This window comes from Acipenser ruthenus, chromosome 8, assembly GCF_902713425.1.
Source record: "Acipenser ruthenus chromosome 8, fAciRut3.2 maternal haplotype, whole genome shotgun sequence".
In the NCBI taxonomy this organism is placed as follows: Eukaryota; Metazoa; Chordata; class Actinopteri; order Acipenseriformes; family Acipenseridae; genus Acipenser; species Acipenser ruthenus.
In genome coordinates, this window is record NC_081196.1 from 31166348 (window position 1) to 31238436 (window position 72089).

At 37.9% G+C, this 72089-nt stretch overlaps 2 protein-coding genes across 4 annotated transcripts; one reads left to right on the forward strand and one right to left on the reverse strand.

The window, feature by feature from the left end:
* The first annotated feature begins 5616 nt into the window (after positions 1–5616).
* mfsd9 (major facilitator superfamily domain containing 9) lies at positions 5617–28639 on the forward strand. 2 transcript variants are annotated; one of them, XM_034010776.3, is made up of 7 exons: positions 5674–5775; positions 6683–6727; positions 8091–8178; positions 8838–8881; positions 17841–17970; positions 20670–20879; positions 23357–28639. In XM_034010776.3, the coding sequence occupies exons 3-7, from the start codon at positions 8109–8111 to the stop codon at positions 24139–24141; spliced, it is 1239 nt and encodes a 412-aa protein (XP_033866667.1). In that variant the 5' UTR covers positions 5674–5775; positions 6683–6727; positions 8091–8108; the 3' UTR covers positions 24142–28639. The 2 variants fall into 2 exon arrangements, with proteins under 2 accessions (XP_033866666.1, XP_033866667.1); XM_034010775.3 differs by lacking the exon at positions 6683–6727 and having other exon boundaries at positions 5617–5775.
* Positions 28640–30488: 1849 nt separating this feature from the next.
* On the reverse strand, positions 30489–55455 carry slc9a2 (solute carrier family 9 member 2). Of its 2 annotated transcripts, none has more exons than XM_034011270.3 (12): positions 55297–55455; positions 53060–53523; positions 46190–46440; positions 44948–45165; positions 44488–44687; positions 43829–43918; positions 42935–43005; positions 42055–42219; positions 41676–41772; positions 33274–33390; positions 32568–32649; positions 30489–31209 (listed from the first exon to the last, which is right to left on the reverse strand). In XM_034011270.3, exons 2-12 carry the CDS (start codon positions 53438–53440, stop codon positions 30776–30778), a joined length of 2106 nt encoding a protein of 701 aa, XP_033867161.2. In that variant the 5' UTR covers positions 53441–53523; positions 55297–55455; the 3' UTR covers positions 30489–30775. The 2 variants fall into 2 exon arrangements, with proteins under 2 accessions (XP_033867161.2, XP_033867160.2); XM_034011269.3 differs by having other exon boundaries at positions 54917–55455.
* Positions 55456–72089: the final 16634 nt, after the last annotated feature.

A 72089-nucleotide genomic window follows, 5' to 3' on the forward strand; every position in this document is an offset into this window, starting at 1 on the left:
GCAGTAAAAAATTAAAACAAAATAAAGAAAGAAAGAAAGAAATTGATCTAATGGACAGTTTAAAACACCTTACTTAATAAAGAGTCACTAACCATCGAAGACAGAATTACCTTAAATAACATCCAACTAGAAATAGATCAATTATATTTGGATTTAGCTAAGGGTGCATGTGGCAGGATGACAGAGGTTTGAGGCTCAGAGACAGTGAAAGGGGCAAAATAATGATCTTTATTAAACAAAAAATAATCAAATAAATAGGCACAAGAGCCAACAAAAAGGTTCAAATACAAATAATACACGTGACAACTTACAAAATAAATGGTCAGGTTCCAAGGCTTTTCAAACAAAACACTCCCTCCTTCCAAACACAAAACTCCCCAAAACGCAGCACTCCCAAACAGGAAAAAACACCTCCACACAAAGGGTTTCACCTGCCCTTTATACTCTGTGGCTGGAGCCCAATTAACTAATAATTAACACTTAAGCACTTAAGGCTCCAGCCACATTCTCACATGTATTTTCACAGGGATGAACTTAATCCCCTCCCTGCTGATCCAAACCAAAACAAGAATCACAAAAAACATAATGAAAACAGTAAAACTAACAACAATAACAAACACATATTTATAGGGGCGAGCTAGCACCCCATCACAGTGCATTTGTACATTCTAAAGCCAAATGGTTAGAGGATGGGGGGGGGGGGGGAACACAAGCTATTTCTTTGCTTTAGAACAAAGAAATAGTAAAAGAAATACAATGTCTTCTCTCAGAATTAATAATGTAACCTGAAGAAACCAGAGGAAATCACCAAGTATGTTAGCTCTTTTTTATGAAAACCTACATAAATCTAAGTATGATAAATCAGAATCCAATCTTTTTGTACAATATGTGAAGGAATTTACCCCATCAATTACTAACAGTTTTTAATTAACCTGTGAAGCAGAGCTCTCAAAAAAAGAGATTACAAAATATCGACACAAAATGAAAAAAAGGTAAATATACAGGCCCAGATGGCTTACATGTAGAATTGTGTATTTAAAATTTTGAGACTCTATTGTTTGAAATGTTTATAGAATGTTCTAGAAAGGGAGAGATGGGAACCACAATGAAACAAAGCCTTATCACTCTCATTCCAAAACCAGACAAAGACATTGATTGAAAACTGGAGGCCTATCACATTATTAAATGTGGATTATAAATTATTTGCTCTTACATATGCAAGTCGGTTAAAGAAAGGTTTAGACCAAATAATAAATCAAACTCAAACAGGATTCATGAAAAATAAACACATCAGTAATAATATTAGACTAGTTTTAGAGATTCTGGACTATTCATATCTTTTGGAACCTGATGCTCTTATTCTTTTTTTGGACTTTTATAAAGCATTTGATACAATTGAGCATTTTTTAAAATTTTATTTAATGCACTGCATTTATTTGGTTTTGTCTGGGCAGTCTGGGCATGTGGCTACGTATTTCGACACATCAGTATGAAGTCCTAACCAATAGAATCAAGCCAATATCTGTTCCCTTGTTTTGTCAGCTCCGAGGTGCCCCGCAAAAGGGATGACATACGCCAGCCTCATGACCTCGGGCCGACCAAACGGGGGAACCAATAATTGTGTTACAGGCCCTTGATACTGAAGATCCTTGATACTGAAGTGCGGAAATACTAGCGCCCCAGCACAATCAACATCCATACCTTCAGTAGACCGTACCTGTCCCCAAGCGTGTACAAGTGACGGGTCATTATGTTGGCACCACACTATGTCCGCACTTGAGTGCCACATGTCCAGTATATTGAGAGGAGCAGGAGTAGCATCTGCCCTAGATGGCCCAGTAACCTCACCCTCTTGGTCACTGTGACCGAGATGTTGTTGAGTGGCGTGTGTGGTGACGTCACGGACCAGGAAGTACCAGAAACAATGGAAGTACGGCTGAGAGCTGAAACACTACGGCGTTCAGCTGCTTTTATTAAATAATAAAACAAAACAAAAGATTTAAACAAACAACAAAACAAAAGGGCACGTTAGCCAAACAAATAAACAAACAAATAAGCGTGCTGGTTTTAGCACCAGCACGATACTTAGCAGTTGTTTTTAGATGTCATTTCTCTCTCCTCGCTCTCTCCGCTCCCCGTACTCTCCTCTGTACACTCTCCTCCAGCACGGACAGCTGCTGGTTCTTATATTCTAGCCGAGGTGTTAACTAGCTGTTAATTATCTTATTACCCCTCGGCCACAGTCTGCACGAATTTAGTAAGGATGCGTGACTGTCAGCTAGTTAAATAATCAGTAGCTGATCAGCCACGCATCCTCACGAGGTTTTAAAATATAAATAACAAATAACAAAATCGGCTTTCGCCGTAATAAACAAATCATAATAAATAAATAAACAAAGGGGCGGGACACTCCGCCACAGTCACAATGTGTTCCGACCCCCTTTGACTGGTGTTTGTTATCATCCGAGCATTCTCCCATCAAACCCCAGCCTTGTCTCATTAATGCTCCCTCCCATTTTCTTATCCGTCTTTATTGATTTTTCTAGGATGAAAAAGGGCAGGAAAACATTTCAGTTTGAAAGGGAAAAACATCACCAATTATTTCCCTTTCTTTCTTTTCTGCCACGATTACGTGTGTGGTTGAGACGGCCATTTATTTGAGTAATTCTTTATAGTTTGGCCAGTCTCGGCCCAGAATAACTGGGTGTGGTAGCCTTTCCGCCACCCCCACTACAAGGTGACGTTTTATCGGTCCTACTGATAAATATGATTTTATGGTGGGGTATGTCATCGTGTCTCTATGGATACAGGAGATAGCCACCTGACCTAGTGGCTTCCATGACACACTGCCTAGGACAGCTGTCCAAATTAAGGTCTGCTCACACCCTGTGTCCACTAATGTGTGGGTATTCACATTCCCTAAAACCACATTAACAATACAAGGCCCCTCCCGACCATTTTCCCCTCGCTTACCTATTTCAGGTGCCCAGTTACACGCTGCCACATCACACTCCATGGCAGCGGGGCATGACCTGGCCAGATGTCCCAGTTGGTTGCACCTAAAACAAGTTGGGGGGACAGAGGGCACACTGGTTAGATATCTGTCCCGCTGCTGGTATAGCAACGGGGCAGGGGCAGCACCTCTACCCCAGCTGGGGGCCAACCTTGGTGTCCATGATGGTCTGGATCCCAGTGCCGGTGCTGGTGGTGGTGGTGGGAGAGACAGAGGAGGAGGTGGGAAACTGCTCTGGTGGACGGGAGCCGTGAGTATCCCTGTCCGTGCGGAGACCAGGGAGTCTTCAAAGTCCTCAGCCAGTTTCACAGCTTTTTCCAGGGTGTCGGGGTTGTGGCGCCGTATCCAGGCTTGGGTTTCGGTGCTGACTACATGGCAAAATTGCTCCACTACCACTGCCTCCCCCATTTGCAGATTGGTCTTCTTGGCAGGGGTCAACCAGTGCACCATGTGGTCACACAACCTTTCCGCAACCACCCTGGGGCGTGTATCCAGGGATCTTCGGTACTCCCTGAACCGTACCCAGTGAGTCTCCGTGGTGATGTTTAGACGACGGAGAACGGCCAGTTTCACCAGGTTGTAATTGGCGGCGTCCGCGTTGCTCAGTGCATGGTATGCTGCCTGAACCTCCCCGATCAGGTAGGGTCCCAGCTGGCTCGTCCAGAACTCCTGCGGCCATGATGCGGTGGTGGCTAGCCACTCAAATGCGACCAGGTACGCCTCTGGGTTATCCTCTGCCATTATCTTCAGCACCCGAGCTTTCGGGGCCGTCATTGTGAGTGCTCCTGTAGGGTGTGGCGTTAGTGTCATCCATACTTTCTCAAGGAGCGCAATGTATCGCTCTGTCTCCCATCTGCTATCCATCGCCTCCAGCAGCTCTGCCAGTGTGTTGCGGTCCATGATCCTGTGTTCTGACACCACGTGTGGCAAAGTGGTTAACAGTGTGCAGGTGCAGGTGATCAATGAACAAACAGACAATTATAATCCAGGTGCAAAGTTGTAACAAACAGTAAACAATAAATGATGCTAAGTAATACAGTGTATTATTTAGATTGTAATCCCCGGGTTTGTCCCGAAATAATAGTCCCGTTCTTTATACACCCACACGAAACACAAAACACATACACAAGTCCGTTAGTGAGTGAATTAGAGCCTGTGGTGCAAATACAGTTTATTCGTGATACAAGTGCAGTGCTGTTCCGGGTTTGTGCTCGCCCTTGGCGACAGCTCCAGAACGTATTAGCCGTCTACTAATAACAAGACACAATTAGAGACAAACAAACAAAACACTCATGATACGTTTACACAAATCTTCAGGTCATTCTGGGTTCTTTTCATTAATCAAAATGAAGGAACAGATTACGTCACTTCGTCCCCTACTTATAAGAGATGTAATAACAGACTTATTAGATATAATTTTAAAAAGAAAAATACAATTATTCCTAGAGGGCAATATTTTTGGAATGATCAGATTAACAAATAAACTGGGAAAAAAAGCCTTGGTTTTGTATCCCAAATAATGTTGAGAAACACACTTTAAAATTTTACATAAAATATACCCATTTAACTCTTACATTGCCACTGATATAAACCAGAACTGCAAATTTTGCAATAATTACATCTTTTTTTTACTCTTGTGCCTTTTCGACTTCTTTTTGGAATGATCTTTGTAAGCATATCTGTGATGGAACAAGTCTTCACGTTACCTTAACAGCTAAAGAGATCATTTGCTTTTATGAAAATAATTCTAACAAGAGTCTTGAATTCATTGTAAATCTCTTTTTAATGCTTGCCAAGTTTCATACAAATCTAAGTTTTCAAATTCTATTCCCAAATGCAGAGTTTTCTTAGAAAAATGAAAATATTATTTAGAATTTTTAAAACAAACAAAAAACTGTAAAAGTCTGATTACAATAAAATATTATAATAAGATTTTTAATTTCTTAGCAGACGCCCTTATCCAGGGCGACTTACAATTGTTACCAGATATCACATTATTTTTACATACAATTACCCATTTATACAGTTGGGTTTTTATTGGAGCAATTTAGATAAAGTAGAGTACCTTGATATCTTGTAACAATTGTAAGTCATCCTGGATAAGGGCGTCTGCTAAGAAATAAATTTATATATATATATATATATATATATATATATATATATATATATATATATATATATATATATATATATATATATGCGCTGTTTTCCATGTCAACCAACTATCAAACCACCACATTTTAAATCAGACAACATTTTATAGCTTCCTTATACAAATATATATTTTTTATAAGGAACCTATAAAATATAATTATATTTTATCCGAGCTAATATTTCTACCCCTTTTCCTTTTACTGTCAGAAACAGCTGGCGGACTGTACCACCTTTTAATGCTGAGACACATCTTTAGTGGGTAAACAACTGCGATCAACCAGGTAATATACATTTATTTATTTAGTTAGTTAGTTAGTTATTTAGAATGAATGAAGCATTTAAATAAATATTGACAACATATTCCTCAAATGCTGGTTTGTAATATTTAAGAAAAATATAAACAGTGACCCCTAAGAAATCGCCAGGTTGATGAGATCCTTTCGGTTTCTACAGAGGATGTTATTTCACGTGCTGCGGTTGTATTTCCGCATATTAATTAGTATCTCCAGTTGTAGAATAGTAGAATGAACAGCCTAAAATGTGAACCAGCTCTGAGGACATTCAGACAGAAACGTTTTATACAATGCATGTACGCTGTAGGGTTCCTGGTAAGTAAAACATTCATTCAGAACAGAGACCCAAATCAGAACAGCCTCTGAAAACGAAAGCTCAGATATATTGCGAAACGTAAACACGCATAGTAATTTTGTTCTCGTTGAGACTTGTATCATTTTCTTCTGTGGTTCAAAGTAGTTGTTACTGTAGTTACTAATTCCCAGAGTAGTCTAGGGTTATCGATCATATGGTAAAGGTGGCGCAGACTGTAAAGGAAATGCATCTGTACCCGGTGTAGTGTAATAAAGAGGTACATCATCACAATGTGGTACGCGTACCAAAACTTGACCTGTGTAATGTTAGAAAGTGGTACGCTGTGAGATTTCGGTACAGGTGCAGTCAATTGCGATGTGATGTGTTTTCCTATTGTTAAACAGAAGAGGAACATTTACCATTAATTATACATACGTTATTTTCTTAATGGTGGAAAAATATGATAAATTAAATTTAAAAAAAGATGAAAAAGGCCTAAAACAACATAACCTACCAGATTTGAATGGGCACTTTTGTGCTTTCTAAGCGGAAGTTGTTTAGGCATGCGCAGTGCGCTGTGTACCACTTTTTACCCGCGTACCTGAAAATAACACTACACCGGTTGTAGGGGATTGGACGATGCTTTTGTGCAAACAATCAATCAATCACTCAATCTGTATGTGATATAGCACCCTTCACAATAAATTGTCTCAAGGCGCTTCAGAGGTACAACATAACAGTAATCATTGATACTATACAAGCAATAACAAACATTAAAACATTTAATACAAAAATCAATTTAAATGCAATAATACAAGGTAAAAACATTACTTAATATTAAGATGTGAACAGCAGGCAGTGGATTCCATCATTCGGGGGCCCTAATGCCAAATGCTCCACCACCTGTGTTCTTTTTTGAAACCTTAGGGACAGTAAGCAATCCTGCATCCTGGGATCGCAGTGGTCGTCTAGGTATGTATGGGATTAAAATACCATTTAAATATGAAGGAGCCAAACTGTTTAATGCTTTGTAAGTAATAAGCTTGACCTTAAAATCGACCCTAAACCTTACAGGAAGCCAATACCGGCGTAATGTGGTCATGTCTTCTATTTCTTGTTAAAACCCTGGCAGCAGTGTTTTGCACAAGCCGCAGTCGGGATAACACATATCGAGGAATACCAGAAAACAGCATTGCAATAATCCAGCCTAGATGTTATGAAAGCATTCATCAGTCTCTGCATCTTCCATGGAAAGAGAGTCTTAGTTTAGCGACATTTCTTAAATGAAAAAAAAGGCACTTATTTTTCTATTATGAGGTTCGAATGAGAGATCTGGGTCAAAAATCATGGAGATTCCCAGATTTCTCATTTCAGATCTCAACTTAAATGGGAAGCTGTCATCTGCAAGAACATCTGCATTTGTATTGTTTTAATTGACTTTTTGATCCCAATAGCATTGTTTTATCAGAGTTTAACAATATATATATATATATATATATATTTTGACATCCATTGCTTAATGTTGGCCAGACAGATAGTAAGGATATTTGCGATTGAGGCGTCACCTGGTTTAAGGGATAAATATAATTGGGTGTCATCTGTATAGCAATGAAAATTGACCTCATGTCTATGGATAACATCACCCAAAGGCAGCATGCAGAGGGGGAACAAAACTGGCCGAGAACAGTGCAAGGGCTGCCTCGTCTCAGGTGCATGTGTTATGCTAATGGTATTTGTGTAATAATATATGGGCTCCATCTCCTTGCTGCCAGTCAGTTTTAACTTCAATAGCAGATCTCACAGACTGTGTTGGAGGGATAATAGTAGTAGGCACTCAGGAGACCGCCGTTCAATGATTCTTTTCTCTATTTTGTAGAATCCAGTAACACAATAAATTTAGCAATGCACATCCCAGCAATAAAAATATAACTTGGAAGTACCAGTACAGTACATGCTGTATGTTGGTGTGTTATACTTTGACATTTTACATGAACTGCAAAATTAAATTGTGATGAAACATGTTTATGACATTCTTTAAATTAGTGAGATTATCATAATCTGGGGATTAAGAGGTATCTGGCTAACTAACATTTGTACTTAAATGCTAATTCAGTTGGTAGAGCAAGTTGAGTTTTAGAATCTGTGTCTATGTGGAGGAAATTGTCTGTCTGTTTGTCCGTCCAATCAGTGTCATGAAAAAGTTTAACTGTAACACATGGACGGCCTCTGTATGTTACACTGACACTTTTTCATGATACTGTTAGCTCTAGTTTTGTATATAGATTTGAATGTCACTATCATGCTCATTTAAATAAATGCTTTTCTGTTTTTTTAGGATCTTTTTGGCGTCAGTATGATCATCCCCTTACTAAGCCATCATGTCAAGTCCCTTGGAGCAAGTCCATCAATAGCAGGAATAGTAGGTCTGTATTACTTGTGTATAGTTTCCATTACAAACCATATTTCTGAAGTTAAAGTATTATATTTGTGTTCTCCTTTTTTATAATACTACTACTATTATTATTATCATGCCCTGTATACTATATGATGGCCCTATGCATGTGTTTAAAAATACTCCCACTATTAACTTTCCATCCCCAGAGAATATTTACAAGTTATAAATACAATTATGTTTCCTAAATAAAGAGTCAGTTAAAACATGTTCTGCATTAACATGCCCCAGAGCTAGTTTTTTGTTTTTTTTGTGTAGGAGTACATTTTCTGAGGCAGTGCACCTCCTGATATCCCTGTCCCTGCTCATGACATGTAGTCTGTTATCTTCAATTTGTCTCACATATATATATATATATATATATATATATATATATATATATATATATATATATATATATTCCTTAAAATACATCTCCCTACACCTCATATTCTAGTATTCCCACAGAACTAAACAAGTAATTTTATGATCACCCTTTTTTCATTTGACCGTGCCAAACAGAGAAAAATACTGGCACTTTCAAAGTAAAAAAATAACACTACTTTATGCAGTTACAATAAACTATCAGGTCTGCATTATTGTATCTCTTAAGTAAATATATATATTTATTTTTTTACTATTACATTTCAGGTTCCATATATGGCATCCTTCAACTTTTTTCCAGCACATTAGTAGTAAGTATTAAGTATTAAGTATTCATTTGGTTTATGATACATACACCAACAATTTAAATCTTATACAGTATTTGCAGACTATTACACTTACATTAATTGTTAATATACAAGTAAAAAAAAAAACAGATCTATTTGTTTTCGATTCATGAGCAACCTTTATTTAGTCTGTTGTCTTTTCATTGGGAAAAGGTTTATCAAGAGGAAGCATTAAGTGGCTAAGGTAGTTGACCGATTGTAATGTCACCGTTTTGAACTGACTGCGGCTGACTTGAATTCTGAGAGTTTATTTAAAGCAGGTGACTTCAGTCATACCGATATTGAGAAAAAAGCATGGTAAAAATCCTATATGGCATGGTGGATGCCATGCAAAAAGGGGTTGTGATGTGTCATATAACACAGCAGGTGAAACGTGTACTGTAATTGGCAGAAAGATTCACAGCAGTCTATAAATAATGGGATTTGATATTTTGATATTTATTCCTAAAAAATTGATCAAATGTTGTTTGCATCTCTTGGAATGAAGTGATACTAGTTTAAGAGATTTAACCTGGCTGACATAAGAGGTTATTCCACTACTGTATACTGCACTAGAGAAGGTCATTTTCTTAAACCCTGGACAGGATGGAAACTCACCACAGTCACTGACCCAGGGCTATCCAAAACTTCTTCCCATTGAGGGTCCAGGACTGACAGTCCCAGAGGAAATGTTGGGGGTCCCAGTGAAAATGTTGGGGGTCCCAATAAAGTACAGTGTCTTAATGTTATGGTACACAAATATTATTTCTTAAGTCATTAAAGTTTTGACAGTTTTTTAAGAATAACAATAAGAAACAAACACTAAAAGCCACAAAAAGAATGAAAAACAAAACGTCATAGCATTGTTCTCTATATTATATCTAGTTACGGAAATTTAGAAAATAAACTACTGCTACCCAACATCATAACTGCAATTAATTCTGCCAAGAATTAACAGTCAACCAGTAGACCCTTAACCCTTTGCAGTCCATTTATACAGCGCTTCTCAGGCGCGTCAGGTCCAATTTATTTTCACACGCACAGTTTATTTTAGTCGCACTGTTTAAAAGTATTTTTTTCACAGTAAAACAGGTTTAAAAGGCACTGCAGGTCCGACATAGGACCGCAAATGGTTAAACAGCAGTATTACTACAGCACATGCAAAATAGACAGCGGAAAATGAACCTACCCTGGCTATTACATGGCTGGACTTTGTTGTCTTTTGAACACCGTACTTAAAAAGACGCAACAAATTGGCAGAAAAAAATAAGTTATTCGGTTCTCTCTGGTCTTGTGCCGGTTCAGTTCTCTAGGGGGCAAAAAAATCAATTAAACTTCTATGCCATTTATTTGTCAGCAGCCGCTGACATCTTTCAAATGCAACCGTACACATGCGGGCATGTGAAAGGGCAGTAGCTCAGTACAGTGTTCAGTTCTTCGGTCCGCTCCGATCTAAGACGTATCCGGGGCCATGTTTTTCACAGCGGGAATTACAATGCAAAGTAAGAGCCCGCCAACATTACAAAGATTGCACCTCACACAACAGAGCTGTATTGCCTGCAGGATTTTTTTTTTTTTTTTTAATCTGTGGTGGGGCTGCCATAAATTCCAACCAATATACATAGATGGCTTACAGTATTTTTTTTTTTCTTTTTAACCAAAATCAGATAGCAAAATGTACATTAAAAGAGTTGTATATTGTAAGCTGTGGCAAAATATCCAAATCTAATTGTATTGGATGCAGTCAGATATGAAAGAGTTCATATTGTAATTTTGTTAACTTGTGGTATTGTGAAGTCGTTTTAGAGAATGTAAGTAATACTGTGCCACATGCAGCACTAGTGGAGAATTTCTTAACATACGGAATCAGATATTTCACTAATGGAGCGAACCGCAACACTAAATGTTCTTGTTTTGTGTATGGTAAGCTATGAAGGCAGTTTCCATTGTAACTGCATGCAATTTACAGTTTTAAGCTAAGCGATTATGAGAGAATCTCTTACAGTTTTTTCGATAGAAGTTGCTTTGACCAATTACATGAATGTTATTGTTATTTCTTTGATAAATTGTTGTCTAATGCCTGGTTTTGTCGTAATGTTGTTTATGTTGATATTCTGCATTATTGCTTGTTTTGTTGATTTTCTAAACATATTAGATTAAACACATGTTTAATACATTCCATAGTTTTAAAATAGATGCCTAGTAAATCATGTGTGTTGTCTTTCTTAGTTGTAATGTGTAAGTCTACTGTCGTTTTCAGAGCGCGATATTGAGAACTGGTTTATTATTATTATTTATTTCTTAGCAGATGCCCTTATCCAGGGCGACTTACAATTGTTACAAGATATCATATTATTTTTACATACAATTACATTATTTTTTACACATTATTTTTACATACAATTACCCATTTATACAGTTGGGTTTTTACTGGAGTAATCTAGGTAAAGTACCTTGCTCAAGGGTACAGCAGCAGTGTCCCCACCTGGGATTGAACCCACGACCCTCTGGTCAAGAGTCCAGAGCCCTAACCACTACTCCACACTGCTGCCCTATATGAAAATAAATGTGGTTATTGTTTTAAAATAATGCTGCCACTGTATCACCCACAGTAGACTAGACCTTATCATTTATATTTTATTTTACCTATATTTATCCTTTATTCTCAATGGCTCTTTTAAAACACACCTCTTAATAAATAATTTGCAAATGTTTATAACAAACATGATTTTAAGAACTTATACCATTACTACTCATCATTGTAGAAAAAAGCGAACCCACATGTCATTCTCCTTCAGTGATAAAGTGTCAGTATTTGAATGACAGGTCTATTGTGATGAGCAATTCTTGGTTCCTCCAGTCTTTTGAAATCAAGCTGTGCCACCATTAAGTAGCACTTTGAGGCCTGTAACTTAATTTCCGGGATTTCATTAATAAAAGCATGAGGAATTCTTCAGGTAACCTCATTGAAAGACTTATCAGGATCTGAAAGTATAAAGCTAATTTTGTAGTGCTCAATAAATTACATTATCCTAAGCATATCCTGCTGTGCCCATTTTAAAGAACTAGCGTCATAAACCTAGGATTTGCTTTTTGATGATTCATGAGTGGATTATCTTCCATGTTTTGATACGTTTGGACTGTACACACCAGCGGCATCCACATGTGTGTATCGAATGTTTTAAGGTTTGGAGATTTTATTGAAATGACTTTGTGTGTCCTAAAAGTCTTATTTCTTCATATTTTAAAGTTTTACTTAAATATTTTCTTAACCAATAAACAGGATATGTTGCTTTTTTTAATTAGCATATTAAATGAGTGTTAACCCATGATTTACATTCCAAAAACAATTTGCAGAAGACAGGTGTATTGTAATTAACTAAATGTACAACCAGTTTACCCAAACCATCAAACAATCTTACCATCTCAGAGTAGGTTCTCAATATTATCTTTTTATATCAAAAATATAATTTTTGATATCAAAAATAGAATTGATATAGAAAATTAGAATTTCTGATCGCAACAATTCAAATGTTTGATATAAAAATGCATTGCAATTAGATGATGACATCCCATCTGTACTTCTTCACTTGTATAAGTTTCATTGTGGGTAATATAAAAGTGCTAGACAGACCTTTAGTACGTCATGGCTAATAGGGAGCTACCTCCTGACAATAGAGCGTCTGGAGTATTAAGGTGTGCGTTTTGTCCTCTATAGAAAGAGCCAGAACAGAAATGTCTAACAACAACAAAGCTTCAGAATTACTGTCATTAACATGAAAGTGTTTTCAGAGACATATTATTTTGAATTCTTGTAAATTTAAAATAGCCAAGTAAACTTTCTGCAGTTCCTGTAGTCCTGCAGATTCCTATACATTGTCAATGTCTCTGGCATTTTCAGATTGTCTGATATTTCCTATACATTGTCAATGTCTCCAGTGTTTTCTGATTGTCTGATAGAAGTGTGTTTCCTATGCATTGTCGATGTCTCTAGCGTTTTCAGACATTTTGCAAAAGATGTACTGTATGTGGTACATTGTACAAGAGAAGAAGTACAGACCTGATGTTGTCATCTGATTAGTATGTATTATTTATATCAAGAATTGTATTTTTTATATCATCAGTTCTATTTTTTTATATCAGAAACTATTTTGGATATGCACAGTTCTATTCTTGATAACAAAAATTGAATTATTGATATTCAATATAGAATATTTTGATATCAGAAAGTGATGGTTAAATGCTTGCCATAATGAGCAGAACTTCATACCATCACTCTTTAACTCTGTATTAATTGTGATTGTGCTTGCCCTCAGGCGCGATTTATTGATCCACTTGTTAACATTCCTAAATACAATAAAAATACAGTGAAATTTGTTTTTCAAAAAATAGGGCAGTCATATTAAGATCTGCCACTGTTATAGAAACAGTGCAGAAAAAATATGAAACAATGTTTCTGAGAAACATATAGTAATTAAATTTTATGTATTGAATAATTTGTATTAATAATTTCTCCCCAAATTCCAGTGCACACATAGCTAGGGTTTACACGAGTAAGTCTCATCTGAGTCTGTAAGAGTCCAATTCAATACTTAATTGATGCAGGAAAATCAATAACTCAGGGTAGTTCTAAAGTCCAGGACAGGGTACAGGACAAGTAGAAATCCTTCACCTACATTGGCTGGGTCATGTATCACATGTTTTCAGCTTGCTGGGCGTGAGCCAGCGACTTTTATGATTCCAAAGTTAGCAATTTAACTACGTACAAAAGGATAAATCCCTTGGACAAGTGTTTTTGTTCAAGTTCATATCCCATTACCTTGTCTCACCCAATGAGGTCATTATCAGCATCACACAAGCTGACAATTATCAGAAACTGAATGTGGAGGGGTGGTGGTTTCAGTAGGCACTCCCTGCAACTGTCCCAAAAATACTTCTAAGGTTGGGTTGGTCATTGTGTATTATGGTGGAGCAGCTGAAGGGCGTAAGGTTGTGTAGCTTGACTCCACCAGATTTCTTCATATGTAGAGCACTGCACTATGTGTATATATATATATATATATATATATATATATATATATATATATATATATATATATATATATATATACAGTGCCTTGCAAAAGTATTCAGACCCCTGACCAATTCTCTCATATTACTGAATTACAAATGGTACATTGAAATTTCGTTCTGTTTGATATTTTATTTTAAAACACTGAAACTCAAAATCAATTATTGTAAGGTGACATTGGTTTTATGTTGGGAAATATGGAAGCTGCATCACACCACCCAGGCACTGCCAAGAAAAGGCCGTCCCTCAAAACTTAGCGCTCAAACAAGAAGGAGACTTGTGAGAGAAGCCACAGAGAGGCCAACACTCACTTTGAAGGAGCTACAGAGTTCAGTGGCTGGGAGTGGAGTAATTGTGCACCAGTCAACCATATCAAGAGCTCTGCATAACACTGGCCTGTATGGGAGAGTGGCAAGAAAGAAGCCGTTACTCAAAAAGTACCATCTGAAAGCACGTCTGGAGTTTGCCAGAAAGCATGAGAGTGACCCAGCTGCGATGTGGGAAAAGGTTTTGTGGTCAGATGAGACCAAGATAGAGCTTTTTGGCCAAAACTCAAAGCGCTATGTGTGTCGCAAACCTAACACTGCCCATGCCTCAAGACACACCATCCCTACAGTGAAGTACGGTGGTGGCAGCATTATGCTGTGGGGATGCTTCTCATCAGCAGGGACTGGGCATCTTGTTAAAATTGAAGGAAGAATGGATGGCGCAAAATACAGGGAAATACTGTAAGAGAACCTGCTTCAGTCAGCTAAAAAACTGAAGCTTGGGAGGAAATTCACCTTTCAGCAGGACAATGATCCCAAGCACAAGGCCAAAGCAACATTGGAGTGGCTCAAGAACAAAAAGGTGAATGTCCTACAGTGGCCCAGTCAAAGTCCTGATCTCAATCCCATTGAGAATCTGTGGCACTATTTGAAAAATGCGGTCCACAAGCGTCGTCCAACCAACCTGAACAACCTGGAGCAAATCTGCCAAGAAGAATGGGCCAAAATCACTCCGACACTGTGTGCAAAGCTGGTACATACTTACCCCAAAAGACTTAAAGCTGTTATTGCAGCGAAAGGTGGCTCTACCAAAGATTAATGTGTGGGGGTTGAATACTTATGCAAGCAAGATATTTCAGCTTTTTTTATTTTTCTTAAAAATATTTCTCAACATAAAACCAATGTCACCTTACAATAATTGATTTTGAGTTTCAGTGTTTTAAAATAAAATATCAAACAGAATAAAATTTCAATGTACCATTTGTAATTCAGTAATATGAGAGAAATGGTCAGGGGTCTGAATACTTTTGCAAGGCACTGTATGTGTATATATATATATATATATATATATATATATATATATATATATATATATATATTCTTATTGCTACTGGTTTCTGAAACTCTATAAAATGTTGCAACAAATTAGCAACCAACTGTTAGCAGTTTATTACAGAAAAAAGTGCAGAAGGTTCCAAAATCAAAGCCAGAAGTTTTAAGTTTGGTATGAAGTTCCAAAAAAGAAAATGTTGTGCAAAAATGACTGTAATAAATATGCTAAAATCTGGTTGGCTTTCTGAACCTTTGTGACAGAGAAAGAGTGATTCTTGGTGTTAGATCTCCCTCCCGACCTGTGAGGGCGCTGTGTAAAGGGAACAGAGGACCCTGGACTGGATGGCCCGACAATTCATTCCCGAGGGTCGGCGGAAGTCTGCCATCTAGAAAGGGGGCGGAGCTGCGGTACACCAAATCATTAACCGGAACGGTGTGGCATCCAAGGATTGGAGGAGCGGATATGCTAGTTAACCAAGAGGTCATGGTTGACGGTATAAAAAGGGGATGGAGTGATATGATCTGGTCCTTTGTTGTGGTTATGCAAAAGAACCGAAAGGACCTACTGTGTTAAAAAAAGAACGTGAGTGTTTTGTTTGTTTTTGTCAGTCTGTCTATATCGTCTTGTTGTCTTGTGTATTTAGACTAGATGGCTAAACACCATCCAGAGCTGTCGCCCACGGCCAGCACAAAACCTGGACAACAACTCACTAACTGTTCACTGAAATACCATTGTAAATTCACTACCAGCACTACAGCACTCACTGGGAGAGGTGACCGTGTTTGTGTTTGGGTATTTGCATTGGGATTATTGTTCTTGTGGGATAATTGTTTATTGTAAACGGGACTGCAACCCATCATCATTTACTGTGCAATACACATCGTTGTGTATTGCCAGCCATCATTGTTTGTTTCTGTTTGGTCATCAGACCACTGGATTAAAATAAACAGAAACCATTTTCACCAGTACTTTGTTTGTCTGTCGTTTTTTGTTGGATTACTGCACTGCACCTGCACGTACCACTTTCCACTTCGCCACAACCTTAATAACATATTCATTTTAATTATGGGTTAGCAGTGTGGCCACTCACAAGGTCATTGCATGCCACATTAGTAACAAGGCCCCTTCCAAAAAAAATGTATCACTGATCATGTTCTGTGTCTAGTCTAGGTAAAAAAAAAATACAAACATATTTTGGATCATTAGTGATCTGTTTAAGACTTACCTAACTAGACCACATTCTTCACTTTGCCCCTGTGCATTCCAAGGTGGTATCAGAGGTCATTGAGATGGTGTAAGGGTTTAAATTTACAACCCGCTACAGCTCAGGGTCAGTCAGTACCAAATCTTTCTCACTCAGTTGTTATGAAAGGTCCACACCTCCTACTGTGCCCTGAAAGCTAGGAACTCAAGACATCTCTTTGTGAGATTCCAGTGATTCTAACTCTCAGCATCCCAGTACACTGGAATGTCTAGTCAATGTGTTCTTGCTATGTTATTTTTTTTAATCTTCAAAGCTCTGAACCTTCTTCAGTTCTGTTTGATTGTGATCACAGTAATACATTAATAAGTTCCAGAATCTTGACGTATAATGTAGGGCACATAGATGAGTTTTCCTCCTGGACGGATTTTGTATTGCCTTACCTTTCCAGATGAAAGGCTGGTAGTCAGTATCTGGAGGTTGTTTTTTTTTGTGTGTGTGTGTCTCAAAGGTGCAAATATGCATACAATTGAATAGTGAAATCCATCTGATTGCAATGATTCGACCAAACATTTACTGTTGCACTAATACCTGTCAATAATCTCCTAGTTTCCCTAGGTCTATTGCCAGTTTAATCAGATAGTTGGTGCTATTCCATTTAGGTTTGTTTTTTATTTAAAAAAAATGGTGCACGTTTAGCATGGGGGAAAGTGCTTTGTGATAATGGCCCATGCACTCCCAGAGATGTTGAGTGTCATAACTAATAACTTTGGGTTTCTTATATATGATTATTTTGATGAGAAACACAGCTTTTTCTGTGTTGGTAAACAAGATAACTATTTTTGTGAAGTGGTATAGTATATCAAATGGTGTATTTGGTATAGTAGTGTTGAACCCATGTAGGTTTGGATGGGAACTCTTTTTTGTCTGGTATAATGTTTTGATTTAAAATGTAAAAAATAAACTTAATTATCAGTACATTGGTTCCTAATATATATAGGAATGTACCAACAAAGTAATTGATTTAGTGTCACACCTATTTTGCTGTATTATTTATTTTCTTCTTGCTAGGTGTTTGTATAACCGAGGTAGATTGAGAGATTGTTTAACAAAATATGCAGTATAACAAGTTTGTATCTGTCACCAGTTCAAATAAAATATGTTCAGTAGTTTAAAGGTGTGTTTGTTCAATTTATTTTACACATATTTTGTGTACCACTGGTGCTTTCATAGATACAGATATGTTTCTTGTTTAATGATTTATAAACCAAACATCAGTGTTGCTTACTCTACTGGAGTGTCCCATAGTTCTAACAGTGGCTTGTCCTCTTTTTTTTTTTTTTTTTCCTCAGGGCTGCTGGAGTGATGTTGTTGGAAGACGATACTCTTTGTTGGCATGCATTTTACTAAGTGCGTTGGGTTATGGCCTGCTTGGCCTCTCCACCAACATAGTGTTATTTATAGTGGCAAGAATTCCAGTGGGTAAGTGCCTGAGTGGAAAGAACACCCAATAACTACATCACAGTCATCTGCATGTTATATACTGTACGTGGCAGAACATCTAAAAGCCGTTAAGGCAATCTGTTAAAATTGGATTGGTGTCTTTAGGAGTTTTCCAACAGTATCTAAACAGCCTGTGTTTGGGGTACTGTATATTTACTATTGGCATATTTCTGAAGCAATTTTACAGCAGACGTGCAAAGTGGTGGAAGTTGCTGTAAGTCAGTAGGACTGACGTACTGTAGAAGACTTTCTTATTTGATGGATTAAATAAAGTTTGACATTCATTAAACTGTTGTTGGCAACCTTAAGAACAGTAGAACAGTTTCATGCATATATAAGTATGCAACTCATTTTAATGTGGTATTTGTTGGAGGTGTTGAAATGGTTTATTCTTACAAAACTTGATTAAAACAAAAGTATTAAAACTTTATGTGAAATAATACAGTGCCTTGCATAAGTATTCACCCCCCCATGGACTTTTCCACATTTTGTTTTGTTACAACCTGGAATTAAAATGGATTTAATTGGGATTTTTACCATTTGATTTACACAACACACTTAACACTTTGAAGGTGAAAAATATTTTTTTATTGTGACACAAAAGTTAATTAAACAAAAAAAGACATTTGTTGGTTGCATAAGTATTCACCCCCCTGAGTCAATACTTGGTAGAAGCACCATTGGCAGCAGTTACAGTTGTGAGTCTTTTTGGGTAAGTCTCTACCAGCTTTGCACATCTGGATCCTGCAATTTTTGCCCATTCTTCTTGGCAAAATTGCTCAAGCTCTGTCAAGTTGGATGGGGACCGTTGGTGAACAGCAATTTTCAAGTCTTGCCACAGATTCTCAATCGGATTGAGGTCTGGGCTTTGACTGGGCCATTCTAAGACATTCAGGTTCTTGTTTTTAAACCACTGCAGTGTAGCTTTGGCTGTGTGTTTAGGGTCATTGTCCTGCTGGAAGGTGAACCTCCGCCCCAGTCCCAGGTCTCTTGCAGACTGAAACAGGTTTTCATCTAGAATTTCCCTGTATTTGGCTCCATCCATCTTGCCCTCAATCCTGACCAGTTTCCCAGTCCCTGCCGATGAAAAGCATCCCCATAACATGATGCTGCCACCACCATGCTTCACCATGGGGATGGTGTTCTCAGGGTGATGAGCAGTGTTGGCACACATAGCGTTTTGCACTAAGGCCAGAAAGTTCAATTTTGGTCTCATCAGACCAGAGAACCTTTTTCCACATGTTTGCTGTGTCTCCCACATGCCTTTTGGCAAAATCCAAACGGGATTTGATATGGGTTTTTTTCAGCAATGGCTTTCTTCTCCCATGGACGGTTTCTCCCATCTCAGCTGTGGATCTCTCCAGCTCCTTCAGAGTTACCATTGGCCTCTTGGTTACTTCTCTGACTAATGCCTTACCTGGTCACTGAGTTTTGGTGGACGACCTTCTCTAGGCAGAGTCACGGTTGTGCCATATTCTTTCCATTTTTGAATCATTGATTTAACGGTGCTCCGGGGGATGTTCAAAGTTTGGGATATTTTTTTATAACCCAACCCTGATTGGTGCTTCTCCAAAACGTTATCCCGGACTTGTTTTGATAGCTCCTTGGTCTTCATGATGCTGTTTGTTTAGATATGCTCTCTAACAGAAACAGGTATATTTAAACTGAGATCATGTGACTCTTTAATTGCACACAGGTGGACTCCATTTAACTAATTATGTGACTTCTGAAGGCAATTGGTTGCACCAGAGCTTATTTAGGGGTGTCACAGCAAAGGGGGTGAATAATTATGCAATCAAGAGTTTTCAGTTTTTTATTTGTAAATAAGTTTGAAAAATATCTAGATTTTTTCCCCACTTCGACATTATGGACTATTTTGTGTAGATCAGTGACAAAAAATCTGAATTAAATCAATTTTAATTCCAGATTGTAACACTACAAAATGTGGAAAAGTCCAAGGGGGGTGAATACTTATGCAAGGCACTGTAGCATACATATTTGGTGGTATATTTGCAAATGGGTTGGACTTCTGATAATCAAATTTAACTGAATTTAAAAATATGTAGCTAATGTTTTCTAAAATAGTAATTATAGTCACTTTGCAAGTGTGGTTTTCTGTATCTAGTAAAAAAAATAAAAAGTCTTTCTATGTGGTTCTGTAAGCGTGTTGCGTCTGCTAAGATCTTTGACATGACTATCATGTTAATTATAATGGAACTACATAATTGGATACCATACAGTACCTATTTGTGGCTCATATCATCTGTCTGTGTGGTGATTTCATAGTATACTGTTACTGGAGCCTTATTATCTATTTAACATAATTGCTTATCTAAACATCCCCCTCTTGTAACATAGTCAAGAAAATACAGTTTCAGTGGGATTTATAGTATAATAAAGAAACATATTGTAATGTACTGTTTTATTTGTAAAAGCAATGCAATATTGCATACTTTTACCACACCCCAAAGCTTGGAAGGCACATTTTTAGACAGGTGCATAGGCCCCCAGAGACAGATGGAAACATCTATAATACAATAAAACATGGCCTAGTGAAATTGCATTTGTCAGGATCAATCGAAACAATGATCGATAGATGACTTGACACATTTGATCATCAGTTCATGCAGAACTGACCATTTCCATATAAATTTGTTCTGGTCTTTTTATATTTGCAGGAATCTTCAAGCATTCCCTTTCCATCTGCAAAGCTCTTCTATCAGATCTGGTTTCTGAGAGTGAGCGCCCCCTGGTGATGGGACATTTCAACGCAGCTTCCAGTGTGGGGTTTGTTCTCGGCCCAGTTGTGGGTGGCTACCTCACAGAACTCAAGGGAGGGTTCTACATATCCTCTTTTATTTGCAGTTCAATTTTTATTTTAAATGCAGGTACTGTATGCACAGTAATGTACATACTGTTGGATTTATGTTAAGTGCTGAGTTTAGACAGTATGTGTTTGTGGTTCTTGAATCTCAGCCACCATAAGCTTAGTACATGGCGGTTGAGATGTTTTTTATTGATAGTATTTGTTGTTCATTGTTAAAAAAAAAAAAAAAAAAAGTAAAGATATAGTGGCCCATTCAGTTAAAAAAAAAAAAAAAAAATTACAACATTAACATATAAACCCTAGTTTTGTAAGTATTAATTTATGTGTTTCCTTTAAAATGTTGTCAATCTAAAAAAGGATATTTGGTATAAAAAAAAATAAATTAATAATAATTTGCAAAAAAATCTGTTGCAGGAGAATGTATCCTGTACCTACAGCTTAACCCCTTCAGATTAAATATACAGTAGACATATATTTTAAATTACAAAAAAAATACTGAACAGACTTTAATTTACAGGTAATACAGAAGTGCTGCACAAAGTAACCACCTTATTTTTGTGATAGTACTTTTGTTAACCTCATCTCCATCGTTATGTGCTGCATACCGTACTGGAAAAATAGAACCCACGCTTCTATAAGTGGTAATGACTGCATCTTCAACATTAAGAAACTCACAAAATTATTGTATTTCCAGAACAACACCACACTGCATTAAAGCAGCAATATACACTTAGAGGAGGAGGGGGCTGATCATGGAAAATACTTCTGATGAGTCTTGTTAAATTTGACTGAAGCTAGAAAATGTGACTATTTTGAAGATGCCACACCTGCTTTAGAATCATTTTAAAATCCATCACTAAAGTTCAGCCTTGATATAACGTGTCAGTTACTAAGATAATAGACATGACATTGATGTTTCTACTTCAGAGGAACTATATATTGCGTTTTATTCAAACAAATACAGTGCTTCCCCTTTAAGATGGCAGATAAGAAAGTGAACTATGTACTGTACTGTTCCTTCTGTGTACGTAAGACTCCTAACCAAATAAATGATACACAGCAGGGATAGCAGTATGCACTGACAATGCACTGACAAGTAGCTGGAAATGAGTTGCATTTTTGCAGTGGGGGAAACAATGCATTCCTGATCCCTTTGCTACTCCCCCTGTACAAAATCCACTTTCTGTATTTCTGTTGTTAAAATACACAATTTCTGGTATTTTAAAAAATAATCTTTATAAAAAAACCAAACAAACTTATGTTATTTAAAGCATTTGTCATGACAAAAGTATTGGCACCCCTGCTTTAGTATTTCGTGTGTCCTCCTTTTGCTTTTATTACAGCTTTCAGACATATGATCATTCTTACTGTAACCTGTATGTTACATCTTGCTGATGAAATCTGGACCCATTCTGTCTTGCATATCTTTTTCAACTCAGACAGATTGGATACACAATCTTTCTTTAAGTCCTTGGTTGTTATTCTTGGATATTTCTGAACTGCGTGGACGATTCTCCTACCTGCTATACCCTTACATTGTTTTTGGACATCCACTCCTTTAAGCATTTCAGTTGAATTTGTTCTGTGGTACTTCTTGATTATTGCTCGTATTGTAGGTGTTGGTATTCCATATTTCTTTGATACTGCTCTGTAGCCATTTCCTTTGTTGTAGTTTGCTACGAGTGCTTTTCTCAAACATGAATCCAACTCCTTTGTCTTGACCGTCAGCTTCTGTGTTGCCAAAATGTTCTTGTTCAACTGATGTTGGAAATAATTACTGTACCTCTTTTTGTGGCTGTTGACTTCATAATTCAGCTTAATTACTGTGTAATGGTTTTCAATCAATTAATATATTTTAAAATTAGCTCTGTTACACTTTTAATATAAAAGTGTCAATACTGCCATGAACAAATAATTGAAATTGCTTAAGTGGTTTTGTTTTTTTCATAAAATGTGTTTGTTGAACTACCAGAAATGGTGTATTTTGGTCATTGTCATATTAAGTAGTGGCTAATGTTCACTAAATGCTTGTTTAACGTGTTTTCCTGAATTATCTTATATTGCATTCTGTTGCTGCAAGGAGTAGCCTTTTACAATGAAAAGGAAAGCAATAAAAACATGATATAATTACACTTTCTGGTGCAGTTTGATGAACGTATTGTGAGGGATGCTTGATATTGTTGTTGTTATTTCAAATGTAATGAAAACATGGGTTACCAATATCTTGTCCTGCACCCTTCTCAACCAAAGAATGAAAAACACTTGACCAACCTTATTGATGCAATTGCTTTAGGTGATCAAAGTGAATGAGCACAAATGTAATTCACTGTATCAGTCATTTCTATTCATTTTTTTAAGCTGATGAACCTTTCATCCTATAAAATCCTCATCAACAACTAGCATTATACAAGAGAACAATCCGATACTTGATGTGTTATTGCAGTGTAAAGTTCACTAGATTTGAAACAAAAAGACCTTCTGTTGAACTTGAGCTAACAGGCTAAACAGTTACATGTTGTTCTTTTTTTAATATTGCAGGTCTGGTGTGGGTGTTACCATGGAAGGACTTTATCCAAGAGCACAAGTGCATCAGTAAAGACAACGATATCAGTAATGCCACAAAGAAAGAACATTCCAGGGATATCTCAAATGGCAAGTCGGTCAATGTGTCAACTGTAACATCCTTAAAAAGTTTTCTCCAGCCTGCGTGTGATCAGGTTGTGTCAGTGCTGCAGAAGATCAGAGTAGTGGCCTGCTCTGACATGTGGGATGTGTTTTTGGTCCGTCTCCTCATGGCTCTGGCTGTAATGCTCTACTACAGTAACTTCGCATTGGCGCTTGAAGAAAGATTTTCATTGAAACCAAAGATGACTGGCTATCTGATTAGCTACAGCAGCACACTTGGAGCTCTTGCTGGGATTTTGATTGGACCAATGACAAAGCTCTATCACAACAATATGTATTTGATGCTGTTGCATTCAAGTATCCTCACTTGTTCCCTGATGTTTATATATGCAGCAGCTACCACAGTGTGGCTGGTTGTACTGTGCTCCACATTTTTTGCCGTCTCCACGACTGTCGGTCGAACCTGTATTACAGATCTGGAACTGAGGCAAGGTGGGACCCAGGCTAGTGGTACTTTAATAGGAGCTGGACAGTCTGTTACAGCAGTGGGTCGAGTTTTTGCTCCTTTGGTCTCAGGATTGGCACAGGAGTTCAGTCCGTGTGGTCCCCCAAGCCTAGGAGCTGTGTTGGCTTTAGCAGCTGTGTTGCTAATGGTCTTCAGAATACCCCATGACACTAAATGTGAAAAAAACGATTAAGTAGGCAGGAGTAGAGATATGATTGTAATGAAAGGTCTGATATATGGTTGACACAATCATTCATTATCGTGGTATTATAGTAACTTTTTTTTGTCTTGATTTTTCTGAAACATTAGCGATGATCGGATAATCGATGATAATGGTGCTTCCAACATATAAAGCTAAAAGGGATCAATGCCACCGCTACCTAGATTTGTGTTCCTTTGACTTCTTGTGGACAACCAGTTTGTCCATGAAGAGAGGCTGAGCATCAGAAAATTACTTCAGTCCTGCCTCTAGTCGGAGAGAACAGTGCTAGGCTTCATTTTAAAAAGCCATCAATCAATACCAGAAAAAGAGTATATAAAAAAGAAAAAACAGGATTTATGATAATTGTGTTTATCATGATCGTCTACGTCTGGATAACGTGGAAACTGAAGTGCACAATTTGAGATTAAAACTGCAGAAGAAAGGTATGTCTCAATAAGGATTGACCTTTATGGTATCTTTTTTTGAGCTTGAACTGAATAAAAAGAGGATCCCCTAGCAGCTACAGCGCCGTAACAGTAAAGAATATCTGTTTTGGGTTGCTTTTTTAGGGCTGTCCTGAGCAGGTATTGAGAGTTTATTCAGCATCCTGCCTTTTTACAAAGGCATTATTAGTTATTACAGTAATACAAATGATGTCATTTCTTCATCTTTTTATAAGATCTTTAATTTTTCTCACAAACTAAACAACCAGATTTCTTTGTTTGTTGATCATTTTATTGTAATACTTGTGAATAATTGATAATATTAGAAATAAGTGCAATAAATAAACTATTAAGGACAATAAAGGTGCAATATTAAGTGTATTTTTTAGTTATACATTAATTTATTAGATTACAAAATACCAAGAGAAACATATGCATGTCCCTTTGTTATTTTCCTATCTTACTTACTGTACACATACAAATTGTGAATTAAGAAGTGTAGAGAATTAATCAAGAGTTCAATTTATCATCAACATAAATATTTGACTTAAGGAGAAATTAAACTAAAGTTATTTTTATGTTGTAAGAGGTACAATTGTAAAGGTCTGGTGTGTATATTTGTTTTCTTTTTTATATATTTTGGGGGGATTTTGTTTTGTGATGTTTAATTGTATGTGTTCTTGTATTAAGAAAAAGTGAACATATTGTAATTTCAAAGAGTTTTATTCTTGTTGAAGATAATGTTTGTTTAATTTTTAAAAGTATGAAACAGGTCTGCAAATTTTAAATACAAACATTTCTGTTATCTTTTTTTCTGTTATAAAAGTTGTATTATACTATGGTAAAGCTATAAAATGGACCACTTAAGGTGACTGCATAGAAATTGGGGTTACTTGGATTCAAGAACATTCAGAAACGAGTAAATGTGGACTTTCAAAGGGGTTGAGAGCTGTTTTCTGTATCTAATCTGTGAGTTGTATCAACTACTTAATTCTCCCACATAAGAAGGTAGATCTTACTATGGCAGAATTCCATTTGTGTTTTCATTTTCATAATCATGAAATAATCCCTCTCTCTTTTAAAGTGGTTTTAGCAAACCTGGTTTTAGCACCTGGAGAGTGAAAATGTCCCGATCCTTCAACTGCCATACTTACCTGTCATCAACCAGCTAGATGCTTTACCTCATGCTTGACATGCTTTCTGTCAGTAACATACTTTGAGACTGAAGACACTGCTGAATGTAAATGAACTAGAAATAGTAACACACCTCCTGAAAGTAAGGCAAGAAAAAAATTCATAATCTACTTTATAATGTTTTAACATTAAAATACATGTTTCTAATATTTAGTTAAAAACAACCACTTCCACAGCTTTTGAAATATTATTTTCCTTTTTGTATAGTACTTGGTGCACTTTTATTTGTACAGATATGTTTATTGTTACATTTTCTTTGACAGGTTTTGTCTTTGCAAACCATTGTTTTTTACTAGTTGCATTATGCATGTATGACCACTAGATGGAAGCAAATTACTACTGCTGCATTTTAAAGTCCATATCTCACATAGAAAATCATTTTTGGCTTTGGGGTTGTACTTGGTTTATTTTCACAATGACCAAGAAATTAAATCTCCATGATCAATTTTAGAGCACTGAGAGATGTAAAACTATCAATAATTCCGGTAAATACCGACAACGCACTGGAGATGCTCGAAGTAGGCGTGACTAGGGGAACACATACCGGGAACAGCTGAGAGATATACATGGCTTCAGACTGTGAAAGCCATCTTACGATTTTCTCTGACGTTTTGAGTAGTCTGTATTACAATAAGGACAGCGGGAGTGTGGTGTGTAATGAAAGAAATTGTGGGGAGGAAGAATAAGTGGTTTGAAGCCCGAACCTCCAACAGGAGAAAATAAACACGCTGGCATGAGCGACACGCCCCCTTGTCTGCAGGCCAGCAATTCTGAATGTTGTTCTTGTATACAGTTAACCCCGGGTAGCAGTTCATTTATGGCAATAAAAAAGCTGTGCTCATGTTTACTTTCTATGGGTAGTTTTGGGCCACGGAGTCTTTTGTTTCAAAATTGTTTAAGGCTGTTAACATTGTTTTTTTTACAGTATTGCGGTTTCTAAATGGTTCCGCTGTTGTCGGGAAAATAAATCAATGGTCACCTGATGATTGTCTTCGTGAATAGCTGTCTTTGTAAAGGTCTGCGTATGTTTGTGAACTTTTTTTTTACCTACCAGAAACCAACAAACAAAAGTTTTAGTCTCCGTGTTCCGTGTTGTACGAAGTGATCATTGCATTGTGCACTGATGAACTCATTGATTTTAAAGTACTTTTTTTTCATGCAATGCATGCCCTTGCATCTATCTGAGGTGAAATGTACTTTTTGACACAGTTTAACCATCGCGAAATAGGCCTGTATGTATGATCGTTTTGTTTATGCCATAGGCATATATATTTGTGCATGTTTATGGTTTACAGTTACAGCGCAAAAGTGTATATATATATATATATATATATATATATATATATATATACAGTGCTGTGAAAAAGTATTTTTCACATTGTATTTGGTCTGATTTTTTGTGGGTTGTAGTAGTATATAGAGGGAGTCTAAGAGAAAAAATGAAACCAAAGTTTGATGCTTCTTTCATTTGTTTGGTGTGCAAGATAATCAAACATGCAATCTTCAGGTGTGAAAAAGTTATTGCCCTCCCTAGTTAACTCAACCCAATTAAAGGGCTAATTAGGGTCAGCCGTTTGAGTACTTTGGTTAACAACCAGGCCTGATTTCGGCCAGCCCTGCCCAACATAAATCTGACTAACTTTCGCCCTTACCATCAGAGTGAAGTTGTCAGCACACAGGTTCTAGAGGCACATCATGCCACGAACAAAAGAAATTCCTGCAGACCTCCGTTAAAAAGTTGTTGATGCCTATCAGTCTGGAAAGGGCTATAAAGTCATTTCTAAGGCTCTGGGGCTCCACCGAACCACAGTCAGAGCCATATTGTCCAAATGGAGAACGTTTGGGACAGTAGTGAATCTTCCCAGGAGTGGCCGTCCTGCCAAAATCTCTCCCAAGAGCAAGGCGTAAAATCGTCCAGGAAATCACAAAGAACCCTAGAACAACATCCAGGCATCTGCAGGCCTCTCTCGCCTCGGCTAAGGTCAGTGTTCATGACTCCACCATCAGAAAGACACTGAGCAAAAATGGGATTCATGGCAGAGTAGCAAGGCGGAAACCATTACTCACTAAGAAGAACATGAATGCTCGTCTCAAGTTTGCCAAAAAGCACCTGGATGATCCTCAAGTTCTGGAACAAAGTTATATGGACATGAGTCAAAAGTGGAACCTCATACCAACGGTCAAGCATGGTGGTGGTAGTATCATGGTTTGGGGATGCTTTGCTGCATCAGGACCTGGACGCCTTGCCATCATTGAAGGAACCATGAATTCTGCTCTGTATCAGAGAATTCTACAGGAGAATGTCAGGCCATCCGTCCGTGAGCTGAAGCTGAAACGCAGCTGGGTCATGCAGCAAGACAATCATCCGAAACACGCAAGCAAGTCTACATCAGAATGGTTGAAGAACAAGAAATTTAAAGTTTTGGAATGGCCTAATCAAAGTCCAGACCTAAACCCCATTGAGATGTTGTGGCAGGACCTGAAACGAGCAGTTCATGCTCGAAAACCCACAAATGTCACTGAGTTGAAGCAGTTCTGCATGGAGGAGTGGGCCAGAATTCCTCCACGGCGCTGTGAGAGACTAATCAATAACTACAGGAAGCATTTGGTTGAAGTTATTGCTGCTAAAGGTGGCGTAACCAGTTATTGAGTCTAAGGGGGCGATTACTTTTTCACACGGGCCATTGGGCCATTTTATAAAAATAAATAAATGAAATATGTATCACATTTTGTGTTATTTGTTCACTCAGGGTCCCTTTTATCTAATATTAGGTTTTGTTTGAAGATCTGATAACATTCACTGTCAAAAATATGCAAAAATGCTAAAAATCAGACGGGGCAAATACATTTTCACGGCACTGTGTGTGTGTGTGTATGTATATATATATATATATATATATATATATATATATATATATATATATATATATATATATATATATATATATATATATATATAGTATAGTTTAATAAAATATAATCAGATTGTAATGTGAAATAGGTGACATGGACTTTAAACAAAACTAAAATAACTTTGAGTGGGATTTAATCAACCTATACCTCACTAAGATGAACCACAGTTGAATTTCTTTGAGTATTTTCCAGTAAAAGTGAATCACGTGGTTAGCATCATCCACGAGGTAAAACTGTGATAATCATATATGCACTCCAGGGTGATTTCCCTGGTGATGTAAAATGCTCTAAAAAAGAATCAAGCTGTGGATTATCCAGATGGGCTACAGGTTGAACAATCTACCCCTTAGGGAACCAGAGTGCCGTTCCCCAAGAAACATCTAGGGAATTAAACTTGTTCCAAAATCCAGGCTCTCCACGGTGTTAGAGTGGTCTCCAGAGTTGGAGTGTGTTATATTAAAGGAATAATGCACGACAGGGAGTGTGTTGTGTAGGGATAACATCACGCCTGGGGTGGTTAGTCACGAGGCCCCAGGCCGAGTGAGTCCAGTACTCGAGAAGTGATGTTATCCTAGAGCAACATACAACCTGGAGTGCATTATTCCTATTAGACAATGGCTCACACTGTAAAGAAAATCGCACATAAGACTCAATTCATGTTTAAAAGTGATTTTAACACGACAAATGTGGAAATAACATTCCACCTCATAAAATAGTTCCTGTTTTCCATTTACAACTGTAGTAAAGTATTAACTATGACGTTCTGATAGATATACTCGTGTTATTTCTGTTTAAAGTGAGTTAATAACAATAGGACTTCTCAAGTTGTTTATGTATGCTGTGAACACAAAGCTGAACTGCATTTGACGGTATATTAATGTTATGGCTCAGGGGTGGTTAATTTAAGTGTCTGTTTAAGCCCAGTGCTGTAGAAATGCTTAATAAAAAAATCAAGCATTTTTCTATGATAATTGTATTTAAATATAGAAACATCAGCTGTCAGTAAAAGCTTACAACAAATTCAGTCTGAGATTTTGTCTTTCTAATTTCTAACATACAGAGATTTCTACTTTTAATCCCATTTCTGTATGCAGTGTACGCACCCAAGATTGAAAACATGCTTGTGAATCGGTAATGCAGCAGGGTCTTTCAGTGGAGGAACAGTGGGTTGTGTTATTTTGAAAGCAGTTACTTCTACAGACTGCATTCAAGAGAGAAGAAGCTAGCTTCGTTTTATAAGGTTAGTTTCATATCCAGGTATTTCTACAGTAACCAAGCCTCTCCATAGACGAGAGGGGGGAAAGGACTGGAGATGTTTAGATGGGAAATTGGCCTATAAGGTCAAAATACACATTAAAAATGTAATTTAATATATTGTCAATATTATAATAATCACATAAACCTCCTCTACGCTCCCCTGCATCCAGAGCCCGCTCCTTTCCCACCCTCGCCCCGCAGTGGTGGAATGACCTTCCTACAGATGTCAGGACTGCCCAGTCCCTGACCACCTTCCGGCGCCTTCTCAAGACTCACCTCTTCAGACAGCACCTGTAGAAACTCCTCCCCTCTGGACACTATCACTCTTGCTTAATGTGCTTTACTTGCTCTTATGTGCTCCCTATTTTACTGCATTTAATCCTGTACTTTAGAGTACTGTAATCTGTCACCAGTGTTATTTAATCTGTAGTATTTTGTATTCGTTACTGAATTGTATTTTGTCATATACTTGTACTTGCTAGAACATTGTATTTTATTTTGCTCTTAATTCTATTCATACTTGTACTGTGATTCTTGAAATGTATTTCTGTTTATTCACAGAAGAGCAATAGCACAAGCAGTGGAAATGTGAGCTTTCCCACCATGCATCATGCCTGTCCTGGAGGTACAGTACCATCCATCCTCGTACAGAAAATGCATAACCAGCTGATTGTTCTACAAGGGTTAAGGTATCATTTGAACAAGTGTTCATATTATATCTACAGCTTACAGTATTATTATTATTATTATATAAACTAACATTCCAGCTGTAAAATGTAATGTTCTAAAAAAAAGGCCTCCAAGCCAATTCTATAAAGTCAAGGTTTATATTGATGCATGGGCCTGTTCAGAAGAGGGTGGGTAGTTTCAGAGTCACTAGCCTCTTCCCTGGCCTCTTCCCTCCTATTGGCTGCTGGTGTATACCTAAACTCCTCCATCTCCATCTGGTCTTCTTTCTCTTTGTTTTTTAAGCCTTGCTCATTGAATAACCCAAACTGCCGCATTGGCGTTAGTGCTCTCTTTGTCCCTGTTCCTCGTCCTTTGCTGTTTTCACTCATTGCACTGCCTCCACGATTCTCATAATCAACCATTGGGGTCCTTCTGCTATCTGTTCGAACTTCATTCACCGTTTCTAGCTTGTTTCTTGGTGGCTGCAAAGCCCTTCGTGGCTCCTTGGCCCTTAGTTGAAGACGTGGTCTTGCAGGGGGAAAATTAATTTCAGATGCGATATCATCATCACCATCATCATCACCTAGAGGGAAAGAGAGAAAATAATGACACGTTTATTTATTGCACTTGATAAACCAAATGTACAAGAAGTCAACAGTTCAAGCTACATATTAAGTATTGGTTTATTAACAGTTTTAATTATTTCCACAATGTACTATCCAATTTACTATCCAAATGGCAGAATATCATTATAATTAAATATTTGTTTCGGGGCCATCAGAAGAGGTGTTAAAAAAGAAAAAAAGAAATATTTACCTGTTTATAACGGAGTGCACCAATGTGCACCACATTCACAACCAGACAGATGGCACTAGATCACTATTTTATTCTTATGCCAATGCATTATTTTGCTTTTACATCAGTACTAATAAAGACCAAGTATTTATACCGGCTCAAGTTAAGCACTCAAAACAATGTGTTGTGTAAATAGTGCTCTTTATATGCAATGCAGTATTTACACAGCACTATATGTAAACTAAAACAGACTTTAGATCCAATTGAATAGTAAATAAATACTGTATGACAAAATAATAGTGTTAAATGATGCTGAACTACAAACCAATAAATGTACTTTTCTATATCTCCGAAGGAAGTAGATTTGTAAGGCCTTTTCATTACTTCATTGTGAATATGTGTTTAGAAATTGAATATATATTTTGCTAAGCTACACTACTGTTCGAGAAGTACCCCTACAGTTTTGTTTTTAAACCTCCATATTAAAAGAATCTGATACCTAATAAGACTACGTTGAAAATATGAGCTCTATAATGTGCTGCTGTGGCCAAATGTTTTGCATTACCTAGAACTTTAGGACATAATTAAAAAAAAAAAAATGAACATAATTTAGATCTTTTATTTAACATTATGTAATCAAAGAAATTACAAAATGATATCCCAAAAGTCTACCGGAAGACATAAGAGTTGTACATTAATTAGTTAGATTACAAAATGTCAAAAAAACAATGTCAGTTTTTCATTAAGTATATGGAAAACTACAAAGCTGTATATAATTCAATATGTTAACGTAACATTATTCAGCATGTTTCATTCGACTTTATGAAGCAAAAGTTCATTCTATAGGGTGATGCAAAACTTTTGTCCATAGCTGGACGTGTTTCCTTTTAGAAATATAAATAACCTGGTTTGCTTTCTGATAAGGTGGAGTGCACAGAAGGATACACAAAATAAAAATATACAGCATGTAATCCTACTTCACTTCACAACCACCATTAAAACACCACAAAACACTACAGTATTCTGCCACAGAGGGGTTGGGTCTTTAGTTTCCTAAAGTAATTGTTGTTGAACAAAAGATTCTCCAAGAATATAAACAGGATCTTTGCCAGTTTTTTAAAGCAATGACTTAGGAAGATACTTTACCTGTCAAACTGTATTTTCTTAATCTCAGTCTCGGTTGAAGGTTTTGGACAGTAGGAGGAAGGGAATAGTACTTGGCAGCAGCCTGAATGGAAAAATACAAGACCTTAGTATGAAACCTTCCCTCCTCACTTTGCCATACAAACAAGTGCATGCTATATAGGTGTGTTGCAACTTATATCACACAGGTGTACAGAGGTGAATGTTGCTACTGAGCCAGAGAGGAAGTCACAATTGTGTTTTTTGTACTGTAAGTAGACAAATGTTTCAGCTAATATTTTTATCACTGTCCAAGAGGAAAGTGATAAGATGACCGACCGGTGTTTGACCTCATGGATTGATTGTTTTAAATTATTGACAAATTTGAAAGGCTTGCTTAATCAAACAGAAAACATGGGGTACAGCAGGCAAATTCCAGAACTAGATCCTTGAAACCCCTGGAGGCCTTGGTTCAAAACCAGGTCTTGGAATGAAATTGGTATGGCACATCACAGAAGGATTGAAATGGCAGGTAATGACTGAGGTGTGACTGTGAATGCCTATCCCCAGAATCACCAGCACCAATGTGTCGCTCCCTGTGGAATCTCCACGAAACCAAAAACATCATTTTCAGTACATTGAGGGTTGTTAAGTTTTTATTCTAAAGTTTCATTAGGTTTTATTTTTTTCAGAAATGAGAAAAACTCCCAATCCCGTTATAAATACTTACAGGTGTCTGCCACGTGCCAGCCTTCCTCATACTCTTCCTTATGGTAGAGTGTCTGCGCAAGAGGATCTCCTTTGTCCGGGTTTCATTAGGCAGGGAATGTCTGGTGTATGTTAACGTCTGAAAAAATTGACAACATTTACAAAAGTGTTAAACACTAGAATAAGTGATAACTTAAACAACATGTGATTAAACAAAGCTATTTTTTTGTAAAAAAAAGTTGTAACAAGAAAACAGTCAAGAAAGTGAGAAGCTATATATTAATATGTATTTGCATTTATTTTTTATGACAAGACTGCCAGACACACCTCACCTCTGATAGTGAGTTTCAATGGGCTGACCCAGTCTGACTCATCTTGGTTCATGTCATGTTTTAAAGCTACTAAAACACTGAATGCAAGTAGGGAGAACCAGAGCAGAGCTTGGGGAGTTGAGCAGGATTTTCATGAAGTACTGTTGTGGATAATTTAAAAGTATCATAAAAAAAATGTAATTGCTAATATCTTATATATTTTAGATGCCCATTTCATATGTTATCTGTGACCAGTGTCCTCCCCCTCAGTGTGTAAGCTGGTGACACAGTGTAGTGGACACTTCAGGTTTTTTGTCTAGCTGTTTTTGTAGCTGTTGTTTATTCTTTAGCTGGATCTAATATACACTTAGACAACTTTATTCAGCAACTAAATATGGAAAACATTGCCACAAATTTGCTACCAGTTGTACAACTGCAAATAGTAACTGTCTAGTAGTTTACACATGTCAATGCTGATTAGTAACTTGTTCACAGTGTGTTTTAAAGTTTATTCAAAGCCTCCTTCCTGACTTTGTTAAAGAAAAGAGCACCGTCCTGTGTTGTTACTGTGATATGCTGAAATGAAGCTGCTGAAAGAAGTTTGATTTATTCAACTCATTCAAACCGGAAACTAGTTGCTATTGGTTACTGTATTGCCACTGACAAACTTTATTTGCTATACTAAATTTAAATAGATAGCTTGAATGTATAGGACAGCTTGGAAGCAGACTTGGTCTACATTGACAGACAACATTCAGAAGGCATGTTATGTACTAGAACAGAGATTTTCTTTCATCAAGCAGAAAAAAGGTAAAATAAGAATACTGTATTTATGTATTTTCCAGCAGATCGATTTGGATCAGAAATTAAACATAGTTTGAACAATAACTTTCAAGGTCCTTTACCAGATATTAAGGACCCCGTATTGACAAATCAGGTTAAAGGAAATCTCAGATCCACGTTTTAATCTGTATTAATGGAATTAGACAGCTCCATCATCAGTCCGACTGTGATATCAAGAAAGTAACCACTCACAAATATTCTGTCTGAGTTATGAATTGTTTCATCCATCAACAAACTAATAAAGCCATGCCTGGCTTCAATTACTGAAGAACAGTTTGAAACCAAACATGAGAACAGTGTCACTTCTAGCATGACTTGAAACGGATGTCCAAGATAAGACAGTGAAAAATTGAATTAGTTAAATGTTTTTATTTTTTATTGGCTCCAAAACTAGCCACCTGAAATCTTTATGAGATTAACGGTAATGTTGTGTTGTTGTAAGGCCTTTATTATACAACAGCACTTGAATGTTACATAAATACATACTCACCATAAATTGATCCACAAGATTTTTACAGCATAGCCAAACACATTAAAGAATGTAAAGTAGTTTGAACAAGGCCGGATTAACCCATGACCTAGACAAGCATACACTTGCAGGCCCCCTACGCCTGAACAAACAGCCACACACACACACATACATACAAACATACGTATACACATTCACACACCTCTATATACATTATAGCCCTCCACCCTTTTACAAAAACTCAGTTTGAAGTTATTATGAACAACTGAATGAATCTGACACAAAATTAAACTGTAGGGAGTATGCTAAATACGACTTTTCCTGATTTACTGAATAAAAAGGCAACAGTTCAAACAAAAAAGGAACACCATATGAAGTTGAAAAAGGTAATATGAAGGATGCTCAAACTTTTTTTTCACTAACGGTAGCTCCACAATAGTCCACGAAAATAAATAGTAAAAAACAAACATGCCTGTACATTGTTGTGTAGTCAAATACGTTACAGTTTACTGTACGCAAATTCATAAAAGTTTCCTGTTTTTTTTGTTGATCAGGTGGGGTTTTTAGTCCAGCAGAATGGTGAAAAATTGTAGGTTTTAGGCTAAAAGCCCCAAATTTTGCACATGTATAGTTTTACCTACTTATCAATATTAGATATGGACCAAATTGAAATTTTTCAAAATGGCCACTATTTTCACGATGGCCGCTATTTGTTTTTTAAGATTCAGACTTTTACAGACATTTGGTTTGTAAATTATATATTGATCACTGTTTTTGGTTAAAATTTGCACATAGGTAGGCAATGAACTACTGATTAAAATCTGATATTAACATATATGAATATATTTTTAAATGGTTAATAGATGGTTGCCGCAGATCTGAAAAATAATGATTATGGTCAATAATTAGTGAGCACTCTCCATATTTCATATAATTATTGCTCTAGAATTACACAGAGAGTAAATAAAAAGCTACAGTGTATCTTTCTTCCACTTTGACTCTTGAAAATCTCAAAATCTCACATGCGACCCGATGGTAATTAGCCTCTTTGGCTTTTACCCCTTGCTTTTTAACATAATTCATGTGCTTGACTGACCATTGTGACTGATTGATAAACAATGTTTTTTATTCAGGAACAGAGTTTGTCTTTATGTACAATATTTCAAATGTAATTCTAGAATTTTGAATTTTGTTTTGTTCTTTCAATGCTTATTCACGTTCACAATGTCCTCTACATTTGCACAGTGCTGTACACAACACCTGTGTTCTCATACATTTGCAGGGCCCACTACATCCCTTATCCACTTTGCATCCACACTTTAAAAGTTCGAGGCAGGATTAGGATGCTTGTGGAAGTGTAGTCCAAAAAGGCTCCGACATCTGTGTTGGTCCTCTCATCCACCTCCGTTCATCTGGGCAAAGCATATGAGAAGGCACCAATTTCTGTCCCCAACAGTGTCCAGCCTGGTATGCAGCTTTTTTAGTGTGCTGAAGTAAAACTGCAGCAGTTGGAGGAATTGCATCAATTGTCCTGCCTTTGTTTGTAAAGAGCTCTTTCCGAGCCTCATTTACACTTGTGCATGTGCTTCCTCTGTAATACATAACTATGACATACCTTTCTAGCAAAGGCATCACTTCCTTTATGGTATCTTGCCTGGAGAAATTGCTCAGAGCTTCAAAAGCTGGTGTAACATCTTCCAACAAATTCAATGTTTCCCATGCAGATGTCTGGTCACACCCAGTGAAGGCATGAAATGCAAGTAGAGATATTGCTTTCTCTGGGCTCAATGATTGGGAAATGACATGTACAGGGAGGTACCTGAAGTGCTTACCAACTCCAAATGCAATCCACAGTTCAATCAGGTTAATCTGCTGGACCATTGCAATGGCTAACACCAATACATCTGTGTCAGCTGTGCGCACCATCACTTTTGTATAGCCTTGCTTGTCAGCATCAGCCACATGAAGGAGGAATCTGGTGTCAGCTTCTTCATGACTGCATGGTGATAGGTCACTTGTATCATCCCTTGATTTGCTGCAGAGCACCTCTTGTCCTTTACTTGAAATCACCTGCTGCTGTTGTTCACATTCAGTTGTGACTGTTTGCTCAGCCAGATAGTTGAGGAGCTCAGATTTTTTCTCATGAACTCTGAGGAATGATTCCCAATTGCCTGGTAGTCTGTTATTAGGTTGGACATGCCTCTGCATACCTTTACCTCGTTTGCTGCGTGTCATAGCTTTGAGGCTGTTAGGTACATATTCATCCCAGATAATGTCTACTCTGCTCACATGTTGTAGTTGTTTTTTTACATATGGCAGGAAGACCTTTTGGGCATATTTCTGAAATGTCTTGGAGGCACCAGGGTTCAGCATGTTAATAATGGCAGCACCATCAAGAAGCAGAACATCAACAATGGGTGCCTCTGTTGGAGCAGGAGACTGCTTTTCTAGGCAGTCCGACTTGCATCTAGAGCATAGTTTTTCAAACTGTGACAGTGAAGGTGGAAAAGTTTTGTTTTCATGACGAAATTTTTTTTCTTGGAACAAAGAGAGACTTGGTTCTCTTGTCAAGTCACTCATCCACAAAGCTCTTATACTGTTCCTAGCCCATTTTCTTAATGTGTTGAACAGTTTCTGCCACATGACAATCTACTATGTCATGTGTGTCCAACACCAATAGGTCTTCACTGTGTTCCATAAATGGGTTGCCAATTTCTTCAACTGTGTCACACAAAGCTTTCACTTGCTTCCTGAATGTGACCTGGACTCCTTTCACTTGCGAATGTCTGGCCCTTTGCTCTGCTTGCATTTGATGAGCTTTTGGGATGACTAAAACTCATTGATAAATCTGGCCATCTCTGGACCAGACACCATCCAATGTAGCAGCTGAGATGTGTTTTCAGTGAGGCCGACTGCTCTAACATCTCCTTTAACACATTTGTTATTTTGCTCGTGGGCTTGGTCAGTAGGAATGGAGGAGAAAGCGTTTTGAATTTTGTGCACAACAAAGTTGCCTCTCAAATTTTGCTTTCCAGCTGGGTGCTTATTGGTCAGTCTCATCATGTCACAAATGTGAACTGGTAGCCAGCGTGCAATCCACACAAACCACATTTTTCTCTACAAAATTACAAAGCATGCACATATGCACATTATTTCAACAGCATAAACTACTTTGATTAGAATGGTATGTACATATATTTATGTAATGTGACATGGGTCTTACCTGTATTGGCAGTCACTGACCAGAGGACCTTGCACTGAGGGAACTGCAGGCTCTTTTTTGGGGAGAACTACAGGAGGCTCACTGGTGTATTTGCTCTGGTAGTTGAACTATGCTCTTCCTGTTGGAAGTTGTGCTATCAAGGACAACCGCACCACAATCCTTTCCACTGAAGTTTGTACTGGGGGGTTGGAACAAAGATATCCCTGTCCCATGCAGGGCACCTTGGGCTGTGGTAGAGCTGGGGTTATGGTCAATGTTGTCCACAGCAGCAGTGGTAAAGATGCCACAACAAAGTTTTGATGGACACACAACCTTTTCTAATTCAAAGCGAGCACATATACTATTTCCCATTTCAGTTGACAGAGACAGTACCCTGTCATAGGAGACTGACAATCCAAGATCGTGGAGCTTTTACACAAGGCCACCTTTCCTTGTCTCTGCATGCATTAGCAGGCCCAAGTAAATTGGAAGTGGTGGCTCTCGATCTGTTGAGTGGTAAGAAGCTATTGATCCATCACGTCGACGATGTATAGCATTAAATTGCAGCAGCTGTGAAATGCTAAGTGTAGCCTGGGCTTCAATCAAATTACTGGACTGAGTTTGGATATTTGGATCACCCAATATCATGCCAACTAATGTTGTAAGTGACTGAGGAACTGTGTCCTGTTGACAGTTATTTTCAAATGTTCCACTGAAAACAGACTTTGTATTAAAAATGTCTCTCCAGACAATTTTAGCTGCTTTTGCAATAATCATGGCTTAATCATCAAAGTCAAACTCAAATGCTTTCTGGAGTGCAAGTTCAATGTCTTCATTGAACATAAGTAAAACATTTCGTCCCACCTTGTGAGCCTGCATGTAGGGGAAAGTTGGCCAGAATTCTATTTTTTAGATCTGTGGCATGAACACGACCAGAAGTATCTGCTCCAAGCTGCTCCAGACGAGAAGTGTACATTTTGGTAAGGTCTACCATCTTAAACTGGGAGCACATCTGAGTCTACACGGGTTTCCTCTATGTACGTAACCAGTTCAGCTAGTGCAATGCCTTGAAACTTTTTGTCCTTGCTGTCTATATTTTTAACAATATGTGTTCTTTCTGCTTTGTTTTGCAGTGTAAATCAGACACTTTCAGTGGTAAACTGCATCTTGTGATATAAGTTATCCAGCACTAAGCTTTGCAAGTAATACTGTGTCCTGTAATTCCAGGCACCTTAAGCCCCCTCCTTGTGCATGTGTATGTAAAAAAGCCTTTGGGCTCAAAGATTAGTTATGATCACAATGTTTTTAAATCATGTATCAGAGTGATTAACAGCATATGTTATACTAATTGTATGCTTTATAACCAAAAAAAGTGATCAATATGTGATTTACAAACTAAACATCAGTAAAAGTCTGAATTTTGAGCATGCATGGCAGCCATCTTGAAAATGGTGGGCATTTTGAAAAATGTCAGTTGGGTCCATATCTAATATTGATAAGTAGGTGAAACTCTATACATGTGTAAAATTTGGTGCTTTTAGCATAAAACCCACATTTCTTTCAAAAATCTGTACCAATCTGCTGGACTACTTGCTTCATTAGAGAAAATGCCCTTTTCTCAAGAGCAGAGAAATCACGTATGTTGGCATACAAGTAAGTTTAGGTGTTACATACGGTAGATGTCTGTACCCTATAGAATTCTGTACCCTTGATGATTCCCCGCCAACACAGCTGCATTTTTTCAAAGACCAATGGACGTGAACACTTGATGTTTCTGAACAGTATTTACATGTAATACAATGAAAATGTGTTTTAAAAGAAAATAAAAGTTGTATAAGGTTACTTTAATTAAGGGTTTCGTGTATTGAGCAGTGCAGGATGCTGAAAGTACTGTATATCTAGAAAATCAGTGGTGTTAAATGTGCTATCTTATTTTGCCACAGAATTAGTTTTGTCTTGTTTACAATATTTGTTGCAAGCTGCAGCATGACTCAATGGCAGTGCTTGAGAGCACAGCGGGGCTCAGGCACAGAAATACTGTGCGTGCACATCTAGGGATCTTTGAAAAACTGCATCCACAGAGGCATGGAATCATGTGGGGATACATAATTCTATGGGGTAATATTACAGAAAACTGCATAACACCTGTCAGAACAATTTAATTTTGAGATACATGCCTCGGTTTGAATATCAGTGAGTTAAGTTTTTCCAGTCAAATCTGTATATGTAAAAAAAAAACAAAAAAAAAAAAAAAAACACATAATCTTTTTGGGGCCCCCCTTGAGTTCAGGCCCTAGGCACATGCCTAGTTTACCTGGGTGTTAATCCGGCCCTGAGTATGAATGTATGGTTATAAAATGGCTTGGATAAATTAAGTGCTGTGATTGGCTTAACAAGAACACATGACCGTGCAGTAAGAAATGGCTTACCGCACGGCTATGACATCATAGACCAACTTACTTACCTGATCTATTAATATTACTACACCTTAATAGTAACAAATATTTAAATAGTGTTTCTGTAGGTAAAAATGTCAACATACAACTGAAACAGTATTTAAATCACCCAACAAACAATGTTTTTTTCATCTGTCACTAAGAATTACAGAAAAAATTGCAAATATACTGTGGCATTTAGTCAGACAACAGAACAAAGAAAACTGAGGTAAGCAGTAGCAGTAACACTTTATTCAAAAGCCATCTGAGAAATCACCACACAAGTCTCACTCAGCATGTAATATATATGCAGCAGCGGCATCTACTTATTAAACTAAATATCGCCTTATAAAAAGGACTAGTGAGTATGTGGTGTTTAAATTAGACACAACAGATACAGCTCACCACTACCCTCCAATTTCAGAAACATATTTTAAACAAAATTAAAATCTCTCCGGCTCTCTTCTGACACAACCGTTGGGCTTTCAAACAAGGTCGGGTTCGGCATAGAATTCTATTGTGCTCGTCGTGGACGGGAAGGACTGCGGCACTGCGCAAACTGACATGGAAGTCGTTTAGTCCACATATCATCTAATGCTGTTTTACAATCTAGGTTACCGGCCATCGATGTGAAAACAGCCTCTGAAATTATTGGTCAGCTTCTCTTGAACACCGCAAAACCTGAGTAGGATCATTTCCTACATACACACACACAAACACTCAGAAGCTCCTCCCTTGATGTCAAGCACCAGTGCAGTGTTTAGCTGTTCTGTGAATCCTCCCTCAGATGTGGGAAATCAGTCTGCTTTCAATTTCCAAATGTCATTTTATCTCGAAAACTTTACCATAAATGGGAATATTCAATGTAATGTTTATGGCAAATAAAATTACAAAATATACGTATTCAGGGACTAGTTTTTTCAGTGGAAGGATACATAATACATTTCTAGTTTTTTCCTTAAAAAAGCTAGTTTGTGTAATTTTTTTCAAAAAAACTGTAGCCATTTTATAAGCAAAATAACCCACAGCGGCGTGCAGTAAGAATTGTCTTACGCACACCCTGTCATGGATTATTTCTTACTTATTGTACTGGTTAGGTCTCAACACTAGCCATTAAAAAATGTAAATAAAGAATTATATTATATAAGTATTTATTCAACTTACCCGCTCACGTATTTTATACATATTTTTGGACAATAACTCTTGCATGCTCCAAACTTCCTCCGGTAGGAATGTTTCACGTTTTGTAGGTTTCTGCTCCCTGCAGGGTTAGAAACAAAAACATTGGTTACAAAGGGTGTACTTACACTCATTATTTTCTTAAATATTTATCGGCAAGTACTGTATTCAATAATCCATTTATTCAAAATGAGAAAATCTGTCCTGTCTGACATTTCCAATTGAGAACAAATCAATGGCCCTTAGCTTCTACACGTGTTTTAAAAGCCGATTGCAAGATTTTTCTGTCTGTGCCGACATTTTTTTCTGGCATACCGAGGCCATAAACTAACTTGTCGTTTTACATTGAAACAGTTCTACTTACTGTAGGGAAGTCAATGATGGAGCACCACTGATTCCACCATTTGAATCCAACAACACAAGTGCATTTTGTAATTCAAGCTTCTTGTATAAGGAGACAATGCTTGATTGGGGCCTGTTGTCCTTGATTAGAACCTTCCTTAGAAACCTGTCATTAATTTTTTTAAACCTGTGGATTAATTTAAAAAGAAACCTCATATTAATAACAACAGTAAAAAATGCAAAGTAAGGCAGGTCCCCACTTAAAAGATGATTGAGTCAAAGTTTGGCAAGCACTGCAACCAGACTTTATTTTCACTGAATATCTGTAATGATACTTTAAACAATAGCTATTCTAAAAAAAATCTGAAATGTTATGCTTCTTCAAAAGGTGTCCTTAAAAAGGTGGCAAATGAAGAACTAGGTTGCAAAATAGATTTCAAACCCTGATATACCAGTCACCAAATTGGTTTTAGTATATTTTAAAATAGCAGTGAACCAGCAATATTTGTGTCCATAATAATCCACTATCAGGGGTCTAATATTTTTTTTTTTAATCTTTAGCAACCTAGTTCTTATTTTGAAAATCAGTCTATTTCAGTTTAGTTCAAGTAATGTATTAGCAGCCCTGCAAAGGGCCCAAGGGCAAACTGCACAGTAATTTGTATTTTTTTGTTTTTATAATCTGCTATGCAAGCTTGCTTAAAAAACCCTGTACATGTAGCCAGCTCTTTGTTGTCTAGTGATAACCCCATAGCAATATAATTTTTATTGGCTGCTTTGAATACAGGCCCTGAGTATATTAGGTTTAGGTATGTGTTATGTAACGTAATTGTGTTGACCACTGAGATATCAATACACAGCATGTTTTTTTCTTGTAGTAGAAAGTATTATTAAAACCGTACTTGTCTTTCCAGTAGTAGTGACTCCACTGTCCACAGAGATCTTCAATTCCAGCAATTGTATGTTCCATGGCCTGCACAAAATGAAATAAATAAAGTGATTAATGGAACTGTCCCTGAGCAGATATGTTATTTGAAGCTTAACAGTAAATACATTTAATACACTTGTTTTAAAGAATCAATACCAACAATTTAGAAGCTTTTAGGCTACTATTTGCATTACTCCTGTTTGTTTCAGTAATACACTTTTAATGCGGCCAAAATGCAGAAGTTAGGCAAACGAAGGATAGAATTAACCAAAGTCTTTCTGTAATAATGTTTTTGCCAAATAAAAAATAAAAAAAGTAAATGAAAAAAAACTACTATTTGAGACTGTATAATAATAATGGAGTTCCTTGTTAATTATATTTTCCTTTCAGAAAATGTCCTTTTAAATCTGGTCTAATGTCATACAATTTTATGATTTGTCTGCAAATCAACTGCATGTGCCACTGGAGGCTGCAACTGCAACTGCAACTGCAACTGGAGGCTGTGTGGTCCAGTGGTTAAAGAAATGGGCTTGTAACCAGGAGGTCCCCGGTTCAAATCCCACCTCAGCCACTGACTCATTGTGTGACCCTGAGCAAGTCACTTAACCTCCTTGTGCTCCGTCTTTCAGGTGAGATGTAATTGTAAGTGACTCTGCAGCTAATGCATAGTTCACACACCTGAGTCTCTGTAAGTCGCCTTGGATAAAGGCGTCTGCTAAATAAACAAATAATAATGTGCCACTCGCACATTTAAAGTACAACTGAAGAAGTTATATTTTGATTTGCAAAATTTGTTAAAAAAAAATTATTTAATTTGAAGTTATGACAGAATGTCATAGGGGACATAAGAGATTTTGCAAATGCTTACCCGACTATGAATCTCCACATTGATCGTCATCAGCTTTCTATTTGTCCTCCTGACATTCAGATAGTCTATCAAGGGTCGAATTGTTATCCCCTATATAATTATATATAAAACAGAAAGAAAAAGGGACACAAAAAAGAATGATGTCTCTTTAAAATGTCCTTTTAACCAAAGTATCATAAAGAACTTTGGAATGTCTTCATGAAAGGTTTTATACAATTGGTTATGTTGTTCTCAAATGCCATTTTTATATTAACAGTCTACACATTGCTGCTGTGGTCTACAAGGAAGGATTCCATTGAACAGAGGTATCTCAACATGAATATGACTTTTCCAGTACCACAACTCGTCTCAAATGGTTTATCTCTCTATATTGTTATTTTGGTTTGTGTTTTAGGTAATTCACATTGAATGCTAATTAGCTACCCATAGTTTGTGAGGCTGTGGTTTAACCTTTTCTATATACTGGGGCATGGTATACAGTACAATACAGTAAAAGGTATACTATAGCAGGTGGAGATCATATAGTTGAAATTGTTAAAAAAAGCTTACAAATATGTACAATTCTTAAAAATGCATTCAAATCCATTTACTGATTATATTTCATATTGGAATTATTGCTTTTTTGAAAGAAACACATAACAAGGGAATCCTCTGTTCACCTGAATGAAGACTGTGAATATAATAACAGCTACGGCTGCAGTAGTGAATAAATTCCTTCTGGGGAAAGTATCAGGCAACAGGAAAGCTAGACTGAAGCAGATGGCTCCTCGTAGCCCACCATAGGCCATACTAAACTGGTCCTTGAAAGTGAAGGGGATGGTACGGAAATTGTTAATGATCTGAGCAAGGACAAGCACTCCTGAGAAAAAAAAACAAAAAAACAAGGGTGTTAAAAATGTAACTCTTAGCAAAGTATATAACCACAAAAAAGGTTCCATCAAAAGATTTTTCTTTATTTTACATTTTCATAAAAATAAATGATACCTGTCCAAGTATGCTTTATAGTTACAAAATGAAAACCAAACAAACTAAAAAAGTAAAACAAAATAAAAACAATAACAGAACCTAAAATATAAAACAACAAAGAATGTTGCCTTAATTATTGTAGGTGTCCCTTACCTAACCCCCGCCACACAATGCAGAAGATTAAGGTAAAACCAATGTAGGCCCAGTTCCACTCATGCTTGCTGGTCACTGTTGTAACTCCAAGGAAAAAGAAGATGAGAGTCTCACTGACACTGCTCCACATCTTCAGAAAGTGCCGAATGGTGGTGCAGGACCTCTGAGAAACATTTTCTTCAACATAGTACTTCATTGTCAAGGCACATGTTACAATGCTGAAAAGAATCAGATTATATGGTTAATTAGTGCAATTGAATTTTGTAATTGTACAAATTGTAGAAGTGCACTAGGTTTTTTTTTTGGCAAACTAATAGACAACAATATTATACAGAAAAAGATGTACCAGGAACTTCACCCAAAGCTACTGTGGTGGTTAAGATCTGATATATGATAATCCTAAGTAACCTTTCTTATGATTTAAAAATATAACTTCTCTAGTTCTACAAACCAGCATATAGAGTTTTTACTTTTTTCCTTCATATTACACTGAAATGGAATTTCTTTTGGGGTAATATACAGAGAATGCCAGGTTCATAACATACAGATGTAAGTGACTGTCACAAAGACGGACGGAGTGGGTGGCGTCAGACCAGAAGCAGGAAATAAACAGACAGAGAGGTGTGGTTTGGTGGAGCTGAGCGAATGGTTTCGCTCAGCATTTAATAAACAGCACAGAAAATAAAAGTTTTTAACACAAAACACGGCACTATACGCCAAAATAAAAAGACAAACAAAACGTACTACACTTAAACAGACAGACGAACAAACGCGGTGAGTGAAAACACTTCTAATTACTTTACTTTGTTTTATTTTCTCCGTCTCTCTCTCCCGTTCTCCACTCACCGAACACCCAACCCCGAGTGAAAGAAATGTGCATCTATATACTGTTGTGCTGGGATTCAATTACTAATTAATTATTCACTTGAATCCCAGCACGTGAATTAATTCTGTGCAACCCCGTGCTCACATATTACATTTAACCAGCACGTGAAGTGATTTGTGCCCTCCTCGTGCCTAAATACAAATCTACATTTTTAAATACACGTGAAACACAGACCCGTTTATATCCCGTGTACCAATGACTATACACCAACATTAACACACGCAACATACAACACATAACACACAAAATACACACAGGGGCGGGCACTTCGTCACAGTGACACATAAAGCAAAGTATCAATTCTTATGGACACCTACCTATATAATGTACAGAATAAATATTTTCAGTATACTTACGCCATGATGCTTGAGAGTGAAAACAGTTCAGCAAGGAGGTATGCCAGGTAGCTGTACATGAAGACGAAGACAGGCTCAAGTTCTCTGGTGTTTGCAGTGAACCGTGTTGTAAATGCTGCCACAAATCCAAACAAGAGACCAAACATTATGCCTCCAAACCCCACCACAAAGAAGTCTGCAGTACCTAGGAAGATATCTATAGAGTCCACTTGGTCCATCTGGGATATATACTTGAACAAACTGTACAACGCCTACAAGGAAAGAAAAGAGTTTTAGTAAGATTTACAACAGGTCATTATCAGGGTCATTAAAAAGTCCCTATCTTGGTCAATTTGCATTGCTGTTGGGGTAAGAAGCATTCCTAACGGATTTGAAATGCCACATTCTGACATTGTTAAAGTGATGTCAATAATGTAGGGCAGCTGGGATATCAAAATCAACACTGTAGTACAGATACAGGATTTAGTTGGCATTTTAATGTCATTCGAGGAGACGATGCTTGACTGGTTTATCGTCCATTCTTCCGGCTGATCTGAGCCCCCCATACTGCTGCAGGAGGCAGCTGACGAAAACTGAATCCTTTTCGCTCATTCCCTTGCCTGGAACATCCTCTTTGCAGTTTCTACATTTATTGGAATTGCTATTATCTATACAAACAGCTTGATCTGAATCTGATTTTACAGAACTTGTGGCAAAATATTTTCGTAGCATACTGTCTGTTTTCACGCACCACCGTTTTATTTGTGTCCGTCAGTACAACTATTTTTCAAACTCAACACAATGAATGAAACTTAGTATTCAGACTCCCTAGTAACAGAGTAATAATATATATAATGTGTGTGTATCTTACTGTACATCGTTGGGTTCAATAAATGCAGGGGGAAAGTATGGAATAGCCTCCCTAAATGAAAGACTCACGCGCCGCCTATGCTTGTTAAGTAAACAGTAACACATGAGAGGGTGTGTGTGTTGTGAGGCAAAGCCGAGTGCTTCCGGCCACCTGAACCCATGCGTTCAAGTGTGTTATAGGTCTTATAAAATGGCTTAAAATATTCCCCCCCCCAAAAAAATGTTAGATTTTAAACTTCAAATAAATGTTTTATTGAATCCTGTCCTTCCGCCAATGCAAAATGGTCCCTATATTTTAGCTGTAGAGGCCTACTAATTGGCTAGAAAAACATATTACTGCGGAGTAAACTATACTGTATTATATTATATATTAAGCTTGCATTGTAACCCTGTACTGCCCTGTAACACCTGTAAGTCGCCTTGGATAAAGGCAACTGCCTAATAAATAAATAATAAAAATAATAACCATTAATTGTTCATTTACTAAGATATGTAGATATAAAAATGTGTAACTTATGTGTTTGATAATATACTACAGCTTGATGTGGTGTTTTCTGAAAAGGAAAACTAAAACAAATATAAAATAAAACTGCCTACCTGTATGTTTCATACACAGTGGTACAGTGTGAACATTTGAAATTACTGTTCCCCTACAATAATCACGCTTAAGACTCAGGGCTTGCTTGCTTGCTGAGAGCCACCCATAGTAAACACAAACAAAATTGCTTACTGCATATTAATACACATTGGTGTCTACAATTAATGTACTGCTGTTTACCTGAAATGGTAAATTACAGTCTAAAGGATTAAAACAAGATATATCAAAATACAACAGCAGCAGCATTTCACTTCATGTCTGAGGACATACCAAAGCTCATTACAAAAACATGTTTATTGAAATACTTTATTGATGCTGACAGTGTACTCAGTATTGTTTAAAAGTCTGATATACCTCCTAGATCTTGATAATATATATATATAAATCAAATAAAATCATTGGGATCCTTTAAAATCTGACTTGACAAAGTTTTGAGGTCAATCAGCTACTAGGAACCAGAGAAGCATTGATGGGTCAAATGGCCTTCACAAAGTTCACAAACTTTCTAATGTTCAGAAAAATAATGGGTTTATAGGTTAAAAATCAAATTTTACTGGAAGTCTGGGATACCAGCATTGCTAAAACTTATTTAAAGGACACAAACAGGATTTGTGTGGTTTTGTCCAATTGCTGCTTCTGCACTCTGCTTTTTCTTTAAATGAAGCCCAATATATGGCAATTAATGCAATGAAATATACAGTTGTAGTCAAAAGTTCACATACCCCAGCAAATTTCTAGAAATTTCTTGAAAACAAATAATTATAGGAAAAATCATTTGTAGCAAAAGTTTTGCTTTTGTGGATGAGGGAAAAAGAAATAGATTTTGCAAAACTCCAAAAATGCTAATTCAAGAGTATTCATACCCTGACAAGTAAAATGAAATTAATAGCTAGTTGAGGCACCTTTAGCAATAATAACCTCTTTTAAATTATTTGGATATTTGTCACTGAGCTTTTGGCATGATTCTTTAGTGATTTTTGACCATTCTTCAACGCAAAATTGTTCCAGTTCATTCAGATTCCGAGGACTTCTCTTGTGCACAGCATTCTTCAACTTATACCAAAGATTCTCAATTGGATTTGACTAGATTTGACCATTCCAGAACCTTGATTTTATTCTTCTTTAACCATTCTGAAGTGGATGTTGATGTGTGCTTTGGAATACATTTTACCATGTATTGGAACTAAATGTCCTGTGACATTAGAGGAAAAACAGCCTGTGATGGGGTGCTAGCTCGCCCCTATAAATTTGTGTTTTGTTATTGTTGTTAGTTTTACTGTTTTCATTATGTTTTTGTGATTCTTGTTTTGGTTTGGATCAACAGGGAGGGGGTTAAATTCCTCCCTGTAAAATACATGTGAGAATGTGGCTGGAGCCTTAAGTGTTTAATTGTTAATTATTAGTTAATTGGGCTCCAGCCACAGACTATAAAATGCAGGTGAAACCCTTTGTGTGGGGGGTTTTTGGGTGAGTTTGTTTGTTGGTGTACTGTGCTGTGCTGTTTAGTTTTTTGAGAAAGAAACTGTAGTGAAAGCGAATGCCCAGCCTACATGTCTGTATTTTGTTTAAACCTTTTGTTTGGGCCCTTGTGCCTATTTATTTGATTATTTTTGTTTAATAAAGATCATTATTTTGCCCCTTCCACTGTCTCTGAGCCTCAAACCTCTGTCATCCTGCCACACAGCCCCATAGAAGGATATTACCACCTCCATGCTTGGCAGTAGGTATGGTGTTCTTTTCTTTGTACGCCTCACCAGACTTTCTCTCAACATGACCAAATAGCTTGATTCTTTTTTTCATCACGCCACAAAACCTTTGACCAGAACATATCCATCACTCAATGCTGTTTTGCAAATTTAAGCGATTGTCTTTGTGACGTTTTCCTAAGAGTGGCTTTTTCCTTGGCCTGCAATCATTGCAAACTTCACCATGCAATACTCAACCTATGGTTGAAATGGAACAATCTCGGATTGTTTTTAACCTTCCTCACAACTCTTCTACTTGTTCTTGGTGAAAGAACCTGCTTTCTTCCAGAGCATGTTGTGACAGTACCATGAGTCTTGTTCTTCTTGATAATAGAAACTATAGTTGAAATTGGGATACTCAAATGCTTGAAAATCTTCTTGTATCTTTCTCCAACTTTATGACAATAAATCATTTTCTGCCTAAGGTCTTCAGATAGCTCTTTACTTTTTCCCATATTGACTTATTGGTAATGACAGCAACCATCCTATGCCTAACCCTTTTATACTCTCATAAGAGTGTTCACCTACAATTCAGCATTTTCTAGACTTTTCTAGAATTAGCTTCTACATTATCATATTGAAATTTGTAGCACCTTGCAGATAATACTATCATAGCATCAAAGGGTATGAATACTTTTTTAATTTGCATTTTTGGCATTTTGCAAAAATGCAAATTCTTGTAACTTTCTTTCCTCATCCACAAAAGCAAAACTTTTGCTACAAAAGATTTTTCTTAAAATTCTTTGTTTTCGAGAAATTTCCATTGGGTTATGTAAACCTTTGACTACAACTGTAGTACCAGAAATGTGTTCCCCGTCAATAGGTGCATCAAGTTTAATAGCTCTGCAGTGGAGTGTTTTCCACAGCAGCTTTGAAACAGGTCACTCTGTTTTTGAAACCACCCTGTATTCATGTTCAGGAGGAATGTTTCCTAATGCTTTGTAACACGACCCATCATAGTCTGAAACTTATCCTACCCTTCCCACAGAAACTGGCTGGTTTCAGTCAGCCTCACCTTTACGGGCACTGTTCCACCAATAAACATTCAGCTGACATTACATGTCCCAAATGTCCAAAATGTTATTAAAAATGAAAAAACCTGTTTGACAGCATCTACACATATTTGTTACAAAAGACAACCATTTCAGTCCATTTGTTTTTATTTACACAGCATGGGTTTAAAACTTGTAAGAACTGTGTTTGTTAAGTGTTTTGTTTCCCTCCAAAATGTCGTTAAGAATTAAGTACAAGTGAATTCCAGGATGTGATTTTTTCTTATTTTGAAGGGGTTAAAACGACATAGGTGGACCTAGTGCAACTAATATTACATTTGTAATATGGCAATCAGGCAATAGAATCCCCTGTCAGACACTATATCCTCCTTGGCAACAATCATTTTCCACTATACGCCTCAACTCCAGTCATTGTTTGTATAATATGTGCCTACAATTAGGCCCATGTTAAAGCTACTCTGAACTGATTTTGACAAAGCATTGCCTCCCTGTTGTCACTCCCTCAGGCAATATACACCTTCAGTCACGTGAAACCTAACAATGGTTGGACTTCTGAAATAAGTCTGATCAGTTCTGAGTATATTTAGCAGCAGAGGCTGACTGCTGAAACCTGATTATGTTTGTAATTAAACAAGGCAGTTAGAAGCATATTAGAACGACACACACCTAAGCAGAAGTGCAACTTGAAGCTGACAACCAACTTGTGTAGGTGTATACAACTATTGAATCCTTAAGATAAGCTCCTTAATATATATATATATATATATATATATATATATATATATATATATATATACATACATACATACATATATATACATATATACATATATATATATATATATATATATATATTTATTCATACATATATATATGTATATATATGTATTATTTTATGTCACATATATGTCTGAAGAACAAGGTTTTACAAGATGAAAGTAAGAATAATAAATTAGCTTTCTCAGGACTCTATTTTACAAAAAAGTAGACCAGGTTTATTGGTTTGTTTACCATTTGTTAGTTTGTTTACATATTTCCAACTGTAGTTTTAGCTGTAGTAACAAAAACTTCCTCTACTCTTAAAAACATGTTGCCACAACATCACATTCCTGCCCATCTGCAACCAATGGCAATTAGTAACTCAACAAAACATTTCTTGGGTTTATAAATGTGCTATTGCTTTCTCTTTCAATCTATACCAGTCCAAAACCTTGTTCCAGCCTTGAACACCTAAATTATAAAAAAGTCACTTGGGTGTTCAACTGAGCAACTGAGAACCTGGTTGGGCCTGAAGTAAATAACATTTTATGGTGCTGCCTTAGCTATACTTTATAATGGCTATAGCGGTGCCATAATTTTCATTTAATCCAGGCCAAGGTCCTTAGACAGAAAGTGCCAAAAGCGAGTACCAGTGAGTACAAGTGAAGGCCAGTTTATGGTAGTTGCTTAGGAGAAGGGCATTAGTCTTTAAGTTTAATACTATAAAGATATTTAATTTCAATATAATATCCACAGCAACCGTAATATTTAATTAGTTTCATTTCTAATGCTATGTAGGTATTACCATAGAAAAACCTCTTGCGCCATTTGTTTCTGAAGGTATTCATCTGTCCCTACAGTATGTTGCAGCAGGGTGGCACTGGAAGAGTTAAATTCTAACAAGAAAGAGGCTCTGCCCTACTGTGTTGTACCTGGATTCAGAGACTTTTCAAAGGTAAGAACATGAGAAATCATGACAAATGGAGCTGTGAAAACAAAAAGAATAGGTAGGAAATTATATTTAAAACCCCCAGGCTTGTACCTCAAAGTTGCTTATCAAGTGGGTGTCACCCACGCTAAAGAAACTTGCCCTGGCACCCAGTCTTGCCTTTTTGATGGTTACATTGCCTGTACAGTGTAAAGTTGGAAGCTTAGATGGATTTTTACGCAAGAGGGTTTATTAGGATGGAATATAAAGAAAATGTCCTGCAAGTACTCTTTAAAACCTACCTACCAACTTAATTTTTTTAATGTTCTTCTGTGACAGAGAGCAAATGAATCCGAGTCAACAATCTCCCTCCCGATCTGTGAGGGCACGGTATAACAGGAACAGTGTGCCCCGGACTGGATGGTTTGACAGTTCATGCCAGGGTCAGTCGGAAGTCGGCCATCCAAAAAGGGAGCGAAGCCCCAATACTAGAAGTCAGAGCCTTACTGCGGTAAGCGATGTGTCAGTCATGGATTGGAGGAGACGTGATTGCACTCGCTACCAAAGGGGGTGTGACTGAAGGTGTATCAGGGGATGTGGCTGAGCGATCTGTTCCTCTGTTATGGTTACAGACTGACCGAGAGGAGTAAAAGAAACTGTGAGTGTTTAGTGTTGTATTGTCTGTCTCACTAACTGTTGTTATTTGTCATTGTAGACGGCTAAATATCCGGGAGCTGTCACTGTTAAGCCAGCATCAAACCCGGACTGCACTGCACCACTGTAATCACTATTAATGTGTATTCACAACACCACTTGCACTCGGAGCATTCACATTTGGACTGGTGACCGTGTAGGTGTTTTAAAGTGTGTGTTTGTTGTTATTGTTTTGGGACTGAACCCTGTGGTTTTAGTTATTAAGCACTGCATCACCTCTACACCTGTGCACTACAAACCACTTTACCACATCTCCACACTTACCACAGTGATGGCATCATTGTAGAGCGACTCCCCGAACACCACAATATAAAGTTGCTCATTGATGTTTATTTCTTCAAACACGGCTAGCACTGCTACAGGGTCCACTGTTGAAATAATGGTGCCAAACAGTAGATTTTCCTGCAGGTTGATATCCTGAATCCCAAAAGCTTCAATTTGACAGATCCCAAAGAGGGAGATTCCAATGCCGATGGAGTTCCACAGTGTTCCAACAACAGAAAACCAAAGAACTGTGCCACAGTTCTCAAAGAAGAGACGAGTAGGCATAAAATAGCCAGCATCAAGTACAATAGGTGGCAGTAAATACAGGAAGAAGACATCTGTGGTCAGTACTGCAGGGGACTCTTCATGCACTGAATACATAATCCCTCCAACTATAAGTCCAATGGTAATTAGAAGGCAGCATTCTGGTACCCATACTGTTATTTTGTGATAAACATGGAAACCTGCAAGAAATAAAAAAATGTAAATCTTTATTTCATGGTCTAGAAAATGCTACAGTATCTAGCTGGTTAAAGGCTAGTAAACTTTGTCTAATTGCACGAGACCTTATCACCAAAGCACATAAGTAATATTCCTACACTTCTCCAACAAACCCTGCAAAGGGAACACAAAATAAGCAATTAGTTTAGCTTTGTTCCCCCCAGTGGAAGAATACAAAACATAAAATGTAGTCATATGTTTTAGTAATAATAGCCTCCATAAGCTCCTAACTGAGAGATAAAAAGTGCTGGCTACTGTTTACATTTTCACAGCTTTCATTAATTGTTTACCCTTGTAAGCAAAAACAGGTCAAGTACTATTTTTTTGGTTTTGTAGCACTGCAAATTTGAATCCCGCCCCGATAAAGATGATAAAGTTTTTTTCCGTTAAAGTCCCTCCTGTGGAATGCTAAAGAATTCCCATCCTCTTTCCACAAACCCACGTGTCATACAAGACGGTCGGACTTAATAGAAGCCTTTTTTATTTATTTATTTTTTTAAATCTACACTTAAGTTTCAGTTTCAGTAATGTCGTGCTATACAGCTATGGCCAAAAGTTTTGCATCACCCAAGAATTAACTAATTTTGCTTCAAAGAGTCAAATGAAACCTGCTGAATAATGTTACGTTTACATTGAATTACATAACGTTTTGTAGTTTTCCATATACTTTACAAAAAACTGACAGAAATTGCAAAATGTGACATTTCACTTCTGGTAGACTTGTGATATAGTATCATTTTGTAATTTCTTTGAATACATGATGTTAATTAAAATATCTAAATTAGGTTTGTTTAGTTTATTTTTAATATGTTTCAATCCTAAAATTCTAGGTGATGCAAAACGTTTGGCCATAGCTGTAGAGCCTACAGAGTTGACTGCATTCAACAGATAATTTCGGTTTAAAGCCTGCGAGGGGTCGATACAGGTAAGAAACCCCTGATCAATTACATTTACAGTAGTACAATTAAAAAGACAATCCAAAAATGTATTATAACTTGTTATTCTCATGTAGCCCAGTGCAGTTTTATTAACACCTCTTAAATGTAACAACCATTTGGGATTTAAATACAATTCAAATACAGAAGTGCCAAGCAAATGCCTTCTTATTATTTTGTTACTGTTAAATGTCAAATTGGAAAAAGTAATATTTATAAAATTGTACTACATTAATTTTTATATATATATATATATATATATATATATATATATATATATATATATATATATATATATATATATATATATATATGGCATGTTAAACCGATTTTGTATACAACATTTGCCAGTATAAGATTCATGAATCCTTTTGAAAATATACTTATTAGGTAACTGTAGATGATTGGTTGTTCTACTTACCAATTTTCGCCAAGGAGGCTAAAAGAATCCACAGCGTTATTTCGAATGGTATTTGTATACGAGGATAGTTCATTTGAAAGACTGGCAAATATTCTTTTTTGGGTGCAGGAAACGTGTGTACAGGATTAGAAGGTTGACCCGGTGATGAAGTTGTAGGAGTTTTGCCATTGCCATAAGCTGCTGATGATCCATGAATTAAAACCACAATATAAAACACGACCAAAGTCAATCTCCATATAGATAGAGAACCCATGTTAGCAGCTGAACTTCAAACACACAGCAAATGCAATTTTATAAATCAACAGACTGAATCAACAACACTGGTTTAGTGATGCATCTCAAACCAAACTGTTGTATTTTCATTAAAAAAATAAACTTACTTTACAAAATAACTTCTTGATGGTATATTCATTTACAAACCATAAATCCCTCATACAATAACCAGCCGATTGGAGTTCTGTATAATAATTTTTTTAAAATATTTTACATTTCCTGCCTTACTCGTTTTTCTTCTTCTACCTGCTGTGAAGTCTTTTACATTCTCGCCCTGGGAGTTACTTCACAGATTGTCGCTAGGAGGAAAACCAGAGGGCTCCAACAAACCAGACAAAGACTCACCTCCCCCACCTGTTTTATCATCCAATCTTTTTCAGTCCCCAACATCAAATAGAACCATTGTTACCAGCAATATTCAAAAGCCAAATGTTTTGCTTGTTTTTCAAAACTCAAAGTGTAGTGTCTGAACACCAGGTGCTCTTAGGTTTAGTTTAGTTAATTGTGGAGCAGGTTGATTCATCTGTACTTGAAATATTTAAGACATGTATTTCTTTTTGGGGGGTTTTATGGGTTTTTTTTTAGAATGTACTTAAGTATCAGGAGATTGTTGGTTAAAGAAAGGGTTACACCTTCTAAAACTCACAATATTCATTTGTTTAAAGGTACAGTCTCTAAGGGCTATGTTCATTGTTAAATGTACTGTGGAACAAAAGACTACTAAGCATATTACAGGTGATAAGAAAATACACGTATCCTGTAACCAGTTTAGTTTTTATAACTACAGGTTCCTTTTTGAATTGTATGTGTAATGATATGGTGTCTGCAATCAGACATGCTAAATCTGCTCTGAACAGATTCATGTAAACCATAAGGGAAAGGACATCAGGCGAGATTTATAACTGGTACCACACACAAATGATATAGTTTGTGTATATTTAAGGCTTTTACCTTATAAGCCTATATTTAAACTGTGGACTCCAGTTGTTCCCTGTACAGCTTAAATGTATATATATTTTAAATATATTTTTTGCTTCCTAACAAATAATGTAATATTAAATATTTTACAGTTGGTAGAAACAAACTTGTATACAAAAGAGGAAGGAAAAATGTTGAGGCTAAACTAAAAGTACTGTCTGGAAAAGTAAACAAACCGTTTGTATTCTGATAAAGTAGAGTGCAAAGAATGCTTAACTCTGGAATAATGTAATACAACAGCAATACTATTTATTTTACAATAGCCTATAATTGATAACCATGTGGGGGCACTACAGCTTTGGGTATGATCAGTTCATTCTGAAAGGATTTTGCAGGAGCCTATTTGCTTAGATTCCTGGTGCCTGTACCTGATTATTTTAATAAAATAAATAAACTGTTTGGTAAAACCCATTTATCCTGCTAGTGCCACCACAGTATAATGTCATTTCCTGTAGAGCAGGTATGCCATCCATGCTTATGAGTATGAAATTATTTGAGGGTTCCTTAGTGTCTGCTGCACAGGAATGGAATTTAGAAAGTTGTGTTAGGATAGATTTCCTTTACTAAAGCATTGGTTAGCAAACAATGTTAGCAAAAAACACAGCTGAGTCCAAAGATATACATAAAAAGCAATGATAATGTTTTTATTGGACAGCACAGTTAAAAGAAGCAACACAGTGTTAAAATATACAAGTGGTCAATTACAGACTTTCCATCATAATTAAGATTTATCAAAACAGTCATTTTTAAATGCCACAGTGCAAACGGCAATATTGTGCCTTTAAAAAAGTGCTTAGTGTGTTAAGGAAAAGTACGTTTTATTAACCAGGCTTAAATTACAGAACAAAACAAACCATTATAAAACACAAAACATTTGATACATTGTCTGTGCAGTGCAGGGAACAGCACAGCGAGGGAAATATCTGTATAGCAAACAATCTATTTACTTTCCATACCATAGGCGCCAATCAGCTACTGACAAGCTAAAAAGTTAGGTTACCTACCGTAACCCTGGTTACCTGAAAGAGAAGACGACCACCAACATTAAGTATGGGATATTCCCTGCCCTAGAGGTAGGTAATACTGAGCTCTCTATATCAGAGCTGCCGAAGGCCCCTTCCTGTGATGACGCACTCGGTCCAGCCTACCGAGGGTACAAAACCGTCACTCACCAGAAGATCTCCCTCTTTTTCCGCCGAACTCGTGAGGGCGACCGGAGCGACCTCGTGGTTGGTGGTCATCTTCTCTTTCGGGAAACCAGGGTTACGGTAGGTAACCTAACGTTCCCTTTCAAGTTGAAGACGACCACCAACATTAAGTATGGGATAATGTACACCAGAGCCGTCGCGAGGGAGAAGGAACAGCAGCATATGATGGACGCACAAGCACTGTCTAACCCAGAGGTTAGCGGTGTGAATTTACACCCTCAAGGACCCTTGTGCCCAAAGACGGCACAGCAGGATCTACCACATTAATGCAGTAGAATCTGGTGAAAGTATGCGGCGTAGCCCAGCTAGCCGCAGTACAAATATCAGACATCGAGGCACCTTAGAAAGGTCCCAAGATGTAGCCAACCCGCTAGCTGAGTGTGCGACTACCCTACCAGGTGGGGCAAGCAAGCACCATTACACACAGTCGAGACTGTGTCCACAATCCAGTGTGACAGACACTGTTTAGAGGGGCTGTCCTAGGGTCTGTGTTCCGTGACAGACAAAGAGCTGGTCAGATTGACGCAGCGCTCTTGTCCTAAGCACGTAACATCTCAATGCCCGCACTGGGCAGAGAAAATTAAATCTCTCATCCTCCGTTGAAGCAACGGAGGTGGATGAAAAGACTCCAGTTCCACAGACTGGTTGATGTGGAAAGCTGTAATTACCTTGGGGAGGAAAGCGGGGTTGGTGCGCAGCGACACTCCGCTTCCATCCTCCTACACGCGCATGCAGGAGCTGTGCACAGACAGCACCTGCAGCTCACGGATCCGTTTTCTGATGGTGATAACTAAGAGGAAGGCTGTCTTCATAGACAGATACTTCAGCTCAATGGAGTTTAAGGGCTCAAACAGGCCTTCGTGAGAGCCTCTAGTACAATATTAAGGCTCCATTCGGAGAGAACAGTCCTCCTAGGAGGGCATAATCACCGTGCGCCTTTTAGGAAATGGGTAGCCAAAAATGCACACCCGGAGACATAGAATCTACGGGGGCATGGCAAGCAGAGATAGCCACTGAATACACCTTCAAGGTAGAAGGTGACCTTCCATCACCAAGCAGTTCTTGTAGGAACTGCAATATGACTGGCCTAGGGCAAGTGATGTGGTAATGGTTTCTAGCCAGACACCAAGCTTGAAAATACTTCCACTTATAGGTATACAAAAAACATAGTGGAGTCTGCCCTAGCGCTCTGCATGGTACCCACAACTGCGTCCGATAGCCCTAGGGCTAGCCAGCGGTCCCTTACAGGGGCCAGGCCCATAGCTGGAACCTGCCTGGCTCCGGGTGCCAAAGAGAGCCTTCTGCCTGACTGAGGAGATCCAACGAAGTGGAATCTCCCAGGGCTGGCTATGCAACAGCTGGCACATGGTCGAAAACCACATTCTCCTGGCCACCTGGAGAACTGACGCTTTCTCTAACCCGACTTTTCATAGTCGGGTTAGAGAAGCATAAAGTAGTGCAGGGCAGACCGATTTAAAGTATTAATGCTACAATCCAAAACAGAGATCACTATGCTGTGTATATTATTCACTGTGTTAGGTCATACGGTACAGTAATAATTTCACATTTTCTTTAAGACAATTTTCATTCGAGAGATCATACACGTAATATGTTGTACACTTTCATTTTTTAAGTTTTGTCTACATAGTGAACATCATAATAATAACATACTAAGCAAGCAATTGCTATACATTGTCTGTGTTAATAACGATTTGGGATGACCAAACTAAAAAGATAGAGAGTAAGATGCACCCTTAATGTGCACACAGATGACTGGGTCTCCTGCAAAGGGCTAAATGATATTAAAAGGAAAACATTAAGAAAATTCTTATGAAGCATCAACATTGTATTGATCCTTTGTGGCATTGTCTGGTATCAATCTTTATTTTATATAGCGGCTTTCATAGTGGACCACCATCACAAAGCGCTATTGAGTCAGAACTGGTACTATTGCCAGATAAGGTTTCACAGAACTACACTAGCTGTTTTTAAACCGACCTTAACTAAATGTGGTTAAAAATCATTCGCTAAAGAGAAAGCGTCCACCTGTAACACAAGGTATGGAGGATTGTTGTTAAGGAAACAGTGAAACTGTACACTACTGTGCAGTAATAAACTATTTCAGTTTATTTCTTTACATTTCTGCTCACCAGGATATGCCCCATGAGTTGACATCTGTTTGGGGTTTCTGGGTGACAGCAGACTTTATGATAGAATATATAGTATCAATCACACTAAAATTATACATTAATAACCAAGCACAAAAAAGATCAATGTGTGCTAAAATTACCTTAAAAACACACCTAGGAAGTAAAACAGATTAGTAGTTACAAAATCCAGAACACCATTTTTAAATGTCCCTGGTGCTTTTTTGCAAATGAGCACCATCCCTTTTCAATTGTGATTTTTGGTACAACAAAATCTTGTATCTCTTTTTGAATATTTATTATGTAGTTATCTGTGCATAATTATCCCCCACTGAGGTTGAAATACCGGAGGGGATATCCTGCAGTGGAGGCGGTCATATGTACATACTTCACATTTTATCTGGAGAAGCGCATATGAAACTTAGTATTAACATTCTTTAGAACAAGTTATCAGTTATCAGAGTATCAGATTATGGGGATAATGTATATGGAGATGTCGGTCTCTCCGTACATCCATCGTCTGTATGTTACACCTTCATTTTTGCATATATCTGATGAACCGCTTATCAAACTGTGATTAAACATTTAATTTCCATTCATTATTCTGTACTATCCTGTACATACTGTTGATATATTTCATTGTCATCAACTTGTAGGTCTGATTTTGAATTTACAGCAATGGCAGTGGATGTATATTACTGACATACTTGTTTTTTCAAAAAGTATGCTGATTATTCTTCAAAAAAAAAAGTCTGTTCTCAAGCAAATGTAAAATTAATACCCTATTCACACAACTTTATATAAGGCTCAACCATGATGTCATTGTGAATGAAGTGAATGTGAATCACTTGGTTTCAATGTGTGTTGATTGTGCATTATTAAGATAGTGTGGATAAAGTGAAACCAAGACAACTGACAAATGGGTTGGCTATCAGTGTACAGTAATTTGGAATGGCTTGGAAGTTTGGGAGACCCTGTTGTGTTTAACAGGCTTCTCATTGATGGCTTCATAGTGAGGTGTGAAGGAAGCCCTAAATGTCTATCTGTTCTTGTGGCAAAGTGCCCCGCCCCTGTGTGCATTTGTGTGATCTGTGTTGTATGTTGCGTGCGTGTGTTAATGTTGGTGTATAGATTGGTACACGGGATATAAACGGGTCTGTGTTTCACGTGTGTTTAAAAAGTGTAGATTTGTATTTAGGCACGAGGAGAGCACAAATCACTTCACGTGCTGGTTAAATGTAATATGTGAGCACGGGGTTGCACAGAATTAATTCACGTGCTGGGATTCAAGTGAATAATTAATTAGTAATTGAATCCCAGCACAACAGTATATATAGACACGTAGCACTCAGTCGGGGGTTGGTGTTCGGTGAGTGGAGAACGGGAGAGAGAGAAGGAGAAAAGAAAGTCAAAAGTAAAGTCAAAAGTAAAGTAAAGTAATTAGTGTTTTCACTCACCGTGTTTGTCCGTTTGTCTGTGCACTGTCTAGTCCGTTTTGTTCGTCTGTTTATTTTGGCTACAAGTGCCGTGTCCTGTGTTTTTGTTGTTAAACCTTTTTATTTGTTAATAAACGCTGAGTGCAGCTCATCATCACCACCGTCTCTGTCTGTGTATTCCTCTCTGGTCTGACGCCACCCACTCTGGCCGTCTTTGTGACAGTTCTCCAGAGAAGCTGCATACTGTGTGTTTCACACATTGAGAATTATGTTTCATATTTAAATGTAATGGAATATGTAATTATTATTATTATTATTATTATTTATTTCTTAGCAGACGCCCTTGTCCAGGGCGAATTACAGTCGTAAACAAAAATACATTTCAAGAATCACAGTACAAGTAATAATACAATTAAGAGCAAGATAAATACAATGACTTTGGTTCTAGCAAGTATAAGTATGACAAAATATGATTCACTAGTGTAAGTGATAGTTACATCAGGATATAATTAAATACAAAATACTACAGATTAAATAACACTTGACAGATTACAGACTCTAAAGTACAGGATTAAATGCAGTAAAATAGGGGGCAGATAAGAGCAAGTAAAGCACATTTAAGGAAGAGTGTCCATAGGGAAAAAAAGAGGAGTTCTACCCCTGATTAACACTAGTCTTGGATTACCTTACCTATAATAACATTAGGCTGTCCAGGATTATGGCTCAGGGTATTTGAAACCAGTTTTTGATGTGTGAAACGGTTTTAGACTTACAGAAGTTTCATGACTACAAAACTTTAGTTAATGCAGTGAAACATACTTTATTTTCTTTTTTAAATTGTTAATTAAAATGTTCAGTTACTGCATAAATGTAGAATAACAGATTATGATAAATTTACATACAGTATGTTAATACATGTTTTTAAAACCAGTACAATATTATTTACTGACTGCATATGCTAATTCTCAAGTATATGGGTGTCAGTCTCTCATGCGTGTTGTGTTATTATTGCTCTCACTTTGTTTCTATCAAAGCTGAAATGCCATATAACCTGTGCTGCAATATTAGCAAGATCATTTGTATTTCTATCTGTGTTTTGTATTTGAGTGGCAAACAGGTTTCAATGAAGGAGGAAGCTTGTGTTTTTTGTCAGCACCATGTATGCTTTTAGTCAGTGCCACTATCTTTGAGTTTTCAGGAAAAATGTATACACAAATGAAAAAGATCACAGGAACATTTTTATCAAGACCGAAACTGTACTTTTACCTGAAAGTGGTTAGCACCATTGTTCTGGTTATGATAAGAATCACTTTGCTCTCTGGAAGCTCATTTCTTTGATGGGATAGGCACACCTCCTGGTTTCACAAGTAGAGGTAAATAGTGTAGTTATGACACTTGCAGTGTATAGTCTCTGTATTTGCCATACCAGGATTGCAATAATATATGCAAAGATGTCTAATTACCATATTATGATTTCAGGTCATGGTTGTATAATCGTGTTTAAAAACAAGTTTGTGGTTCAACACAGTTCAGTAGTTACTATCACAATTCGGCAGATGTTTTTAAAATATCTCTTTGTGCAACTCTTTGTAGACTGTGGAGTTATGAAAAGTTGATATATTATTTACTCCTTCCAATCTGAAAATTTGAAACGCTTTTAGACAGATATTTGTGTACTGTATTAATAAACACAACAACTTGAATTACTGATCGAAAAAATATATTTCTGGCTGCATATTGAAGGTACCTCTATTATTCACTGTTAATTATTAAAAACACTTCTTGGATTTACTGGTTAGTAGCAGGTGACAATACATTAAAGACAGGTATTAATGTGCGGTCACCTTCTAATAGTGCCTATTACATTCATGCTTGGGCATAGAGCGACCCATTGAAAACCACCCACATAGCCATTGCAAAAACATCCCTATTCAAGCATCCACACAGGTTTTAGGAACTAAATATAAATCTCTTCCCTCTTCTATGCTACCTTCTGGGTTTCAACCACACTGAAACGTCATTTTATATGCAACTTGAGAGCTCAAATTACATTTTACTTTTTGTTGTCTCTGAAGGTGCAACACAATTGTGCTGGTCGGTTTCCCCAACGTGTTCTTTACTGGACAGACAGAGCCCATTTCTGGTTACAACTTTACCTGTATGCTGTGCCATCGCGCTTTATTGAAACCAAGGGCCAACCCTGGGTTAATGTAGTCCAATATTTCCTCAGAAAGGGGCCTATTGTCCAGTACAGGTAGCGCTCTTAATATCTGGGCACCAAAATGGTGGAGAAAACTGCTCTTCAATGTTGTCCCTGTGGTTACACTTTAAATATGCATTTGTTGCAGTTCTACAATATATGAGGAGTTTCTGTCTAGGCCTTTCTAAGTAATGCTAGCACTACTGCTGCCACCTATTGACAGAAACTATTGAGCAGGCTATTAAGCAATACCCACTGACAATAAATCCTATATTTTGAGACTAACAGTTCTGTCTGCTGTTTTTACTGGTTATTTAGGAGTTATGATGTTTTCATACATACAAGGGTAAGGGTATTTACCTTTGCTTGGCAGTTACCCTCTTAGTCTATTACCAAGAGTAATGGAAAAGCTCATGGTGCACTCTAAGGTAAAACAATTTCAATTTTGCTATAGCATTTTTAATGCTCACATGAGATATTAAAGAGTAAGTAACAGGGTTCCGAAAAATATAGCATCACACGTCCCCACGTGTTGCTACAACTGTTTAAATAACATACCTGTAATTTTTCTTTTCATCGTTAACATCCGGACAACTTTCTACACTTATAAGTCCCTAGTGCACTTGGGTTTGAGATCTGTCCTCTAAATCAATGCAGGAAGAGCGATTAAAACACGCAAGAAAAACATAACAAGTGCTCTTGCTTTTCTGATCCGTACCACATCATGGATCATTATTGCTGTGTTACCTGTTTGACAATGTGGGCAATAATCCTTACACTAACAGTGCACTAGAGCGGCCATTTTGAAAAGCGCTTTGAAACAGAAAATAAAAATGACAGGTACATTATTTAAACAGTCGTAGCAACACGTGGGGATGTGTAAAGCTATATTTTTCGGAACCTACTACTTACTCTTTAACGGTAGTTCTTCTCTATTGGTGTCAGTGTTCTACAGCCATATGCAATTACTACCATTTTAACCTTCCTGTGATGCATCACAGTGTAGCACAAATGGCTGTGTGAAGGCTGGGTACCCCAAGATCGGTGGTTTGACAGGCAGTCGATTAGTTGCTCTAGGATTTCCTGTTGGCTACTGGTCCAGCAAATGGGTGTGCAAGATGGTAAATGCCTTTGCTTTCTTACTCTGGCTTCTCTTTTCCTTTGTTGAGGACACTCTTTCACTGCTGGTCATGTGTTTTTCAAAGGAAGACCTGATGGAGATGCAGACAGCAAATCATATAAGGGCTTGGCGACATGTGAGAACTTTGGAATGTAGGACCAGTAGTAAGAGAGAAATCCTAGCATCTTCCTCAGCTTCCCTATTGTGGCAGGTGTTTTCTCCTTGAAGGTTTGTACTGTTGCAGTCTCGACAGGGTCCATGGTGTGGCCCTGTAGCAAGATAGAAGACAGAAAGCTGCAGTTTAAACATGTATGCACACTTTTAACAAACAAACAAACAAAACAAAGGAACAAATAAACAATGAACAGGGGCTAAAATAATATGTTTAAACAAAACACTGCTGGCATAAAGCCCCCAGAGGGTAATGCAAGCTGTTAAAAGGTTTTAACAAACAGGAAACAAAACACTAAACACAAACAAAACGGCACAATGGCCAAAACAGACAAACAGAACAGACACAGAACAAACAAGTATCATCCATCCATCCATCCATCCATCCATCCATTATCTGTAACCGCTTTTCCTATAGAGGGTCGCGGTGAGCCGGAGCCTAACCTGGCAGACATAGGGTACAAGGCGAGACTACACCCTGGACGGGAACAAGTATCATGCTGGTGTAAAACCAACACGGGTAGCACTTGTTATTCTCTTTCGCTTTATCTTTCTCTCCTAAATACGACTCCTGTTCCACCTTTGAACACACTAACCCCCAAGTGAGACATTCGTGCTGCTTTTCGGTGCCGGGACTCAATTGCATCATTCACTTGAATCCCGGCACAGTCTGCACGTGAACTAATTTGTGCAATCCCCGTGCTCATATACTATTACATACTTTATCTGCACGTGAAGTGATTGTGCAATCCCCGTGCCTAAACATTTTAAATCACCCCTGCTACATAACCCACACTCAGTGCACCACTACATACATACATATAACATAAAATACACACAGGGGCGGGGGTACCCTGCCACACAATGACAGATTATTTTTTATTTTTTATTATTATAATTTTTGTTACCTACAAACTTTAAATGGAACCTTATAATGTAATGTACACAAGCAGCTTTGTTTGGACTATTACTATAATCTGAAAGTCTTAATTTTACTGCATGCATTTCTCCACATTGATTACTGTCACCAATATTTTTATTTTTAAGGAAAAGGTATGCCTTGACACCTTGACAAAATTACAGAAGCCTGTAAAGCTGGAACTTTATTGCCATTCTATGACAACCAGTCTATTATTTTGTCTGGAATCTAACAAGAATAGCCATTACTTTTAAATCTTACTGCACTTTACATTTACAAAATACTCAAGACATAACGTGTCAATTTTGTAAAATCAAATTATAGTATAGTAATGTGTATTTGTAGAGAATATATACAAGGAAACTACAAAGCCAATTAAAAGTGTTTTTATTTTATTAATTCATAACTATTTTATTCATTTCAATTAATTTACACAGTACAGAAAAATAACCAACCTTTATGCTTTTCGTGCATAGCTCTTTCTTTTTAAAAATCTCATTATTTCAATTAAAAAATTACACTTTGAAGTATCATGTCCAGATGGCAGGCTGTAAGTTAATCATCTGCAAAGTCAGTTATTTGAATATATGCCAGTTGACAAACAGTAGTCTACAGGTGAGTTGTTTTTCAATGTAACATCTTTCAGGCTTAAAGTATATTATTTCTCATCAAGGCTAATATTCTCACCCAGATAAATGGGAATGTACATGAAAATAGCAATTAGCCTGCAGTTTTTTGAAGCTGCAGCATCCCACAATCATATTGGGAACTGTTAATCCAGTCCAGTTTGTTTATATTCCCAAGGATAGTGTTAGGTTTAAAAGCCTCTGATTTCAGCTGCAGGTTTCAGCATTAAATTGTCTTGTAGCTTGGGAGTAAAACAAATTAAAAAGAGGATAACTTTTTTTTCAAGTGGTGTTTTAGTTTACTAATAATATTATACAGGAAACTCCTGTATATCTGATCTAATGCGCAGGTTATTCAAGAAAAGCCAGCTCAGGGTGAGTTAGAGGAAAGGTTCTTCAGACAATGCTCAGGCTGTCACCATTTCAGGATGGAAGAGGAAAGCATAGAAATAGGTATTTGAGTATCTATAGTAGCCAAGTTTGTTTCATAGGTGACTTTCATGAAGACTATTATATTTGTATCCCGTCTATTCACTTAAGTTGGCTTAAAGCTAGCACAGTATTATGATACACTATCTAGAGCAGTGGTGGGAAACTGAAATTAAAATAATAGACAAAGAAATAATCAAAAATGTATTCACTGACTAAAATATAACCAATGCTACAATTTCAATTGAATAACGAATATAATTGAAAGTAATAAATGTGCAGTTCCTGCCATTAATGTGAGTTTTGGGAGACCGTAGTTTCCATCAGCTGAGAGATTTCCATGTCAGTCTTTTGCAAATATTTCGCTTATTTATTCCACTGCCCTCACCACTTTTTGAAGCAGTTGGTATGTTTGACTCTCCAACACCCTTTCCACCTACTCTTGTCACAAATGTATCCATTTTAAACGTGCTTTGCTATTGCTAACTCAAACCTTCTCTTCCCAGTTTCACTGCAGTAAAAGTGTCACACAAATTAAATTTAAATGGGTAAAGTGTACTCCATTGACAAAGAGGGTACTGGAGCTGGACTACCACCTGGATGCTCAACTTGCTGAGGCCAGGTCTAACATTGCAAAATTCCCTTTCAGGTCCAATAGGAAAAAATGGAGGCGGATCTGAGCAATATGCACAGTACCTTCACCACAGACATAAACAACCAAGATGGCTGCTTTCGCATTAAGCACTCAGAGGAAATTGCGGACATTTGCCAAGCTTTTTGAGATGTTATAGGAATAAAATAATGACTTGGATAGCATTATTGAGGAGTTTGGTGAATAATCAAATCAGGAGATGGATTTATCGGTATGTACCTCAGGAGAGGTATGTGATAAATACAGTGAACAAGGGCTGGGGCAGGGCTGGAGATGCAGTGCTGAGTGTCTTGTTGATATGCAGTGCCTTTTAAACCTGTTTTGCTGTGAATAAAATTACTTTATTCAATTTAAACAGCGCATGTTGTGTAATGTTATTTTTATATATAAAATAAAGTGGATGAGTGATGAGCCTGACACATGCAGATTAAATGGACTGCAAAGAGTTAAAAGAGGAACTACAGGAACTTGAGTATCAGAATACTCAATTACAAGGCAAATTAATGGAAGTGTAGAAATGCATACGCTGGCAAAAGAATAGTAAGAATCCCAATAATAATGTGCAGACCCAGATAGACGGGGCATGGAAAGATAAATATTTAAATTAAAATGTCATGTAGCTGCAATGGGCATATCCGACCCTGAATGCAGTGATGAGAAGGGGGAAGGAGGGGATGAAGCCTCCGAAATAGACTGGTATGATATGGCACGAAAAGCATCGGAGAATGAGAAAAAAAGACAGGATCGGTGTCTGGCCGTATTAGACTAATTAAAGGAAACAATGCTGCGAATGATAGAAGAGTAAGAAAAGAGGTTCTGTTTACAGACTATGGTGGAGTTGGTAGGCAAATGGAATCCAAAGGATGATCTCTGCCCTTTTTGTTACAAGTTATGGACAACGTTAATCGCTTTGATCTCAATGATAGGGATGTGTGTCAAGTGTTTATGATGTGTTTACCCAAACATATGATAGAGTCGCACAGTTGTTCGCCTGGTCCATTACTTCACTCCACCTGAAACCCCAGAAGTCTCTGTGTGGTTAATCACGTCTCCACCAATCCATGACTCATCGTGTACCGCATTAGGGAGATGACTTCAGGATTGCCCCCATCCGACTGACCCTGGAATGAACTGCCAGACCATCTAGTACGAGACACACTGTTCCTCTTATACAGCGCCCTCACAGGTTGGGGGGGAGATTGTTTACTAGGATTCATTCACTCTCTGTCACAGAAAGTAACATATGTTTTCTCTTGTGTGTAACAATCCTGCTGCTTTGCAGTTTTCTGATCGAAATGTTTCTGCTGAAGCGCTGTGGCTAGCTTCAAGATGAAATCTCTCCTACTGATATTTTCCCTGGTGCATTTTCCTTGTACAAAACGAAGGAATTGATGGCTGCCAGGTTCAGCAGAGATAACAGACCTGTATATATATATAAAAAAATAATATTGTAGGTTATATTCAAAATGAAAACATGCAATGTAAAAGGCAGCCAAAATAACTGCTTTGGCGGTTCTAGGTGGGCAGGATTATAACGTCCTTATTTTTGCGATCCTGCCTTTTAAACGCCATCAGAGTATTTAATACATGTATTTAGGAAAAGTCATAACCGGACAACCGCATAACTTTCAGACACGCAGAGTAATTTAAATTTGAAAACCTCAAACCGTCACAATGACTGCCATGGCAGTTGTAGTGTTAATGAGGAGAGAGATTGTAGAGTTCATGGATTGTGTTAGTGGACATAGCGTGATAGACAAAGTAGTGAACATGATCAAAGACAAGCACTGGTTGCCAGAATTGAGGAACACTGTTAAAGAAGTATGTGACAGCTGTGTGATTTGTGCACAAATGAACCCCAGTCCCCGCAATTATGGTAGAAGGCCTATGGATAAGCCTACAGATTGATTAAGTGGGACCATTGCCACCTGCATTGGACATGTTCAGAATAGGGTGTTGAGGCCTTTCCCATTAGGAAAGATACAGCTGTTGCTATGGCATGAGAGCTGTGGGAACAGGTGTTCTCAAGGTGGGGGTTCCCTAAACGGCTTGAGAGCGGATAGGGGACCCACTTTACAGGACATATAATTAGGGGTTCTGTTTATCGGTTTTTATTAATTTAATTTTCAATGCTTATTTTTAGCTATTTTTCGAGTTTTATGTCAAAATATATATATATATATATATATATATATATATATATATATATATATATATATATATATAGTAGAAACTTGACTGTACTTGCACATTTAAATTGTACCTTCTTTTCTTTGTTGTCTTCCACAACTAAATCCTTATGGTCACTGGCACATTCTTCTGGGGTTTTTGAGTGTATGCATTTTTTTTTTACATTTCGCCATAATTTAAAACCAAAAATCAGAAGTCCTACATATAATGAAGGATCTGTGCTTGCTATTGGGTATCATACAGGTGTGGCACATTCCTTACCATCCTGAGTCATCAGGAATGGTGGTGAGGATGAATAGGACCCTAATCCCCCTGGACCTCTCTGGACCTAATCCCCCTGGACCCCTGGACCTAATCCCCCTGGACCCCCTGGACCTCTCTGATCACTATTTCATCTCTTTTTCTCTGTCTCTCCCCCCTCTCCCTGCTCCTCCTACCCCCACTGTCACCTCTCGCCGTAACCTCCGCTCTCTCTCTCCCCCTCTGTCCTTGCCTCCACTGCTCTCTCTCAACTCCCTCCTATCGACTCCTTTTCACAACTCTCCGTAGACTCTGCTACCTCCACCCTCTTCTCCTCACTCACCTCCTCCCTCGACTCCCTCTGTCCCCTCACCTCCCGACCTGCTCGCCCCTCCCCTCCCCATCCCTGGCTCTCCTCTGTGCTCCGCTCGGCAAGAATCACACTGCGATCTGCTGAAAAGAAATGGAAGAGAACCAAACTCCCTGCTGCCCTAGACCTTTACCGCACTCTCCTCTCCTCCTTCTCCTCTACTCTCTCCTCTGCTAAATGTGCTTATTTCCAATCTGTAATCCAAGCCTCCACTAACAACCTACGTAAACTATTCTCTACCTTCTCCTCCCTCCTAAACCCTCCCCCCTCCTCCTCCCTCCTCTATCTCCCCTGACGACTTTGCCTCCTTCTCTTCTAAAATCTCAGATATCCGCAAACTCTTTAACACCTCTCCCTCCCCCGCACCCCCTCCTGCTCCAACCCCTACACCCACTACATCCCCTACTAACTCGCCCTCCCTCTCCACCTTCTTGCCCCTCTCAGACTCTGACCTCTCCTCCCTGCTCCAGGGTCACAAACCCACCACGTGTGCCTTAGACCCCCTCCCCACTCACCTCTTTCAAGCTGCTGCTCCTGCTCTACTCCCCTTCATCTCCTCCCTCCTCAACACCTCTCTACTTTCTGGCATCTTCCCCTCTGCCTTCAAAAAAGCCTCTATCACTCCCCTCCTCAAAAAACCTACCCTCGACCCCACCTCCCTCCAGAGCTACCGTCCTGTCTCCCTCCTACCCTTCCTCTCCAAAACCCTTGAGCGGACTGTACACCGCCAGCTCTCTGCTTTCCTGTCCAACCACTCTCTGCTTGACCCTCTCCAATCTGGCTTCCGCTCTGCTCACTCCACTGAAACCACCCTCCTGTCTGTCACCAACTCACTTAAGTGTGCCCGAGCTGCCTCTCTCTCCTCTGTCCTAATTCTCCTCGACCTCTCTGCTGCCTTTGACACTGTTGATCACTCTATTCTACTATCATCTCTTGCTGACCTGGGGATCTCTGGCACTGCTCTGGCCTGGTTCTCCTCCTACCTCTCCAACCGCACTTACCAGGTAACCTGGCGTGGAGCAACCTCCACACCTCACCCTCTCTTAACTGGAGTCCCCCAAGGGTCAGTCTTGGGTCCTCTCCTGTTCTCTCTCTACACCCACTCCCTGGGCCCCCTCATCGCATCCTATGGTTTCTCATACCATTTCTATGCTGATGATGCTCAGATTTTCCTCTCCTTCCCCACCTCTGACTCCACCATCTCCTCCCGTATCTCTACCTGTCTGTCTGCTATTTCCTCCTGGATGCACTCGCATCACCTCAAACTCAACCTCTCTAAATCTGACCTCCTTTTCTTTCCCTCCTCCTCCCCCTCCTCTGATCTCTCTATCTCTGTTCCTCTGGAATCTACCACACTCTCTCCCTCTTCCTCAGCTAAGAACCTTGGAGTCACCCTGGACCCCTGCCTCTCTTATTCCCAGCACATCTCCACTCTGGCACGCACTTGCAGATTCTTCCTGAGCAACATCCGAAGAATCCGACCCTTCCTCACCAACTATGCTACCCAGCTCCTGGTCCAGGCCCTGGTACTCTCCCGCCTAGACTACTGCAACTCCCTCCTGGCTGGCCTCCCTGCGTCCGCCACCCGTCCGCTCCAGCTCATCCAGAACTCTGCTGCTCGCCTGGTGTTCTCTCTACCTCGCTTCGCCCACACTACTCCACTACTCCGCTCGCTCCACTGGCTCCCGATCACCGCTCGCATCCAGTTCAAGACTCTTGTACTAGCCTACAGATGCCTTGATCAGACTGCACCCAGCTACCTCCAGACCCTCATCTCTCCCTACACCCCCACTCGACCTCTCCGCTCCGCCTGCACTAGAAGACTGGCTCTACCTCCGCTACGCTCCCCTGCCTCCAGAGCCCGCTCCTTCTCCACCCTTGCTCCGCAGTGGTGGAACGACCTTCCTACAGATGTCAGGACTGCCCAGTCCCTGACCACATTCCGGCGCCTCCTTAAGACTCACCTCTTCAAACAGCACCTGTAGAACTCCTCTGTTGTATCCTGGGACACTATCACCCTTCATTTAAATATGCTTTATTTTGCTCTTATTTGCCCCCTATTTTACTGCATTTAATCCTGTACCTCAGAATATTGTAATCTGCCAAGTGTTTAATCTGTAGTATTTTAATCATATCCTGATGTAACTTTCACTATTATCTGCTGTATTATTGAATTGTGGTTTGTCACACTTGAGAATTATTGTATTTCTTGTT

What these genes read in the sequence shown, in the direction of transcription:
- mfsd9 (XM_034010775.3), top strand. Translation starts at nt 5,692, where the DNA reads ATGAACAGCCTAAAATGTGAACCAGCTCTGAGGACATTCAGACAGAAA. An exon ending in TTTTTTCCAGCACATTAGTA is followed by an intron (nt 8,882 to 17,840) that starts GTAAGTATTAAG and finishes TTTTTTCCTCAG; the next exon opens with GGCTGCTGGAGTGATGTTGT. An exon ending in AATTTTTATTTTAAATGCAG is followed by an intron (nt 20,880 to 23,356) that starts GTACTGTATGCA and finishes TTAATATTGCAG; the next exon opens with GTCTGGTGTGGGTGTTACCA.
- slc9a2 (XM_034011269.3), bottom strand. Translation starts at nt 55,169, where the DNA reads ATGGGTTCTCTATCTATATGGAGATTGACTTTGGTCGTGTTTTATATT. An exon ending in ATGTGGAGATTCATAGTCGG is followed by an intron (nt 43,006 to 43,828) that starts GTAAGCATTTGC and finishes CATTTTGTGCAG; the next exon opens with GCCATGGAACATACAATTGC. An exon ending in AAGAAAATACAGTTTGACAG is followed by an intron (nt 31,210 to 32,567) that starts GTAAAGTATCTT and finishes CTTTCCCTCTAG; the next exon opens with GTGATGATGATGGTGATGAT.